At 40.1% G+C, this 57,762-nt stretch overlaps 1 protein-coding gene across 5 annotated transcripts; it reads left to right on the top strand.

The window, feature by feature from the left end:
• Positions 1-6,215: 6,215 nt before the first annotated feature.
• On the top strand, positions 6,216-47,475 carry LOC137636790 (uncharacterized). 5 transcript variants are annotated; one of them, XR_011043219.1, is made up of 5 exons: positions 6,246-6,713; positions 13,359-13,787; positions 24,756-24,839; positions 31,102-31,239; positions 44,144-47,475. XR_011043219.1 is itself a non-coding variant. In XM_068369158.1 (2 exons), the coding sequence occupies exon 2, from the start codon at positions 15,111-15,113 to the stop codon at positions 17,436-17,438; it is 2,328 nt and encodes a 775-aa protein (XP_068225259.1). In that variant the 5' UTR covers positions 6,216-6,713; positions 13,359-15,110; the 3' UTR covers positions 17,439-17,610. The 5 variants fall into 5 exon arrangements, 2 of the variants coding, with proteins under 2 accessions (XP_068225259.1, XP_068225260.1); XR_011043221.1 differs by lacking the exon at positions 13,359-13,787 and having other exon boundaries at positions 6,237-6,721; XR_011043220.1 differs by lacking the exon at positions 13,359-13,787 and having other exon boundaries at positions 6,247-6,713.
• Positions 47,476-57,762: the final 10,287 nt, after the last annotated feature.

Below are 57,762 nucleotides of genomic sequence, written 5' to 3'. Positions count from 1 at the left end.
TGAATGTAGGTAACATTCCCTTCTTGACCAAATTCTCTCTCCTCACACAGAATTTTGAGTGCGCCTGCCCTCACTCGGAAGTCTTTAAGCTGAACGGAATTAACATTTCCTTCTTGACGGAATTTTCTTTCATCATACGGAACTTTGCTGTGATAGGCTATCGCTCGGCCTTGACGATGGTTTTTAAGCTGAACGGAATTAACATTTCCTTCTTGATGGAATTTTCCGTCATCATACGGAACTTTGAGCGCACGTTCCCTCACTCGGACGTCAAACCTCCGTGGAACGTTGTCAAAGTCTTACGTTCTCTGAAAACAGCCTTTTATGGGCCTCTTCGTCACGCCTCTGACTGAGACTTTACTCTGAAGACTGTCTTCCTTCTAGATTCTGTCCTCTGGCAGGAGAGTCGGCGAGCTGCATGTATGGGAGTAAAAATGACACAGCTTCATCCCTGAGTTTATAGCCACGACTCAAAATCCGGCTGTAGTGGATCCTAGATTCGGGCCCTTCTGGAATAAGAGTCCCCGGTGGGTAGCAATTGAGCCCAATCAATGATTACTCTGCCATGTGAGAGCACTGAGGAAATACGTAAAAAGAACGGCAAAAAACCCATCGTCAGATCAGCGGGTTCTTTGTAAGCACAGGAAGAACCGAAAGGAAGATCATGAGATGTTTAGTTTCTTTCTGGATCAGACAGGTCATCGAAAAGGCCATTCCAAATGACCTCTCGCTTCTGATCGATGTCCCTGTGCACACGATGTCAAGTATATGTACATCCCTGGCATTTGTAAGAATTTCAGTGACACAGGTCTTGCTAGTTGGCGTGTGGGAAACGAGTAACATTCATCGTCCACTACCTGCAAGTTGTGAAGACCGGAAGATTTTTGTGTTGTGGTGGAACCAATGACAATTTTGGAAATCATTTTTATTTCTCCTTGGCCTATAAACCTGGAACTCTGTACACATACTGGGTCTTCCATCGTCTACCCTTGAGGAGTCCTGCCGCAACGGAAAAGCGACGGTCAGTCCCTAGTGCTGGTGTGAGCGGGGTGGCTAGACTACCCAACTACTCCCCCATCCGTTAACTAGCGTAGGGTAGTAACACCTTGCAAAAGTTTTAAACTCTAGTTTCAGTTCCTCCAAAATAAATACTCCTATGAAAAGAGCTGTAGGTTTTTATAGCTAGGAAAAATACAAATTTCGAAATTCATAATTTTTACAAGAAATTTGGACAATATGCATACAGTATTAACAACCATAAAATTATGCTTTATTAGGCAAGGATGAGTCCTATTGTTTATTAACTTACCCCTTCTATTTATTCCTTTTCTCCTTTGTCCTTGCTGTGGTTTGTTCCTACACGAGTACAGACTATCGAACGTACTTGTCTCGTTCGCGAGGTAAAAGGTTTAAGGAGTCCACAGATCTCTAGACACTGTGGAGGATTAATTTTATTTGCTTTGGTTTTGCCAAATCGCTCACGTGCGCGAGAGAGAGACAGACAGAGAGAGAGAGAGAGAGAGAGAGAGAGAGAGAGAGAGAGAGAGAGAGAGAGAGAGAGCGGGTGCGAGTATGCATGTGTTTGCGTGTGTGTGTGTCTGCGGTGCGCGCCACCGAACGAGGGGTATTTAGTGTAATGATTGTTTGTAGTGGGAAAGACTGTTGGTATAATTGAGGTTGTTTGTTTACATTTTTTAGCAAGGTTAGGGTGGTGATGAATGTCTTGGGTGAATGCAATTTTCATTTGACGGTAGCAAGAGTCGGTTGTGTCCTGAATGCTGGAATATTATTATTTTCTTCATCAACCAGCCGCCTTGGAAGTGATTTTTTTGTATTAGCGTAAGTACACTGTTTTCATTTATCTTTGTTGGGCGCGATCGTGAATGATAAAAAGTTTATTATTCATCTTTGATTATAGTGCGATAGTTCAGTTAGCTGGGAGTGTTTGTAAGTTTTTCTTTTTTGTATTTGCAGGACGTAATTCCTCCTTTGGCCTCTTTTGGAGTTTTTGTTTGTCCATGGACTGTTGGTTGCCTTCCGCACATTTGTAGATAGATTGATGACGACCACGTACGTTTGATCATTTGTTGATTTAGATATACAGTGAACCCTCGCTACTTCGCGGTTCGACCATCGCGGATTCACCACTTCGCAGATTTTTTTCATAACCCATATATATATACATATTGGTAATAACAAAATCAACATACTGTACTGAATAATCAATATAATCGATGCAAAAACTAACCTATACACAGATGTGTACAGTAAATGCGTTTGTTTCTTCATTATGATCAGAGAAACGTAAACAAAACATTGGTTGCCATTTTTTATCGTGCTTTTTGGCGTGTTTAGGAAACGCATGATATAAAATCGCCTTTAATATTTGTGCCTGTTTTAGTTTAGGGTACTGTAGTACATGCATTAAGTGTTCTGTACATTAAAGGGTAGTTTGTTAACAGTACTACGTACAAGGGAAGGTTTTAAAAGTCTGAATATACATGTTAAATAAATAGGTAAATATGGTGTCACTACTTCGCGGATTTTCACCTATCGCGGCCGGGTCTGGAACATATCTGCCGCAATAAACGAGGGTTCACTGTACAGTAGACCGCTTTTGGATAACTCTTGATGACCAAGCTTAATATAAGTTCCGGATGATGATGATGACGACACTGGTTTGGCCTGGATATGGAGATGATATTCTGAGAGTATAAAGTTAAGCGATTACGCGGTGGAATTGGCCGTAGGGTAATACTCTTTACCATACGACTGATTTTTTTATAGTCCTGGTTCTTCTTTCTTTTTTAGGGAGCGTTTATGCTAAATGAAACAACGGTTTCTGTAGTGTATGCAGTCTGTAATAACAAGCACATCAGTCAAAATCGAACACTTTTGGTACGATTTCTGACCAATTTCATTTCAATTTTGCTCAACCCAATACTATTCGGTACACTTTTAAGGTAGAATTGACAAATTCATTTAACCCCACTGAGAAAACATATCTGCCGAATTTCTAATAGATCTGCTTTTCAGTTCAAAATATATAAAACATCTTAGCCCCTAGGAAAGATATCTTCCAGATTACAGTACAGTACACCACTTAATTGAAATGCCAAGACCTCTGGTCTTAACCTGGCTACCGGGTACTGCTTAGAAGTAATGGCTATCCCAAAATCCAAGGCAAGAGGGCTTTTGATAAACAATATATTGAGTTTTGATCCTCCCCAACCAATTAGATACCATAAAGGTTGGCCAGTGAATTTGTAAGTGTTTTTCTTTTTTTATTTTGGCAGGATGTGATTCCTCCTTTGGAGAGACTCAAGTTTTGAAAGTGGATTATTGTTGATGACCAGGCCTGTAATAAAGGATTGCATTTAGACTTCGCTATTCGATTGCTCAACTGTTGATGACCTGGCCTGTTTACGATTTTTTTTTTTGGACTTTTTTGGATTTCTGAACGGATGATGACTTGGCCTTTGAATTAGGATTGCTGATGATGATGATGATGAATATGATGATGATGATAACAATGACCCCAATCAGGGAAGTAGTGTGTGCAAATTGCCACCCAGTGGAATAGTTGACCACCAAGTGGTGATAGTGGTAGTTTGCCATAAAAGACAGTTTGGCTTGTGTTGAGGACAGTGTCGGTGTCTTATAAAATAATATATACATATTGGTTGTGGTCTATTTTAATTTTAAGTTTGTTAGGGTTTTTTTATATGAATGGTGTTTTGGTTTTTGCATATTTAATATTAAGTTTGATCAGTTTTAAGTATTTTGAATGTGGATGCTTTTGGTGTTGATTATTTTAGTTTGTAAGGTAATATAGCTTTATGGTTATGTTTTGTTTCAATTTTCCTTCTGTCCAAGAGTCCGGTTGATAAAGTAAGGGGAAAGTTTGTGTTGTGGGACAATTGTCAGAGTGATTCAAGGGTGTGGGGGTTGTTTTGCAACATCCCGCCACATTATTTAAGTAGACATTGCTCCAAATAAGAATTACTGTGCCTGGTTGTCACCAGAATAATAGACTTTGCTTGGGCCCCTAATGCTAAGGACATTAACCGTGGTGTAACATTCCGAGAAATTAAAGTGCTTCTGGTTATCGCTTTATCGCCACGACTGGATATATTTACTGCTGAAATTTCTATTAAGTAGATCTTAATCTATAAAATTTCCTTTGCTTTTTCATCCGTCCTTTTGCCTTTATGTATATACTACTCTGACTTCGGAGGTAGCAGCAGTAGGGGATTCAGCGTTATGAAGCTTCATCTGTGGTGGATAACGGGGGAGGGTGGGCTGTGGCACCCCTAGCAGTACACAGCCGAACTCGGTTGAGTCCCTTGTCAGGCTGAGAGGAACGTAGAGAGGAGAGGTCCCCTTTTTTGTTTCCTTTGTTAGAGGTCGGCTACCCCTCAATTTCCTTGGTAGATGATGATGATGATGTACTACTCTAACTAATGGTCTCTTTGATTCATTTTTCCTCAAGTTTGTTTTTCTAGCCCAGGGAACAGCATATAGCATTCCCCCAGCCTTCTCATTGATACTGTGATCTTTGGATATTGGTCTTAGTCCTTTTAGGCATTTTTGTAGAAGATCTTCCTTATTGTTTACAAGATTTTAGTCTTTACAGTAGAAGAGATCTTTAGACTACACTACAGTACTCACAATTTTATGTTAAGTTATAAGGTACTCATTTACTAGTTTAGTTTAGCAATCATTTCATTTCGTCCATGCTTTTGTAGCTTAATACTTTATTGCTTTGGTGCAATGCTTTGTATCTGAGGGAGCGGATATGTTGCGCACTTTTGAAGGGTGGCTCTTGCACCACAAAATTATTTGTTTCTTTGTCTACTTCTTGCGTAATGTTCCCACATCTCTCTAACCCCAAAGATCCCTGCACATTTGGATTTCGTAACCACAAGCGTCTCTTGTAGTGATAAAAGTGATACCTGCTGTATTTGTTTCACGTGTCATTCACCCTTTTTCTGCTAACGTTTCTTCCCCGTTACCATCTTGATGCTTAGTCAGTTTTGCTTTCTTGATTCTCCTTCCTCTCAAACTCCATTCCATGTAAGATATTTCCCTGTTGAGAGCAGCGCCATGTTTTCCCTTTCTGTATTCTTGAAAATAGATAAAAGGCAATGTTGGTGGTCTTCGTTGGATGGCATAAGTGGCTCCCTCTAGTCTGTTACTGTTTGTGCCTCCATTGGGGTTAGTATACAATAGCAATGTTGTACATACATACATACATATACCAAAGGCACTTCCCCCCATTTTGGGGGGTAGCCGACATCAACAAGAAACAAAACAAAAAAGGGGACCTCTACTCTCTACGTTCCTCCAGCCCCCTGTGGCCGCGGGGGCATAAAACAATTAGAATAGCGCCAACGTTATCCCTGCGTGTCGTAAGAGGCGACTAAAAGGGACGGGACGAGGGGGCTGGGAACCCCCTCTCCTGTATAAAAAATCCTGTGAGACAGCAACAAAGCAATGTTGTAACTTTGGTATATTCTGTTTTTGTTTGGTCCTTTTAAAGTTTGCTGATTGTCAGGATGTAGCTGTTGAGTTTGGAGTACTATGGACCAAAATAAAAATACACATTTACAAATTACCTTCACCGATGAGGTTATAAAATAACCTATTTATTTATGTTTGTCTATTAGTAGTGTTATGTCAGACTTCTCAAATTTTAACAGCGAACAGCGGATAGAAAGAAACCCATCAAGTTTTTGCAGGTATTTGATACAGTAGATTCATTCAAGGTTAACTTGTGTAAAAGGGAAAGCTTGGTCCATAGGCTCGAGTAAAATGTTGACAATCTCTGATTGCTCTTCCTACTTGTTTTATATTTGATTCCATTCTGTTCGTACACATGTACAGTTACATACATTCACTTATACAGTACTGTGATAATGCAATTTTACCTTCAGACTGACCTCTAGACTAGTTTTATAGAACAGCTGTTACACCTATACTGTAGTCAAAATATTTGAAGAGAAAACCCCAATATCTATCTAAATAAATGTAACTAGTTAATGATACCAATGCTCTCTTTTAACAAAATTAAATTTCTCTCTGACTAAAATACTTTGAAAATATTTTTCTCTCAGCTCTCGTCTCACCATAACTTCCCTCCAACAATACTTCTCCTACACGAAATCGTATCTTACTGTATCTAAAACCCTTCCTCCAACAGTTCCCACCATCTCATCTCCAACATTTTCATTCTTAGATATTAAATTCATGTTAATATATATACTGTATATACCATAATAATAGAATATGATTTTTGGAACATATGTGAGTCCTTAATATACTGTCAAAAAGACTTCAAATAAATCTTAAAAAAAATGTCGACACGAGTGAAGGTCCATGTAAGTGTTAGATTCAGCACTGTGTACTGCTGTTACACCCCGCAAAATTGGTGACTTTTTAGAGAGCCAATAAAGATCTATGCGTTTTGCATTATAGTCTTGGTATGGTTTATTGCACCAGGTAAATCTGTCCGTTTGTAGCATTTATTTGCACTTAAGTCAGTATCAGCGGGAAATTTTATCTCGAACTGATCGTGATATTTTTCTTTCAGATGAAGGAGTTTCATCATATGAAAAATGTCCTGGGGTGTATGTATATAACGGCCACCTGTATGATGATAAAGTATACAGCAGTGTAAGGGGGTCGCAGGGGGCTGTCAGCCCCCCAGTTAGGTAAGTAGGTAAGGAAACGGCTTGTATGTTAGGTTAGGTTAGGGGAGAGAAGTTTAGTTTAGTAGGTGTCCATATTTTATGGTAACCGGAGGACTGACCCAGGTAGAGGATTGACCCATAATCTCGGGTAAAACTGACCCAGAGTAATTTGGAGGACTGACCCACAAAGTTTATACTATAGTGCATTTATTATTAAAGTTATCTGATTAAATATAATAACATATGGATTCCATATGTCATTAACACTTGTATGTTTTAATAAAAACTTTTGGTAAATTTTATATAAGAAATCTATACTTAAATCAAATCAATCTGGCTAACGGGTGTGACCTGGGAAGGGAGTCCAGGGTCTTGCCCCCGGCTAGGGGTTGTGACCTGGGAAGGGGTCCGGTGGCTTGCCCCCGGCTAGGGGTTGTGACCTGGGAACTACTAGGTTAGGTTAGGTGGGTTTTATTAGGTTCTGTACAGCTTAACTCCTGAAACTGGTTTTGCTCCTGTGCAAAATACAAACCGTCCGCTCTTTACTATGGAGGAGTATTACGGCAAAGCTAAAACCAGCCGTTAAAGCTTTTTTTCACGGTGTAACAGCCCGCCTCTAGGTAGTGGTCACACCAGCACTAGTGACTAACATTCACTTTCTATTTCAGCTCGGTAAATACGTATTCTTTTTCTCCCACCAACCTTTTTAACTAATTTACTGTTAAAAGCAACTGGCCTAATGCTTAATAAAATGCCCATTTGTTTTGAGCTGCCTTCATTGGTTCTCACGGGTTCCCTGTGCAAAGAAGGTTGTGAGGTACGAGAGACAGACCATAGCCGAGTGATGCTTTATTCCTGAGACGGGCAGAGTACATTGACCTGTGCTATCCATCGTTTCTCAGGTTGAACGTCGAGTAGGAAAAGATGTAGGACCCAAAGGGGTTGGTGATGGCTGTCTTTGGGATGTCATCGGGCTGAATGGGGACCGGAAAATAAGACTTTTAAGAGATCTATCTTGGAGAAAATAGTGGCTCCGTGAAGGGTCCCGGTGAGATCCTGCATGTTTGGCAATGGGTAGTGGTCAGGTGTCGTGGCCAGATTTAGGAGTCTATAATCACTGCAGGGCCTCCATGTGTAGCGGAGAGGCCTACAGGCTGAACCTCTTTTTACATATTCCCATGCTCTCCGTCTTCAAGGCTTGTTTGGCGTCCTGTAGCTTCTGCAGAGGGAGGGTTCTGAGCCTGCAGTGGATTATCGGGCCTGTCGTTGAGATATGGTGGAATATCCCATGCTTGGCAGGGAACCCCTTCAGTTGGTGGAGCTCGGGTTTGAAGACCTCCGGGAATTCCTGCGGCAGGCAGCTGTATTCATAGGGCGTGACTGAGCACACCCTGGGAAGGCTGGGCCCGCCGCTGGTGAGGTGGTGGGACTGGTAGGTCCTGCGCTCGACTAGTCGTTTGCGACGCACGTCTACCAGCAGTCCGTGGTGAGCGAGGAAGTCGGCTCCCAGGAGGGGCACCTTGACGTCTGCGATCAGGAAAGGCCAGTTGTAATTCCGGGCCCATAATGGATATCCTCAGTGTCCTTGTCCCGTAACAGGTGATGGGGCTGCCGTTCGTGGCAACCAGGGCGACCCTTTCGTCTGATTGGAGGCCTAGGTCATTCTTTGAAGGTGGGAACGTTGTCACTGTAGCGCCGGTATCCACTAAGAACCTTTTTCCTGAGTTTACGTCGAGGATGTAGAAGCCCGTGTGATCGGGCCTCGCCTGCTCCACAGTTGCTTGTAGGCATGGTTGCCCACCTAGTTTTTTGGATGGGCGCACGGTTGGACACACTTTCGGGCCCCTTTCCCCCGACTCGGTGGTGCTTGCTGTTGCTCCTGCTTTTTCTTAGAAACTAAGTTTTTTCTTCTTTTTTTCTTAGTATCATAGTTTTTTTCATTTCCTCAATAAATATTTAGTACTTACATAACCTGAAATCGGCTTACCTCCGAATAATGATATGCAGTTACCTTATTAGCTGTGTCCCCTTGTCCTGTATAAAGTCAAGGGGTGGTGCCCAGTGCTCCGTTCTCTTGGCCTGTTACTTAGATTTTTGGGTATTCCAGCGTTTTACCTTTTTGTTTAGTGAACGTTAAGAGTGTGGTCGGCATTCGGACACTAGGCAGTTTTGGTGCTACCTCTGGACACAGTCTGCAAACCACTACAGCGCTGCTGGCGATGCTGCTGTTGTCCATGCGCGGGAGCCGTGGGAAGGATTATTGGGTTCTCCTGCTGTGGATCGCATTGACCCCTACCTCTTCTGGCTCTGTGAGTACTCTTCTGTCTCCTCCGTGACGGCTTTGACGGATGGCAGCCTGGGTTGCCAGGTGGAGTTTATCGGCCTTCACGACCAACAATGGCACGTCCAAGTCCTTGGCACCCTCCTACGGGGCGGGGATGCTTTTGGGAAGGCGATGAAGGAAGATCTACCTTGACAGGCTTATCTCCTTGGGCCGCCCATCACTGTCGAGATCGTTCAGCTGGAGGATGTCCATCAGTTCATCCCAGGCTGTTAAGGGACGAATGTCGTCGAGGGGTATTGTCATCAGGTCGGGGGCGCGCTGGGCTCTCGTGTACCGGGAGGTCGTAGATCTTCGTCAATTTCTTCTTCAGGTCGCTGTACCTCATGTGTCCTGGCCTCTGTTTCAGCCAGGAGGAAATTCTTTTAAGTGCGTCTGGTGTCAGCATTACCATCACCATGTCTGATTTTCTTATTTCATCGGTGATGTTTGCCAACCTGAAGTTTGACTAGGCACGCTGAAACCATACCTTTGCTGCGTCCGGTGTGAATGGAGGGAGCTGTAACTTCTGTCCCATCGACATCTGTGTAGCTGTTTGCGTTACTTGTGTGAATATCGCGCCATGCTCTTCGGTTGCGAGGGGCGAGTTACGGTAGACGTCTGAATCTGTCATCTGACCTCACACTCCGAAACTCAGTAGTGAGCCGTATTTAGTCCACTAACAGAGTAGGAATTCCAAGCAGCTGAGTAATAGCTAATTGCCATTGCAAAACTGCTTTTGGAAACGCCAGAACGCAAAATGTTTTGCGCCGTAACGAGTCCGTCAGTGGCGTTGCGGTATGTGGAGTTGCGAGCTCAAATGATTTCTTTTAAAATCGCCTTAGTGAGTTCGTTAAGGGAAAATCCATAGCAAAACAGGATGTCTGGCCACCTGCGCAGGTCATCCGCAGGAGTCTACCAGGCGAAGTGGCGAGTTTTCTGTGGTTGGTGTCGTGGAAGGGGTATCTCTCCACTCAAAGCCACTATTCCAGCAATAGCAGAGTTCCTCGTGTATTTGCGGGAGGAAATGCGCCTTTCAGTCTCGGCAGTGAAAGGCTATCGCTCAGCCTTAAGTCTTGCCTTCAGGCTCAAAGGAGTGGACATTTCTTCCTCGCGGGAACTTTCTTTACTCAGACGAAGTTATGAACTTACCTGCCTTCTGTCAGAAGTGAGACCACCTCCATGGAACGTAGTTCGAGTTCTCAGGTCTCTAAAGAGACCTCCCTACGAACCATTACGCCAGGCTTCAGATTGCCACCTTACTTGGAAGGCGGTGTTCCTGCAAGCTTTGTCTTTGGCCAAGCGAGTCAGCGAATTACATGGTCTCTCATACGACGTCGCCCATTCAAGGGGATGGGGGGAGGTAACGTTCAGATTCGTCCCTGAGTTTGTTGCCAAGACTCAGAATCCGGGAGTGCCGGACCCTCGGTTCGACACTTTCCAGGTTTCGAGTCTTCCTTCTGTAACAGATGACCCAGACCATCTCCTATTGTGCCCAGTAAGGAGTCTGAGGTTGTATCTTAAAAGAACAGCTGCAGTTCGTCCCCAGGTGCAAGCCTTGTTTTTGAGCACTGGGAAAACGAAGAGAAGGGTCACCAGGAATACCATCTCAGCCTGGATTCGCAAGGTAATACACCTAGCCTTGCATCCTGACCCTTCTCCGTCACGTCGCCCTAGAGCCCATGATGTCAGGGGCATAGCCACGTCCCTGGCCTTCAAGAAAAATTATTCACTGATGCAGGTCCTGCCAGATGGGGTGTGGAAGCGTCAGACCACCTTCACAGCCCACTACCTGCAAGACGTGACACACAGGAGGCTCGATACGTTTTCTATCGGCCCTGTGGTGGCTGCACAACAGGTGGTCTAACCTCAGGCTCCTTAATGGACAAGTAGCAGAAGGTTGAGGGCATTGTTACCCGGTTTAGTCTGCGTAAATGAAAAGGTATGTCTGGCCCTTATTCTTTTCGTCATCCACTCTTCCCTTGGAGAAAGCAGCATCCTGGGTTCTCTGCACAGTTGACCTCAAACCACTGCAGGTAAACCATGCTTCCTTGTGTTCCTAGTATTAAGTGTAGTACTGTCATGTCCCCATACCCTGACGAGGTATTGGGAGAGTCCTAGCCTAGATTTCCATCTGAAGAACTCCAGGTCAACTTCCTAGGATAAGTCACTTCTTCATCTTCGCACACAGCTTACGTAGGTGGCAGCAGTTTCACAGCATGCTAGCGAGGAGCAGGGACTCCTTATTTTCTGAGTACGTAAACACTCGAATATGAAGTCCCCGGGCAAAGCCAAAGCCAGTATGGCAGGGACTTACCGCCCTTCCTAAGGGTTGAGTCGCCCTATGTAAATAGGGTGGTTTGTATTTCAGTTATGGAACAAATGAAAAATTTGTAGATAATTTGTATTCTTCCTAACTATACAAACCTTAGCTATTTACACATATGTGACCGCCAGCCCTGTCCCCCGGGATAAGTCCTACCTCTAAGCAAAGTGAAGCACTCACTGTGTGTGAGGGGGGGGTGTTGCAAGCTACCCCTCCCTACGCCCCCACTAACTAGCGGTGGGGTAGTAAACCCTCTTTAAAATTCTCATGGCTCGTCATTCAGCTACGCCGAAGTAATTACCCTATGTAAATAGCTAAGGTTTGTATAGTTAGAAAAAAACAAATTATCTACGAATTTGTCATATATATTTGAGGATGTACAGATATCATGTCCATCAGTCGTTTGCTAAAATATATTTATTCCAGCGCAACATAGAAACCTTCGGCGAAGCTGAAACTAGCCGTTGAATGCAAGGTGTAACTACCCTCTGCTGGTCACTTTTGATTTCGGCTCTGTAAAGACGTATTCTTTGTCCCGCCAAAGCCTTTTAACTTTAGGATTAAAGGCAACCGGCATAAAGCCTTATAAAAAGTCTTTTTTCTTTCAGTGTCTTGTAAGATTTTCGGTGATCAATCTATTCTGAAGAAGTGTTTAAATTCCTTCATTCAACCTTGTTTTGAGTATTGTTCTCCTTTCTGGTCTTCAGCTGCTGACTCTCATCTTCATTTGTTGGACAGCAACTTAGGGTCTATTAAATTTCTTATTCCTGATCTTGATATTAATCTTTGGCACCATCGTTCTCTTGACGTCAGCACTGGGAGAGACGAGAGGAGGATCACCAAAACATCATCTCTGCTGGACTCATTGAGTCATCAACTACGCTGTGATTCCAGATCCTCATCCAACACGTTGCCCCATGATGTCAGCAGATTACTCTGTGACGCAGGTTGTGCAAGCAAGGGTGTAAATGCTCCAGGTGACTTTCACAACCTTTCTCCTGCAAGACGTGACCCACAGGAACTCGATACGATCTCTATTGGTCCTGTGGTGGCTGCACAACAGCTGGTTGTATACCTCAAGCTCCTTATTGGACAAGTAGCAGAAGGTTGAGGGCACTGTTACCCGGATTTAGTCTGCGTGAATGAAAAGATTTGACTGGCTCTTATTCTTTTCTTCATCCTCCCCTCTCGTGGGGAAAGCAGCATCCTGGGTTCTCTGCATAAGCTGACCTCAAACCACTGCAGGTAAACCATGCTCCCTTGTGTACCTAGTATTAAGCTAATACTGTTGCGTCCCCATACCCTGGTGAGGTGGTATTGGGAAATTCTTGGTTACATCAGTTTTTTCCTACAATTGACTCTGAATAACTTTACCTAGATAGTCGCACTTCTGCATGTCTCAACACACAGCTTGCGTAGGCCGCGGACCTTGCATAACAAGGTTTTAGCGAGGGCAGGGACTCCTTATTTTTGAGTACTAACATACTCAGATAAGGAGCCCCCGGGTAGAGCCAAAAGCCAGATTGGCAGGGACGTCCACCCTTCCTAATGGGTGAGTCACCCCTAATATAGAGCTTGGATTGTATTCCAGTTACGGAACAAATGACAAATTCGTAGATAATATGTATTTTTCCTAACTCTACAAACCTTAGCTATTTATGCAAGCTTGCCCGCCAGCCCTATCCCCCTTGAAGTCCTACCTCCAAGGAAAGTGGGCTAAATCACAGGTGTGTGAACGGGAGTGGTAGGAAGCTACCCCCCTACCACCCCGCTAACTAGCGGTGTGGGTAGTTAACCCTCGCAAAATTCTAATGGCTCGTCATTTCAGCTCCGCTGAAAGTATAACCCCTAATAAATAGCTAAGGTTTGTATAGTTAGGAAAAATACAAATCATCTATGAATTTATCATATTTATAGGGCCTCATTGATATGTATCTGTGGGTACAGTATTAAGAAAATAATTCAGATACAGTATAGTAGCTATTACATAATTTGTACTTAATGAAATATTCTTTTGCAGATAATGGTGTACGTCGTTGCTTTGAAAGGAAAAACGCCCGTGCGTCCAGGCAGGACACTTTTCAACATCACGGGACAGAAAGGGTATCTATGCGTTCTTCCCCTTCTGGCCAGTAAGGAGGCAATCAGATAAGTTTAGGGCATTGCAAGATCGAGCGATGATCTTCATAGCTCTGCTTCGGCAACATGCAGAATGATTCCCAGATCTTGTACAACTGCTCACAGAGGCCCCGATGGAGATCCCTCCACTTCCTGACCACCCGTGAAGATTTTCCATTGAGTGATACTATCGCTACGACCTCGCATCACGAGATTATCCAGCAGCTTCTTGCAAAGAGAGGCTTTTCGAAGCCAGATGCGAAGCACACGGCAGGATAGCTCCATGAGTCATCTGCTTCAGTGTATCAGGCGAAGTGGGAAGTTGTTTGTGGTGGGTGTCGTGGACGGAGTATCTATCCACACAGTTCCTCTAGACCAACAGCCATCTTCTTTGCTCTCATCTAGAACAGGCTGACACCTCTAGGGAGAAAAATAACAAATCAGTTCAGTTCTAGGGGATTTTCCTGTCCATCAATTAGCGAGTCTTATGTCTTCTCAGTCCCGAGTCAAACTTCAAAAGTCGAGTCTAACGAGAGGAACACTATCTGGAAGGGGTTATTAACAAAAAGTGCCTGAACTTGAACCAGTTGAAAAAAAAAACATGTTTCAGGATGGTATATGATAGGGTTCAAATGTAATTTTTGCGGAGAAGTTTTATTTTGCTGTGCAAGAGACTTTTGGATCAAAGAAAATGGGGTGATTTCAAATGTATTTATATTTGTTTTTATAGGGCATTAAGTATATATCTCTGTGGGTATTGTAGGAAGAAAATAATTTAGATACAGTATAGTAGCTTTACATTACTTGTCCTTAATGAAATATTCTTTGTTCCAACACGGAGTACTTACCTCAAACTACTTTCTTAGGAGGATCTGGGATCTCCTCATTAACCGACCAAGAATTTTGCGTAGTTCCCCCCCTCTCTCCGTCACCTTGTTGGGGCGCTCTAGGGCGGAAGAATACTCGCCCCGGGGCGACCCGGGGTCAGCGCGCGAGGCAGCGCTGCTAGGTCTGAGTCGTCAGTAAGCGTCTGGTCGCAGCGTAGATATCATCTCGCCGCGCTCTCTCACTTATCCCGTCCGATCCACCTTATGTACCACGTGTTACTTTGTGTTCCTCATCCCTTGTGCACCACGTGTTCCCCCCCCAGATGCTGAAGCCTTGATGTGGATGGGGGGGCTTAGGGATTAGCAGCTGGGTTCCGATGTTTGGTGGGAATTGCTTCCCCACTGGTCCTTGGTGCCAAGCTGTTGATCCAACTAAATTAGTCAGCACTTTCTCTTTAACTTTTGTTTTTTCCTTTTTTCTCCCATCTCCAACTCTTGGACATGAACTTGTTATTGACTTTGGCTTATGTTTGATTATGGTTTGGCTGCCTCTTTGGATTTGACGCAGGTGGGATGGACTGCATGCCATCTCAAAAGAACTCGAGTACCTGACGTGACCGAGCGAGGGGAAAGTTTTATGTCAAACCTTTCCCTCAGTGCTGGGTCTGACGTTGACGGCCGTCATGACGCCTCAAGTGCTGAGGGAGGGGTGTATCTCTGGATATTGCCCTTAGGGCAGCCCTAATTGTAGGGATGAACACGTCCTCTAAGTGTGGCTCCTTGGTGGGTGGGGGGAATATCCAGATGAAATTAATCTTCTCGTCATTATGGCGAACCCACCGAAACCCGTTGACGACCAATCCGCTTCCTCTCTGGCTGACTCTTCCAGGAAAATAGTTCACTCGATGGACTCGCATTCATCCAGTGCTATTACTCTGGAACCTTTCATTCCAACTTCCCCCAGATGCCAGAGAAATAAAAACTCTGGCAGTTTAAATGAATATTTAAGGGTCCTATATTGTGAGGGAATTACTCACAATGGGAATTATGAAGAATTATTTAATGTTCTGAAAAAGTTTGGAGATATAACAAGAATGAAACTGCAGCTCTCCAAAGATAAACAAGAATTTGAGGCTTATGTCACTTTTAGTAACACATTACAAGCTACAAATGCTTTTCATGAAATAAGAAATGGTAAAGTTTCTGACCTTTCTTGTCGAGTGAAATTGCATAGTATAAAAAATGTTTTAGACTCGGAATATGACTTTATACCCAAATGCTCTGCCTTGCATGAAGAAGTTCCAGAAAATACCAGAATAGTACCAGAACCAGTCTGGTATGTTGCTTCATACAAGGAGGGCTGTAATAATCTGATAAAGGGGTATGAATGTATTGAAAAAAAGGTAGGCTGTATTCCACAGGGAAATTTAACACGCTATGGCCGTTGTCTGCTTATTAAAGCAGGTAACGAATCTCAAGCTGTATTATTGAATAATTTTAAAGCTTCCTCGTCAGATATAATTCAGAGAGTCTCTCCTCACCACTCTTACAACCACGCAAGAGGAATTATTTATAGTAGGGATCTAAGTGAATTTTCTGATGAAGATATACTGAAAAGATGCCCAGCTACCGTTCTTAAAGCTAAAAAACTAAAAGGGAATAATAATGCAATTTGTTTAATCTTTTCATCACATCACCAACCAGATTACATCAAGATCAGACACTTAAACATTCTGGTCAAGAAATTCCACCCACGACCAATGCAATGTTATAAATGTTACGAGTATGGCCACATTAATGTAAAGTGTACTAATAAGAAGAGATGTTATATTTGTTCCGAATTTCATGATCCCAACGAATTCCATGATACCTCCGCCGATTTTACTCATGAAAAGTTTTGTTTCCATTGTGAGGGAGCTCACTCTCCCAATTCTAAACTGTGTCCTCAGTACAAACTAGAGCAATCAATAATTGAGACTGCCAATAATGAGCATATAACTTTTGGTGCAGCAAGGAAAAAACTTAATGGTTCTAATCCAACATATGCCAGAGTTTTGTCCCATCCGGTAAAGTTAAATAATAACTCAAGGAATACTTACCCCACAGTTACTGCTGGATCTAAATATCCTGAGATTTCACCTTCTTCATCAACAAATCCCTCAAGGCCCGACAAGATTTCCAATAATTCCAGCAAGCCACAGAACTCTCATCCAGTTCCAGCTATTCTGGAAAACAATAACAGCAGTAGAATAAACAAAAAACCAAATAACAAAGTAGGCCAAAATGGTCCCTTAAAGCAAGAAGACCGTATTCCACTGCAAAACCGTTTCAACACACTTGCCACAGACAGTGCCAGCAAGGCTATAGAAAACATAGGAGAAATAGAGATGGTTGATATCGAGCCCCATAAATCAAAATGCGTGAGCAAGAAAAGAGTAATTGAAGATACAACACCACCCAAACCCAAAAAAACAAATAATATAGAATTTATACCAGATGCAATTGAAATGGATATCGAAAAATTACTAGAACTCCCAACCTCTGGACCCGAACCTAGCACAGTCAATAACCACATCACTAAACAAGTGATAAACGTTGAAGTCCATAGGAATCCCCATGACCCTCAAGCAAGTGAAAGCAAGTCGAATAATAATGCACCCATTAAAGAAATAAGCCCTTCTCCAGTTCTAGGTATGACTGGAAAACTAATGCCTTCACGTAAAACAATGGCAGAAAATACAACACACAAAGTTTCATGTGGTTGTAACGATTGCTTCATGGCAGAATTCAATGACCCTAAAAATCTAAATGTACATAAGATGAATAATATAATAGATAATTTTACAAAGAACAAAAACAAAAACCAGTATGGCAAATTAGAAAGCCACAATGCTGGTTGTATGTGTGTTGACCATCTAATAAAGAAACGAGCAACAGGCACCCTCCAACTGGAAAAATTTATAGAAAAACTTAACCTTAATCCAAATGACACCCATGAGGCTAATACAAACAAGGGTAAAACCCAGGGAGCCATACCCAAGGAACCAAATCTTGATTCAAAAACTACAACTAGCGTAGTCAAGCAGAAACCCGTCTCCAACAGAATAAGCAGAAATAATGCCTTACACAGTGGAAATTTATCTTCTTTGCCGTAACGTTCAATCCTTACATAATTCAGTGGAATATTAATGGTCTTAAAACCCGTTTACATTTAGGGGAAATCCAAAGACTATTGAAAAATTATAACCCTATTGCAATATGCTTACAACATACTAATGATACTGTTCCTTCAATAGGAAACTACATTTTAGCATCTCGCTCAATCCCTTCTCCAAATACTTTAGGGACTGCAGTATATGTTCATAATAAAGTAACTTATGATGCTAATATTCAACACATCAGAATTTCAATTATCTGGAGTTAGATTACATCTAAATAACAACACTTTTAATATCTATAATATGTACAATCAACCCTCTTTCAACTATGATATACAAAATCTACCTAAAGTACTCCCAAACATGCAAGAGGATATACTATTACTAGGAGACTTCAACTCCCATAACTCCATATGGGACACCAATTGTGTTGATGTTGACATAAATGGTTCAAAGGTTGAACAGATGATGAATGATCATAACCTCTGTATATTGAATGAGGCAGAGAGTAGCACTTACTATTCAAAAGCTCATGGAACCTATTCGTCAATAGATTTAACTCTGTGTTCCAATAATATTGTTGATAGGTTCGAATGGAATGTCTTAGACGACCTGTTTACCAGTGATCATTTTCCTATTTTGATTACCATTTTAGGACATACACCAACTTCTTCGATTCAACGATATAATACAGATAAAGCTGACTGGGATAAGTTCAAGTTTTACACTAAGCAAGTGCCTCCCTTTGATTACTCCCAAGATCATGATAAAACAAATGATGACGTTGTGAATTTTATCACACAAGCGGCTGATAAATCGATACCTCTGACTGGCACCCGACAGTTAAAACATTCAGTCCCATGGTGGTCAGAGACATTAACTCAGCTGATAAACGAAAAGCATGCAGTTGGAAGAAAATTAGAAACCCTAAATAAAAGATTCAAACATTTGAGCACTGGTCCACTAATGTTAGGGAATAAAATAAACAAACTGGTTGACATAGCAATAGAAATTAGTGTGTTGAAACCATATTTTAATAGGGTTTCTGCTAAATTCAGAAAGGAAGTAATTAAAGGCAAAATAATTTCATGGCAAAAATACGTGTCAAGCATATCGGATAATACTTCTGTGCAGAAGGTGTGGCAGAAGTTTAGGAAGATTAATGGCTCTTACAGCAAACCAGCGAGACACGCATTAATGCATAACGGCTCTTTAATACATGATACTCAGACAATCTCCAATATTATCGGCCATAATATTGAAAATATAAGCAGCATTGATAATTTAGATGCCCACTTTCGAGCCATTAAAAGAAGAGAAGAAGCAACACCATTGAACTTTGATACTATGGAGGATATATATTACAATAAAAGATTCACTGTTGAGGAGTTGGAATTTGCCTTATCTAATTGTAGGTCAACAGCCCCGGGTAAAGATAAGATAAATTTCGATATGATTAGAAATCTAGCCCCTTTAGCTAAAGCATATCTATTGGATTTTTACAATCATCTTTGGACCAAACACCTATTTCCAAAGGCATGGAAACATGCAATAGTAATACCAATAGTAAAGGCAGGGAAAGATCCAAGTAATCCAAACAATTACAGACCAATTTCATTAACCAGTTGCATATGTAAATTACTGGAAAAAATGGTAAATTATAGACTAAATTGGTGTTTACGTCGCAATAATATTCTATCAACTTCTCAATTTGGCTCACAATCAGAACGATCTTCTTTGGATTCACTTTCACACTTAGAAAATTATATACGTAGAGGCTTTGAACGAAAACAGATCACAATAGCCATATTTTTTGATATTCAAAAGGCATATGATACAACGTGGAGACACTCGATACTAAAATCCTTACATCAGAATGGTTTTCGAGGACACCTTCCTATTTTTATTAGAAATTTTATTGGTGGAAGAACGTTTCAAACTCGTATTGATAACATTTACTCCGAATCTTTTAATCTTGACAGTGGTGTACCGCAAGGCAGTGTTTTAAGCGGGACTCTTTTTGCATTGGCAATTAACGACATTGTTAATCAAATGCCACAAGGAGTGCAAAGTAGTCTATATGTAGATGACTTTGCAATTTACTATTCCTCCAATAGCCTGCGTCATTTACAAAGGATTCTAAATAGTGCCACTAGGAAAATACTAGCGTGGACCGCATCTGTTGGTTTTAGACTTTCGGCAGAAAAAACTCAAGCCATAATGTTTTATAAAAACAGTAGATGGAAGAAAAACCAAGATATCAATCTAACATTGGGCAACGTACAAATCCAATTTCAAGATAAGGTAAAGTTTTTGGGACTAATTTTTGACACCCATTTGAATTGGAAAGCACATGTATCATACATCAAATCCAAATGTAACAGTGCTCCTAATTTAATGAGGAAATTATCTCACACAACCTGGGGTGCAAGGAGATCAACTTTACTAATGATGTATAAAGCATTAGTATTATCAAGAATTGATTATGGTAGCCCAATTTATGGTTCAGGATCAGAAGCAACTTTGAAATCTTTAGATCCAATACACACTCGAGGCCTGAGAATTTGTAGCGGAGCTTTTAGATCATCCCCAAATCTCTCAGTTTTATGTGAAATTGGAGAACCCCCATTGTCTTTGCATCGGGATTTTGTAACAATGCGGAGTGCATTGAAAATTTTATCCACTAATTCTCCAACAAAAAAGCTTTTTAATGAGAGGGACATATTTATAAACAACCATGAACCACCATTCCCAATTAGGGCAAACAGACTGTTACAATCAACAAACGTTAAAGTGAATCTTATCCAACCATCTTTATTTCCCCCACCTTGGATTATGACAAGGACAAGAATCTGTTCTCATCTGTTTTATTTATCAAAAAAATTCACTTATACTCCGAGTCACCACAAGCAAATTACCATAGAACATATTCAGAGAAAAGGTCCTCACTATGCAATATATACTGATGGTTCTAAATCCCCAATGGGTACTGGATGTGCTGCTGTATCTTTAGATGGAACACAACAATTATCGTTGCCAAAAGAATCATCAGTATTTACATCAGAGTTATATGCCATTTTACAAGCAATCAATATGATTAAAACCATTGAAGATAGGAAGAATTTTAAATTTGTCATCTATTCAGATTCTCAAAGTGCCATAGTGGCCCTTAAAAACTATACTCATAGGAACCACTTGATCCTAAGAATTAAAGACCTTATAAGTAAATTATCTTCTCAGTGTGTAAGTGTCGAGTTATGCTGGATACCGGCTCATGTTGGAGTTGTTGGTAATGAAAAGGCGGATGCTGCTGCTAAAGAAGCCATTAAATTACCACAACAAAACATTGACCTCCCAGTTGGAGATTTGATTACATTATTAAGGCATTTCATATTGGAAAAATGGCAGAATGTTTGGAATAATGTGCCAGAAAATAATATATTAAGGCAAATTAAACAGAAGGTTGCTCCTTGGAATTCCTCGACACAAAAGAACAAGAGAACAGAAGTAATTTTAACCAGATTACGAATTGGGCACTCGAGATTAACCCATGAATTTTTAATGAGTACACCTCACGGCACTATTCCAATGTGCAGTGAGTGTGATACTTTTTTATCTATTAAACATATATTTTCGGTTTGTAAAGTTTTCCAGCGAGAGAGAGAGATATGTTTTGGTCAGAAAACTTTTTCTGAAATTTTAATTGAATCAAGTAATTTTTCTGTTTCTAGAATTTTAACCTTTTTAAGGAATTCACGTATTATTGATAGAATCTAAATTTTTACCTAAGTTTTTTTACTAATTCATTTTAAATTACATAGATTTAATATATTGTTAATTATTTTCGTCACTCAGATTTCATATATATATATATATATATATATATATATATATATATATATATATATATATATATATATATATATATATATATATATATTCATCCAACTATTCACCCATATTTAGAATATTTAAAGATTATAAGTATATACTGTATGTATATACATATATATAATTCTTTTTTTTTCATTTATTTTTTTTTTCCTTATCAATTGAATTTTTGATAATCTTATATTTCTTTATATCCCGATTTTTTTTCGGGCCAGCCCTGTGAGAGTCAAGCTTGACTCATTGGGCTGGTAAAACTCTTTTTAATAATAATAATAATAAACCTTCATGCGAGACTGCATCTTCATGGGTAACTTTCTTCCTTGAGGAGAAGTTTTACACAACTACAGGTGTTTATTGAAACTGTATAAAAGGCTGAAACGAATTCTAGTGGCGCATGCGCTCCCACCAAAACAAAACCCCAAGGTTATTGCCACAAATACGATTTACTATCGATGGCTGGAGTCAGCCACATGTATCAGTATGCCCCAGGAAACGATGACTTCTCGTTAGACACCGAGTTTTGAAACATAATCCTTTAGGGTTATTTTCTTGGGCTTTTTTGCCCGACGGAATGGAGAGCTTCGGAGCAATCGCACAACGGACTTGTGATGTACTGTATACCCTTACAGGGTTATTATTTCAAACCTTTAGTCCCAAGGAAACACTAGTAGCCTCTGCTTACATTTACGAACGATAACAAGCCCCGTCCACAAGGCAGCCAGACGAATGTTGTCAGCTTCTCATTACATTTATGGACCATAACAAGCCCCGCCCACAATGGGGTTAGGCAAACCAGTGGGGGTATGATTGCTACACCAGCTGTATGTTTTGTTTTCGTGGGCGCATGCGCTCACATCTTTAAAAGTACTACAGCTAGTCGCCGATCAAATTCCTTTGGCAATATTTTTACAGTGTTATTATTTCTATTCATATAATTATTATGATAATAATAATGAGATGATGCTGAAAATGACGAATTCTGAGATATTTTGTATTTTTCCTAACAATACAAACTTTAGGTATTTATTGCGGGTATTACTTTTGGCGAAGCTGTAAAGATAAGCCATTGAAATTTAGCAATGGTTAATCATCCATCCCGTTAGTTAGTGGGGATTATGGGAGTTAGCTCGCTACCCTTCACACTCACACACCAGTGATTGAGCTCACTTTGCTTTTGGCTCGGATGGAAACCGGTTGTTTTCTTTAAAGTGTTTAAGCTGTGTGTGTGACAACGCAGTACGGCAGGTTCTAAAGGACGGAGAATCTTCCCTTCCGACCTTTCCCCCTTGACTATCCGTCATCCCGTTGGCGGATAGTCTTCCGTGTGAGTCGGCCGACACCGCAGGGGAATCGTCATCGTTCAGCTGTTGTCATCGCCTTCCCCTCTGCGTGGAATCTACTGAGGGAAGGGATTGCGGCCTTTTCAGAGCTTGACTTCTGTCTTACTCTTTCTCAAGGTCATCGTCGTTCACCTTTCATTGGCGTCCGACAGTATAATCTGCGGGGCGGAGCACCTTTCCCGTTTGCGGGTTAGGTTGCTCTTCCGATTGGTTTCGTCATTAATTATGTGAAATTATAATTGTTTGTTGTTTACCTTTCTAGCTTCTCCGCGGGGAACCCTTCCCGCCAGAGGGTCCAGTGGCTCTTCCGATTAGTGAATATTTTTACCTGAATTAATTAATTGTAATTCTTGTTTTATTACAGTTTTTCACTACCGCTATCCTTCTCCCATTAATTTCGGCCAGGGAAGGGAGTGCGCAGTTATTTTGTGTCTGTTCTCTCGGTGGACACCTTTCCCGCCTGCTCACTAAATACTTTTCCCAAGGGAGTTTTTCTTACATAATTTATTTTATTTTCCTCAGTTAGCGATGCCATTCTTCGTTTAACTAAGAAAGCCGACAAAGTAGAGCAGTTCTGGTCGTGCCTGGGGAATCTGCCGTCACTTTCCTGTTCTTCTACGACCGTGGCCGCTCCTGATCAGAACTCCATCTTCGTGGAACTAGCTACGGCTACGTTTCCTGCTCATTGCAGATCTTCAACATGAACAAGGCTTGTTGAGGTCCGCCTCCAGGGGTTGGACTACTTTCCCTTCCGAGGGTGAGTTTTCCTCCCCATGTGTTGGGTTGTCCTCTCTTCCAAGGGAGAACTTTCTTTCATCATCTTCATCACTTCACATCGACATCGACTGCGGTTGCTGTTTCTTAGCCAAGACTATGCTCCCCCCTTGCTGAGTCGCCTCTACTGTCGGGGACGGAGTAAAGTTCAAGGCAAGTCTCTCCTGCGAAGTGATCACCTCTCTCGTTCTCGGGAGGGCCCACTCATAGAGACGCCTCTTCGGAGGATTGCTGCTGCTGAAGGTCAGCTTGCTGATTCAATGACCTCAGAGGGCGTCATCACCTTAGAAGTGTGCCTGCCTCTTTGGCTCTTCAGCTTCATCAACGCATATTTCCTCCGCAGAGGAGCCTCTTTGTCGGTCGTCTTCTGGCCCTGGACCTTCACCTGCTACTGGACCTTCTTCCGACGACTCTGCCGCTAGTCCTCGGAGACTTCGGCCTTGGACTCTCCTGTGGATCGCGCACGATCCCCTTCGGTGGATGTTCGTCCTTCCAAAGGACACATCCCTGTTCTAGTTCATCCTAAGCGCTGATCTTCTACGACTCATCGTCCTCCTTGCCGTCTCCGTTCCTGATGCTAGGTACCGTCAAGATCGTGCTCCAGTGGCTCGCCAACCTCGCCAACGCACCAGCGTTCTCTAGCGCGTCAATGTTCTCCAGCACACCAGCGATTGCCAGATCTCCGATCGCTATCTCACTGCTCACTTTTTCCTCAATATACCCCGGATCATGACACACCATGGAGGTCTCGTTCGCGAGCCTTTCCTGAAGATGTCAGCCCTTCCAGGGCGTGTCTTTCTGTTAGCTTGTCCTTTCAGCTTTGCTGAAAATAATACAGTACCCCTAATAAATAGCTAAAGGTTTGCATCGTTAGGAAAAATACAAATTATTTCCAAATTTTTCATCATGAATAAGAAACTTAATAGACCGTAAGTTCTACCGTCATGCCTTCACCTAATTTTTTTTTTAATACCTATAGATTTACTCTGCTGTAGAAGTTTTCATAAATTTAAACGTAGATTTATAATTTTTTGTAGTAATGAATTCATTTTTGGTAATTGAAATTGTTGAATCTTTGACCAGTTCTAAATAGAAAGCTTTATTTAAAAAACTTCAGATAAAAAAAATAGTGATAACATTTGTATAATTCTAATCAAAACAAGAGAGAGAGGAGTGCTCGTTTATTCATTCATTCATTTGTAGTATTTTATGAGGGGTTTTAAATTCATCGAAGTAAACCAAAAGTTCATTTTGTGTTTGACTTGTAAATTCAACCATTAGTTTTGTTTAAAATGACTCATACTTTCAGATATCAAACAAGTTGAAATTTTTCTATCGTGAAGCTGGCTTCCAACACTGCACTGAAGTGGAACTTGAAGCTGTTCTAACCAAGGTGAAATGGTATTCTTAAGATGTGTATTGACAGTAGTTTGTTCCTAGATTGTGCTGACATGAATTAATTATATTTTGAAGGTGTATGTTTTCATGTTAACCCTTTTACCCCCAAAGGACGCACTGGTACGTTTCACAAAAGCCATCCCTTTACCCTCATGGACGTACCGGTACGTCCTTGCAAAAAAAAATGCTATAAAATTTTTTTTTCATATTTCTTATAATTTTTTGAGAAAATTCAGGCATTTTCTAAGAGGATGAGACCAACCTGACCTCTCTATGACAAAAATTAAGGCTGTTAGAGCAATTTAAAGAAAATATACTGCAAAATGTGCTGGGAAAAAAATAACCCCCTGGGGTTAAGGGTTGGAAATTTCCAAAGAGCCTGGGGGTAAAAGGGTTAATGAAGGTTTGACATTGCAAAGTTCAATGTTTCTGTGATAGTCTAATGTATACGACAAACGTGTTCTAGGTGCAACAAAACGTGAATATTGCACTAGGTACGGAACTGAATTTCAAATGAATTTGCTTTGAATGTTTGGGTTGGGGTGTCTTGTATCAGTATACTGTAAGCTATAGTGTATTACCTAATTAGTGTGTGTTCTGATTTAGTATTAAAACCAGGCATGTAAAAAAAAATTGGACATGGGTCCTTAGTCAATTTATTTTGCTTACATTCTCTTACAGAGGGGACAGATGAAAGCCGCTCAGTGATGTGTTTCTCGAACGCAATATCGATTTAGGGGCTGTGAGTCCATAGTGCGGCGTGGTGGGCCATCTGGTTTTTGTGTGAAACCCATGTTGTGTAGCCAGGTCACTGATGTGTTGGGTGGTACGGGTTCAATCACACCCAGTGCTACGTCTCTTTCCAGTTGGGCCGCTGCCTCTTTTTGCCAGTGTACCGGTATGTTTGGGGGTCTGTTTGTCACCGTTGGCTCCACGTGAGGGTCGATGATTCGTATTTCCATGGGTCCGGTCATTGTTGGCAGTGGCTGGTGTGGACACGTGTTGAAGGTTGACGATGCATATCGTTCCAGTAGCCACGCTTTCATATTTTCGGTGAACTGTGCTGACGGTTTGAACGGCAGGTTGGCTGGTTGCCGGGGAGGTTGAGTGTGACTTGGGCATCCGCACTCTGCGAGCGAGTTGTTGCTGTGGGACTTCCTTCCGTATAGGCATACTGCGACCCTGCCTGTGGCACAAATCCTGGGGAAATCATGGTCAATGATGCCAAGCTTCGTCATAGCTGCTCGGCTGATGTAAAACTTGTTGACGGTGTCCGTGACACGCACCGTGGCAGTTGTTGTGATGTGCGCTCTTTGCTTATTCTTGCCTTATAGTATGAGGTGTATGGAGCCGAACACATTGATTTCCTGGTTGTTGGCTGCGAAGATGCGTCTGTTAGCTGGCTTGGGGTGTCGCTGGTGTAGACCTATCTCTAAGTAAGACTGGCAGCCCCATCAGGCACGTCTGAGCCCCGGAGTCCGCGGCCGCCATAAGGGATGAGGATTTGTTCGGCATCTTTTTGCGAATGGGTAGCATTGGGTGAGGTAAAAGTTCGTTTGAGGAGTTCATCCCCGACGCGTATACTATATTGTCGTCTGCTTCTGTGGCCTCTTCTTGCGTGCGATGGAATAACGGCCCTGCTTCAGTACCTGCCGATTATTGCTGCGGCTTCTGTTGCCGTTGGACATTTTCCCTCCAGCATACTAGGCACAACTTGAACTCCTTTACTTTGCCTCTCACTTTTCCGAACTTTGGAGTGAGGCGTCCGCACTGGCAACAAAACTTATATCTTGAGGTGTCTTGTTCATCGCCCTTTTTCGATGTGGTTGAGGGGGCGTGTGTTCGTTGTCATTTTCGCTGGTTTCCTGTACCCGCTGGCTGATACTGATGGGTTTGCACTTAACATGGCCCGGCTAGCTGTTTCCTGCCTGTCAGTGAGTGTTACCGTTTCGTTTAGTGTCTCGTTATCGACCTCTGGGGTTCCCAACACATCTCTCTTGATTTCTTCATCTGCGAGGCCATTTACCAGGATCAACTTCACAATCTCCTCTATGTAGTCGTATGTAATCATCTCTGTGCAGGTGTTGGACTTGCAGGTGCTGGTGACGGTCCATTGACACACATTGGCCACCCCGTGCAACCTTGCCACATATTGCCTTGCAGGTTCACTTGGGGTGTGAGTGGTTTGTAGTAGTGTTGTCCTCCATACGCTTAAGGCCACACTCAGTACTGCTAGACGTTTTATTACCGCTAGTACGTCCACCTCGGTCTTTGTTGCGATGGCGGAGTCCTCTCTGAATATGGCGGCTTCAAGTTCTGGTTCACAACATGCGAGCAGGTGAGCTGTTGTCTGGTTAGGTGCCAAAGACGTTCCATCACGAAACATTTCCCACCGCCTTGTAAAAGCGGCCCAGTCATCTTCACAGACGCCTTGTTTCAGTTATGGGCGGTTAATTTTTGGTGGTTTCTGGCGTGACGAGTCTTCGTCACGCTTGTTCTTCTGATGTAATTGCATCAGTGCTATGCGCATTGTCATATCATCCGCCTGCTTCACCTCCGTGCACCCAGGAGCCTCACACCTCAATGACGTGGCCATGTCTGTATGTCGTGCGTTCTTGTGTACAATATTTCTTCAAACATGGTCAATAAGACATTCGTGCATTGGATGACTTTATTTGAGGTACATGCAACGAATGTTTGTAGCTGAAAAAATAAATGTACGAAATTACACACTTGTAATGGTTATAAAATAAAATAGGCTACCATACCTGTGATAGGCCATCCTGCTACATACATATCTATACATATAGATATGACCTTCCTGTGGCATGCATGGATATGGGATATGCACTGTCTTATATATATCAATCTATGTATGTACACTGTGATGCGTGCTTATATTTAATGCCAGACCTGCATAAAATTACTCATTGGGAGAACTGTAAAATGCACCCCTGATTGGCCTATCCAAAGGTGTGACTCTCATGAGGCTGCTATGTAGCCCGAAATATAAATAAAACATAATGCCCCCTCTGGGCTCATGATAATGATGCACCTTCTTATACTTTACTTACAAATAAATCAAGATAATATTCCTATGATCATTGTAGTATAACAGTTCCGGTAGCTGAGACTTCCCTCGTGAATCTGTTTATTTCCCTGTTTACCTTTTGTACCCGCTTGCCCGCCAGATTTGACCTGTCCTAACTCATTATTCCACACACAGGAACATGGAAACTTTTTTCCATTGGTCCCGTTGTGGCTACACTACAAGTGGATTAAACACCTTATGCTCCTTGATGGATAATCAGCAGAGGGTTTGAAGGCGAAGGTTATATGGGATTAGTCTGGGATGAATGTTTAAGAATGACTGGCTCTTTCTTTTCTTGATCTTTCTCTCTCTTTTCTTGATCTTTCTCTCTCTTGGGGCATCAGCACCCAGGATCCTCTGCAAAGCTGACCTCAACTATCTGCAGGTAAACCATTTTCCCTAGTGTAACCTCTTATTGTTTCAATACTTGTTGCGTCCCCATACCCTAACGATGGGGTATTAGGTAATGTCTTGGTAACCTCTGAAGATTCCAAGGGCTCGGAAGAACTCTTAGCAAGACAGTCTCATTGCTAGTATCACGAGCACACAGCTTTTGTAGGCCGCGGACCATGCGTAGTACGGTTTTAGTGAGGTGTAGGGTTTCCGCCAATTATGTGCAGAACACATAAAGGGGAAAACCCTGGGTCAAAGCCAAGAAGCCAATTGGCACAGACTTCCACCTTTCTCAAGGGTAAGTCATCCCATATAGATAGCTTTGGTTTGTTATTTAGTGACGGAACAAATGACAAATTTGGAAGTAATTTGTGTTTTTCCTAACGGTACAAACCTGTAGCTATTTATATAAATTTGCCAGCCAGTACCTGTCCCTCTTGGAAGTCCTACCTCCCAGCAAAGTAGGTTAACAGCCTAGGTGTGTGAGTGAGCAGGGTAGCTACTACTCCCAACCCCCAGCCTGCTAATTAGTGGATGGGTGCTTAACCCTCGCTGAAATCTAATAGCTCATCTTTCAGCGTCTCCTAAAGAGATATCCCCGTATAAATAACTAAAGGTTTGTATCATTAGGAAAAATACAAATTGCTTTCAAAATTTGACATGTTATGCCGATATACGTGACCTTGCGACGAGCTCTGAAACAAGAAGTTATGATTACAAAAAAAAACAGTTCTAATTATGAAATTAGAAAACACAGTACATACTTATCTCTGATAATGGTATAATGGTATTATACATAGCATAATGAGAAAATATAAGTATAGGAGTGTGATAAACGAAAACATAAGCTATGTTTTGACAACTGTGATTGCATCTCAAAGCTGTTCAGTACCTTACAGGTTGAAGCCGGTAGCTCTATCCCGACTGAAGCTATGTTGGTTTTGTTAAGAATAATCACTAAGGTTGTACAAATATTTTGTACAATGGATAACAGCATGATAGCCTAATGCTTAATTTATAACATAATGGAATTATTTATATATTTTATATACTATGTAACTTTGGAATGAAGTCTTGGTGCCTAGCTAGATCCAATACACACTCGAGGCCTGAGAATTTGTAGCGGAGCATTTAGATCATCCCCAAATCTCTCAGTTTTATGTGAAATTGGAGAACCCCCATTGTCTTTGCATCGGGATTTTGTAACAATGCGGAGTGCATTGAAAATTTTATCCACTAATTCTCCAACAAAAAAGCTTTTTAATGAGAGGGCCATATTTATAAACAACCATGAACCACCATTCCCAATTAGGGCAAACAGACTGTTACAATCAACAAACGTTAAAGTGAATCTTATCCAACCATCTTTATTTCCCCCACCTTGGATTATGACAAGGACAAGAATCTGTTCTCATCTGTTTTATTTATCAAAAAAATTCACTTATACTCCGAGTCACCACAAGCAAATTACCATAGAACATATTCAGAGAAAAGGTCCTTACTATGCAATATATACTGATGGTTCCAAATCCCCAATGGGTACTGGATGTGCTGCAGTATCTTTAGATGGAACACAACAATTATCGTTGCCAAAAGAATCGTCAGTATTTACATTAGAGTTATATGCCATTTTACAAGCAATCAATATGACTAAAACCATTGAAGATAGGAAGAATTTTAAATTTGTCATCTATTCAGATTCTCAAAGTGCCATAGTGGCCCTTAAAAACTATACTCATAGGAACCACTTGATCCTAAGAATTAAAGACCTTATGAGTAAATTATCTTCTGAGTGTGTAAGTGTCGAGTTATGCTGGATACCGGCTCATGTTGGAGTTGTTGGTAATGAAAAGGGGGATGCTGCTGCTAAAGAAGCCATTAAATTACCACAACAAAACATTAACCTCCCAGTTGGAGATTTGATTACATTATTAAGGCATTTCATATTAGAAAAATGGCAGAATATTTGGAATAATGTGCCAGAAAATAATAAATTAAGGCAAATTAAACCGAAGGTTGCTCCTTGGGATTCCTCGACACAAAAGAACAAGAGAACAGAAGTAATTTTAACCAGATTACGAATTGGACACTCGAGATTAACCCATGAATTTTTAATGAGTACACCTCACGGCACGGTTCCAATGTGCAGTGAGTGTGATACTTTTTTATCTATTAAACATATATTTTCGGTTTGTAAAGTTTTTCAACGAGAGAGAGAGATATGTTTTGGTCAGAAAACTTTTTCTGACATTTTAACTGAATCAAGTAATTTTTCTGCTTCTAGAATTTTAACCTTTTTAAGGAATTCTCGTATTATTGATAAGATCTAAATTTTTACCTAAGTTTTTTACTAATTCATTTTTAATTACATAGATTTAATATATAGTTAATTATTTTTATCACTCAGATTTCATATATATATATATATCTACTCATCCATCTATTCACCCATATTTAGAATGTTTAAAGATTATAAGTATATACTGTATATACATATATATAATTCTTTTTTTTTCATTTATTTATTTTTTTCCTTATCAGTTGAATTTTTGATAATCTTATAATTCTTTATATCCCGATTTTTTTTCGGGCCAGCCCTGTGAGAGTCAAGCTTGACTCATTGGGCTGGTAAAACTCCTTCTTTAATAATAATAATTGGTGCCTAGCAATGAATTTCTCTGAAGTTAGATCAAATTTTAGCATTTTTCAAGTGACACTATTAGGAAAAGGGTTTGTTTTTATATTGATTTATTTTAATTGAGCATTATTCCAGGTAAGGTTGCTGTCACCCCAAGATGAAAGTAGTTTTTAGGCATGACGCCGATGCGATGGAAATAGCCAAATCTTTAAAGTTCCCTTAGGAACTCATAAAACATCACAGCTGTTTGTACTGGATGGAAATCCTTTTTAAGTAAGTTGCTTTTAGTTTTTGATTATCTGGAAAGTATTTTCACAAATTGAAGTGTGCTATTGGCTAGAAAAACAAGTAACCTTATAGGTTACTTTGAGGTACTGTACTGTATAGGCTATTGTGTTGAGGGTAGGATCAAATCATCTTTGTTCCGACGCTAAATGCAAACCCTTTCGCTCTTTATTAGGGATATACTTCCAGCGAAACTGAAAGACTAGACATAAGACGTTTAGAGAGGGGTAACTCCCCCGCTGCTACTTAGCGGCGGGTAGGGGAGGTAGCCGGCTACCCCTCTCACACACAGACACACATACACACGCATACAGACACACCAGTGTTGTCTCATCACTTTTGATTGAAGACAGGACTTAGAGGGGAATAGGTGATGCCAGGTCAAATTTGTATAAAGAGCTCAAGGTTTGTGTTAAAAAAAATACAAATTACTGTTAAATTTGTCATTTTTATTGTTGTTAAAGAATGGTCAGTAGTGGAAGAACAACATTAAAAGTGTCATATTTGTCAAGGTTTTTATTTGTATTCATTAATAGATATTTTGTTTGGTAGTTCAAGCTTCTTAAAATGTTTATACATAATCCAAAGTGAGTTGGCAATTTACTTGCTGTCGTTTTCTCTTGTACTCAGACTTACTCTGCTGGAGAATTTTTTTTTAAATGTAAAGATTAAAGATTTTTATAGTAATTATGAGTGAATTTGTTTCGGTTGAAGTTATCAGTGATAAATTTTTTACTAGAGAGCAGATAATTTGAATTGAGTCAGCCTTTGTAAACTATTTTAGAGGAAATATGACTTTCAGAATAACATTTGTATAATTAAAATCAAAACAAGAGAGAAGAAATATTTGTTTGGCACATGCAAAAGACTGTCCTCTTTTCTTGTGTCAAATTGCAATTTCTCAATAAACTCATTAAAAAAAATGTCTTTTCCAATATTTTCACATACTCTATATTTACAGCTAACGATATACACGTTTGATGATTCATGGTACCTGTAGTTTCAAAAACAGCCCATATATGTACAGTTTCTTCCCTGCAAACTTGAAACTAATAGGGGTAGTTATAGAGGTACAGGTCAGATAATGAAAAATGGGGTAATGTTTTACCCTTGGGCCTCTGACTTGATGTCGTGGATACCCTAGTTGAATAATTAAAGAGTTCTTGTGATTGTACAGGCAATAGCCTTTCCAATGATTCCTAATTTGCACTTGTGATTAATTTCTTTCTATATGAAAAGGTCCTTTATATTGTCCTACCCATAACTTTTGCGTCCTAAGAAAAATTGAAAAAAAAAATAGAGGTCTTACTGTCTTAGAAAACCACCAGTATTTTTAATACTTTATCTTAGTTAATGCTGCTTCAAGTCTTCCACAGAATGGCAGGAGATGCAGATTCATTATTTTAAAATCTGTAAATATTGGTTGAATTAATCACAATCCAAGACAAACTGCTTTTTGGGCTCATAAGAAAAGAGGACAGTCTTTGGCAGGTGCCAAAAAAGTATTTTTGTAATAATAAGAAGGCTTTACATATTCCAAAGATTCCTGGAATAAGGTGCTGTAACATTCCTCTGGTACCTTTATCTTCCAATCATTCCAGTAACTAATTGATGTGAATATATATTAAATGCAGATCCCAGTAACACAAGTTGATGTAATGCTGAGACCCACAAATTTGAAGCGTCATAATGACTCCTAAAACTGTTCATACTTTGATATAATCATAATCACTGCAATGTTCTTCATAATCACCATCCTGACTATGCTGTCCTTCATCAATGTCCTCATCACACTGTTCCATATCTGTAGTTTTCTCAACTGTATCTATCAGGTCAGGGGGAAGCACTGGCCCGCATGACCACACTGGCTCCAAACACCCTCATCATTTCTTTCCCAAACTTCCCCAGGGTCATGTGACTTTGGAGACCAGAAGATTGGAATATCCGCTCGCTTGTAGATAGCAAGGGGATGGTTCACACAACCAATGTGCGGAATGAGGTTGTCTCGGAAAGACGGCCATGGGAGAGGTCAGTCTTAGATTTCGCTGTCAGTCGCTCATCTTTTCCAACCATCTTAAAATGATTCTACATGATGTCAATAGATTTCTGTCTATAGGTAAAGCCACACATCAGACATTTAAATGCCTCAATGTCAGCGACTTAGTGAAGTTACATTCTCCTCTTCACTGAAGTACTATCAAATATTGCTTCTTTGCTTCACTTACCATCTTGAGCCAGAACAGAGCTTTCGCATATGCTCTCCCTTTTAGCAGACTCTTAAGGCAGCCATTGGTTAGAAGTCCAGCCTCAAGGAGGATTTCAGAGTAGCCTAAACCAATGCATTTATGACCAGTCAACATGCCCATATAGTTCATCTGTCTAAAGGCCCCGAAGGTACCACATGGTTCTTGGTTCTTGTATTCTGGAAATTTCCAAATCAGAGGAGTGCTTTTATGCAACTTGCAAGGTCATAAGCGCTGAGAACATATTTCCGGCCAATCATCCGATTGCTTCAACAACTCCCTGATGACAGAATATTCAGTGAACGGCTGATTGATGGGGTTGAAATACTCAAAGGTTATCTTTAGGAATATTTTCTTTGCCAGTAGCTGAAATGAAGCCTCCAAATCCATGGACCTGTTGTATTTCTTTTATGCCATTGATCATTCGCATAGGTAACCACAGTTGGTACACTTGGGTGCAGTCTGAGTACATGTTATTGTTTCTGATTATTATTATTATCACTACTAGCTGAGGTACGACCCTAGTTGGAAAAGCAAGATGCTATAAGCCCAAGGGCTCCAACAGGGAAAAATAACACAGTGAGGAAAGGAAATAAGGAAAATAAACGATATGAGGAATTATGAACAATTAAAGTAAAATATTTTAAAAACAGTAACAACATCAAAACATAGTTCTTATATAAACTATAAAAAGAATTATGTCAGCTTGTCCAACATAAAATCCTTTGCTGCCAGTTTGAACTTTTGAACTTCTGATGGGTGAACTGAACGTAGCTCCTGTGGGAAATTTGTGTCGTACGCAGCCATAAATATGAAAAAAGGGCAATGTTGGTGGGGCATCAATTTTCAAATAACGTGTTTTAATACGTTGCATGAGGGGAGGGTTCTAACCTAGTTGGCAGTGTCAGTGTTTGCTTTCAACTCTTGTATCATGATCCTTCCAGTGCTGTCCTTCAGGTTTGAATCATAGACGTTTATAGTTATTTTGTTCAAGTTGTCGACTCAACATGAAAATTTTGGCATTTACAAGCACCACTTTGGGGAGTGATAGAAAAGGAAGCATGGAACCCTCTGCCACTACTGTCTCAATTTCCAAGCCAAAATCATACGACTCACAGGGACCCAATCTACGAAGCATATGCGCGAGTTCCTTGCATTGTAGGCAGTAGGTTGGCCGGGGCACCAGCCACCCATTGAGATAGTACCGCGAGAAAGGTATGGGGTCCTTAGGCTGGCCAGACAGTACTTCATTGGATCTTCCACTCTGGTTACGGTTCCTTTTCCCTTTGCCTACACATAACACCGAATAGTCTGGCCTATTCTTTACTTATTCTCATCTGTCCTCATACACCTGACAACACAGTGATTATCAAACAATTCACTCAGGGGGTTAACTACTACAATGTAATTGTTTTAGTGGCCAATTTCCTATTGGTAAGGGTAGAAGAGACTCTTTAGCTATGGTAAGCAGCTCATCTAAGAGGACTCTCCAAAATCAAACTATTGTTCTCTAGTCTTGGGTAGTGTCATAGCCTCTACCCTGACCTTCCACTTTCTTGGATTGAAGTTCTCTTGCTTGAGGGTACACTCGGGCACACCGTTCTATCTTATGTCTCTTCCTCTTGTTTTGTTAAAGTTTTTATAGTTAATATAGGAGATATTTATTTTAATGTTACTGTTCTTAAAATATTTTATTTTTCCTTGTTTCCTTTCCTCACTGGGCTATTTTCCCTGTTGGAGCCCCTGGGCTTATAGCACCCTGCTTTTCCTACTAGGGTTGTAGCTTAATAATTAATGATGATAATAATGATAATGATAATAATAATAATAATAATAATAATAATAATAATAATAATAATAATAATAATAATACCGTTTTTGAAATATTTTATTTTGATTGTTTTTTAGTCCAGCATGTAAGAATAATAATACAGGTGGTGTAGAGTTCTGCAAAGGAGGATGTGTTTAGGTAACTTCCACTCCTTTGTCACAGATGTATTGGAAATGGAATAGATATGTGATTTATGATAGAAACCAGTTAACTAACTATAATTTGATTGACTATTGATATTTTTCCAAAGTTGTTAGAACACAACGGTGGTTAAAACTCACCCGAGCTATCGAAAGAACCAGATGCCGGCTCTTCTTATACTCGTCCACATCTGCTTTAGGAACTTTACATTACTAAGCCTGTTGGGTGGTATTATTCTCTTGCCCTGCCATCCAGCTCATCAGCTATAGGAGACCAAGAAAGTGGTGGGGAATCGTTGAACTTTACCTGAACACTGCACAGGTACAAGGCAACGTCCTTGAATTTATCCTTGGAATGAAGCCTCTATGCCTAAGTCACGGTTTCTTCAACACAGGTACTTGTGATGTACACCACGTTGTAGGTTATGCATACCTTGTGACATAAATTAACACTTTATGTGGGCGTGTACAGTACAGTACTCATATATTTATTGTCCCCTCACTATGTTACAGATGATACATATAAATTTTACACATAACTTAATTATTTTCTTCCTGGCTGTTCTCTTTGGATACTGTTTACATCCCTTGTTCTTTTTGACCGGGCGCCGTCAGCATTACAAAGTATGAAAACAGTAATGTCTCGGAATAGTAAAGTATAATTTTATCAGGGTTAAAACACCATGTCTACAGGAATCACTTTTGTAAAAGCAATCCATTTCACTTATTTTGTCTATAAAGTCTGTTTTTCAATATTTAACTTAGCCGGTAATTATATAGCTGCAACTCTGTTGCCCGACAGACAACTCTAAGGTAAAAACTCGCCAGCGATCGCTACACAGGTTGCGGGTGTGCCCAACAGCGCCATCTGTCGTCCAGATACCCAGTACTCAATGTAAACAAAGACTCAATTTTCTCTCTGTCGTGCTATCGACAAGACGTACTTACTCGCTGTTGCTAAACTGGAGTTTTTTCACAACTAATTGGTGAAGTACTTTATTCTGGTTTTGAGCTTTCGCTGTGCAGGTTTTCTCTTCACAAATCCTTGAACTCTTTTTGATAACGGATTCTTTGTTGATGACTTTTTGATAGTTTTTTAATTTCCCTTTGACCAATTCAAAATGGCTGACCCTTCACAAGTCCCAAAATTTAGGAAGTGCAATGCTAGGGACTGTTCAAGGCGTCTTCCGAAGGCTTCTATCGACCCTCACACTGTTTGTTCCAATTGTCGGGATAAAACCTGTCAATTGGAAGATCGGTGTGAGGAGTGCGTTGGGCTTTCGGAATTCGATTTTATCAAATTCCAAAAGTATACACGTAGGCTAGAGAGAGATAGAGTTAGGAGAAGTTCTTCTCGTTCTATTGATTTTTCCTCTCCTCATGCCCCACAACCTATTCCTTCCCCTGTAGTGGTTGCTCCTAACCCCCCTCCTAGCACTCAGGAACCTTCGATGGCTGATATGATGCGTGCCATCCAGGCTCTGGGTGAGAGAGTTGAGTCCCTTGCTAGTGACCGTAATCAGCTCATGGCGGATGTGAAGGAGCTCAAGTGCAAAAGTGCAGTGGGAAGTGCTAAAGTGGACGCTCTGCGTCAACCGAGTGATAGTGTTGTGGATAGTGTTGCGCTTGAGGGTTCGTCTGTTCGTGCCTGTCGTCCTCCTAGTCCGGGACCTCTTGCAAGCTCCCAAGTCCAGGGGAGAAGCAATGTCGTACGACAAATGGGTTCGAGAGGCTTTAATCAGCGAACAGACGTTCCCTCCGTGGTATCGGGCGTATCTACCCAAGATCGCCCCTACCTAACTCAGACGAGAGAGCCCATTTATACCTCGTCTGCGGAAGGTGTTTCTCGCAAGAAACCCTGGACCAAGGTCTCACGACCACTTAAACGCAAGTCGGTCCCTTCAGCGCAAGTCCAACGGCCCGGTTGTAGCCACTGGGTCAGTTCGGACTCGCTGCCGTCATCCGATGACTGCACCCCGCCTAAGAGAGGCAAAGCGGTACCGCTTCAGACAGTAACACCGTCTGTCGCCGCACCTGCTCCTGTAGACCCTAAGTGGTCTCTACTGCAAGACATGCAGTCTAAACTGACGTCTCTAATGCAGGACTTTCGTGCGGAGAAGGTTGCTGCCGCACCAGCTAGTGTAGTTCCTAACCTACAACCTTCCCCACCTTCGGTTGTGCGTCCTGTGGACGCTGAGGTAACCTTCTCACGCACTCCAGTTGAGAGAGTTCCGCCACCCATGCGTTCCAGTGTGATCTGCCAGCCGCATGTTGACGTTAAGCGACGCACGGAGGTCTCCATTGACGTTCGGGAGGTACAACAACCGTCAGAGTTGCTTTGTTTTGACGCGGTGCGTCAACCTCCGCAATCCAGTATGGTTTCCACTGCGCACCCACATCAGTCCAGACAGTCTGGAGTAGACGCTGTGCGTCCCCGCGCTGCCATGGTTGTTGCCAGCTCACAGACTGGGCAGCAGTTCCATGACGTTGGGTCCGGCTCAGTCACGCATGCACCCGTGCGACCGGACTCAGCGCACCAGCCGTTACCCACTCCGTTGCCGTTTCCTCATCAGTTATCGGATGAGGGACTTTCTGATGATGATGTTGCTGCACACATAGATGAACCACAATCAGAATTGGACGAGCCTAAGTCTTCTCAACCCTCTTTGGACTTTAGGAAAGTTTTAGCCATTTTCAAAGAGTTGTTTCCAGACCAGTTTGTTTCTGTGGCTCCTCGTTCTCCTCCATCAGAGTTTGTGTTAGGCATGCCGTCTACCACTCCTGCCTTTACTAGACTCGTCCTCGCACGCTCTTCCAAGAGAGCTTTGCGGGTGATAGGAGAATGGCTGCAGTCCAAGAAGAGTTTAGGGAAGACAGCCTTTACGTTTCCCCCTGCTAGACTCTCTTCTAGATCGAGCGTCTGGTATGCCACGGGAGAAGTTCTCGGCTTGGGAGTTCCTGCCTCTGCCCAGGGCGACTTCTCAAGCCTCGTAGACTCTCCCCGCCACCTTGCCATGAGACGCTCAAAGATATGTTGGTCATCTTCGGACCTGGACCACCTTTTGAAAGGTATCTTTAGGGCCTTCGAAGTTTTTAACTTCTTAGACTGGTGTCTAGGAGCCCTAAGCAGAAAGATCTCTCCGACAGAGAAAGAGACTTCCTTGCTCATTATGTCCTGCATGGACAAGGCCATACGTGATGGGTCTAATGAGCTTGCTGCATCATTTGTGTCCGGAGTCCTTAAAAAGCGTGAAAACCTATGCTCATTCCTTTCTGCTGGAGTTACACCGTGCCAGAGATCTGAGCTTCTCTTTGCTCCTCTTTCCAAGTGCCTTTTTCCAGAAGTCCTGATTAAGGAAATAGCCGCTTCGTTAGTGCAGAAGGACACTCACGATCTTGTTGCGTCCTCAGCTCGCAAAGCTCCCCCTTTGCCTACCTTGTCAGCTAGACCAAGGATGGACACTCCAGCGTCCCGTTTTATTCCGCCCTTTCGTGGCAGAGCCTCCAGCAGAGGAGGTGCTCGTGCCGAAGGGAAACGAGGAAAGAAGAAAGGAACCAAGTCCTTTAAGGGCAGAGTCTGACTGCCAGCTTCTTCAGACAGCAGTGGGAGCCAGACTCAAGAACTTCTGGCAGACCTGGGAAAAGAGAGGCGCAGATGCACAATCTGTGAAGTTGCTCAGAGAGGGGTACAAGATCCCGTTTGTACGGAAACCCCCTCTAGCAACGTCTCCCATCGATCTCTCTCCCAGGTACAGAGAGGAAGACAAGAGACGAGCCTTGAAACAGGAGGTGTCTCTTTTACTAGAGAAGGGAGCGGTGGTCAAAGTCTCGGACCTTCAATCTCCGGGATTCTACAACCGACTCTTCTTGGTGTCAAAGAAGACAGGAGGGTGGAGGCCGGTGCTAGACGTCAGTGCTCTGAATGTCTTTGTCACAAAGCAGACGTTCTCCATGGAGACCACGAAGTCAGTCTTAGCAGCGGTCAGAAGGGAAGACTGGATGGTCTCTTTAGACCTAAGGGACGCCTACTTCCACGTCCCCATCCACCCGGACTCCCAACCTTTTCTGAGATTCGTTTTCGAAAAGGTTGTCTACCAATTTCAAGCCCTGTGCTTTGGCCTAAGCACAGCTCCTCTTGTGTTTACGAGGCTGATGAGGAATGTAGCCAAATTCCTTCATTTAGCGGACATCCGAGCCTCCCTCTATTTGGACGACTGGCTTCTCAGAGCTTCTTCCAGTCGTCGCTGTCTGAAGGATCTAAAGTGGACTCTAGATCTGACCAAGGAATTGGGTCTCCTTGTCAATATGGAAAAGTCTCAACTGGTCCCATCCCAAACTATTGTGTATTTAGGGATGGAGATTCACAGTCTAGCTTTTCGGGCTTTTCCGTCGGCCCCCAGAACAAGCCAAGCCCAGTTATGCATCCAGAACATGCTGAAGAAGGAACGATGTTCAGTCAGGAAGTGGATGAGTCTGATAGGGACGCTATCATCCCTGGAACAGTTTGTGTCATTAGGAAGACTACACCTCCGTCCTCTTCAATACCACCTAGCATTTCACTGGAAAAAGGACAAGACGCTAGAAGCGGTCTCGATCCCCATTTCCGAGAAGATGAAGTCTTGCCTGACTTGGTGGAAGGACAGTATCAGCCTAAGAGAGGGTCTTCCCCTGGCTGTTCAGACTCCCAACCACGTTCTCTTCTCGGACGCATCGGACGTAGGCTGGGGCGCGACATTAGACGGTCGGGAATGTTCGGGACTATGGAACTCGAGTCAGAAGATTATGCATATCAACTGCAAGGAGCTACTGGCAGTACATCTGGCCTTGAAAAGCTTCAGGTCTCTCCTTCAAGGCAAAGTGGTGGAAGTGAACTCGGACAACACCACTGCCTTGGCGTACATCTCCAAGCAAGGAGGGACCCACTCACTGACGTTGTACGAGATCGCAAGGGACCTGCTCATCTGGTCAAAAGGTCAAAACATATCCCTAGTAACGAGGTTCATCCAAGGCAACTTGAATGTCATGGCAGATTGTCTCAGTCGGAAGGGGCAAGTAATTCCAACAGAATGGACCCTCCACAAGGATGTATGCAAGAGACTTTGGGCCACTTGGGGCCAACCAACCATAGATCTCTTTGCAACCTCGATGACCAAGAGGCTCCCAATATATTGCTCACCAATTCCAGACCCAGCAGCAATTCACATAGATGCATTTCTCCTAGATTGGTCGCATCTAGATCTACAGTATACGCATTCCCACCGTTCAAGATTGTCAACAAGGTACTGCAGAAGTTCGCCTCTCACGAATGGACAAGGTTGACGCTAGTTGCTTCCCTCTGGCCCGCGAGAGAATGGTTCACCGAGGTACTTCGATGGCTAGTAGACGTTCCCAGAAGTCTTCCTCTAAGGGTGGACCTTCTACGTCAGCCACACGTAAAGAAGGTACACCAAAGCCTCCACGCTCTTCGCTGACTGCCTTCAGACTATCGAAAGATTCTCGAGAGCTAGAGGCTTTTCGAAGGAGGCAGCCAGGGCGATTGCTAGAGCAAGGAGAACATCCACCCTTAGAGTCTACCAATCGAAGTGGGAAGTCTTCCGAAACTGGTGCAAGTCAGTATCTGTATCCTCGACCAGTACCTCTGTAGCTCAAATAGCTGACTTTCTCTTATACCTAAGAAAAGAACGATCACTTTCAGCTCCCACTATCAAGGGCTACAGAAGCATGTTGGCATTGGTCTTCCGGCATAGAGGCTTAGATCTTTCCAACAATAAAGATCTACAGGACCTCCTTAAGTCTTTTGAGACCACGAAGGAGCGTCGTTTGGTTACACCTAGTTGGAATTTAGACGTGGTACTAAGATTCCTCATGTCAGACAGGTTTGAGCCGCTACAATCAGCCTCCCTGAAAGATCTCACCTTAAAGACACTTTTCCTGGTATGCTTAGCCACAGCTAAAAGAGTCGGTGAGATTCATGCCTTCAGCAAGAACATCGGATTTTTGTCAGAAAAAGCTACATGTTCTCTACAACTTGGTTTTCTAGCCAAAAATGAGCTACCTTCTCGACCTTGGCCGAAATCGTTCGATATTCCCAGCTTATCGAATATGGTAGGCAATGAACTAGAAAGAGTCTTATGCCCTGTGAGAGCTCTTAAGTTCTATTTAAAACGAACTAAACCTTTACGAGGCCTATCTGAAGCTTTATGGTGTTCAGTTAAGAAACCATCTTTGCCTATGTCAAAGAATGCTTTATCCTATTTTATCAGACTGTTAATACGAGAAGCTCATTCCCATCTGAGTGGGGAAGACCAAGCATTGCTGAAAGTAAGGACACACGAAGTTAGAGCTGTCGCAACTTCCGTGGCCTTTAAGCAAAATAGATCTCTGCGTAGTATAATGGACGCAACCTATTGGAGAAGCAAGTCAGTGTTTGCGTCTTTTTATCTAAAGGATGTCCAGTCTCTTTACGAGGACTGCTACACACTGGGACCATTCGTAGCAGCGAGTGCAGTAGTGGGTGAGGGCTCAACCACTACAATTCCCTAATTCCATACCCTTTTAATCTTTCACTTGAAATGTTTTTATTGTTGTTTTTTTGGGTTGTCCGGAAGGCTAAGAAGCCTTTCGCATCCTGGTTGATTTGGCGGGTGGTCAAAGTCATTTCTTGAGAGCGCCTAGATTAGGGGTTTTGATGAGGTCCTGTTGTATGGGTTGCAACCCTTGATACTTCAGATCCTAGGGGTCGATCAGCATCCTAAGAGGATCGCGAGGCTCCGTAAGGAAGACGTACTTAAAAAGGCAGAGTAATTGTTCAAGTCGACTTCCTTACCAGGTACCTATTTATTTTGTTTTTGTTATTTTGATAACTTCTAAAATTAAATAAAAACTCTTAGCTCATAAAAGTGTAAACATATATTGCTGGTCTCTACCCACCCCCCTGGGTGTGAATCAGCTATATAATCACCGGCTAAGTTAAATATTGAAAAATGTTATTTTGATAATAAAATAAATTTTTGAATATACTTACCCGGTGATTATAAATTAAAGGACCCTCCCTTCCTCCCCAATAGAGACGCAGTGGGACGAGGAGAAAATTGAGTCTTTGTTTACATTGAGTACTGGGTATCTGGACGACAGATGGCGCTGTTGGGCACACCCGCAACCTGTGTAGCGATCGCTGGCGAGTTTTTACCGTAGAGTTGTCTGTCGGGCAACAGAGTTGCAGCTATATAATCACCGGGTAAGTATATTCAAAAATTTATTTTATTATCAAAATAACATATTGTTTATTTATTGCCTTATTTTCTTTCTTCAGTGGGCTATTTTTCCCTGTTGGAGCCCTTGGGCTTATAGCATTTTGCTTTTCCAACTAGGGTTGTAGCTTAGCTAGTAATAATAGTATTAATAAGTTACTTTGTTTTGCATATCTGAGGAAACTTAATCAATCCGAGTTCAAACTTTGCCTATACTATAATGCATATGTCTGTAGTGGACAAAGGTCTTGATGTTAGTCAACTCTGTTACTATATCACGTCTTCTAAGTTTGATAGAGGTGACCTGATGGGGAATCTTACATTGTATGATGTACAGTATTGCTATTAGTATTTTGAAGTATCAATTGCCTCTGGGTCTTGTAAGAAGTCAGTGTACTTATCACTTGTAGGTTAATAAGGTATGATTTTATTTGAATAGTAGTATGAAATTGAGAGTATTAAAGATCTTGAAACTACCATGATTTTTGTCAGTTAACATCTTCATTTTCACCATATTAATTCTGTACTGATGATTGCTCTTGAAGATTTTCTTCCCTTTGCCTCTTTGTTAGTTACCCCTTCATTAGAAGATAATCTATTGCTGTCTTTTGAAATAAATGATCTATTGCTTGAGGGTACACTCGGGCACACTATTCTGTTATTTCTCTTCCTATTGATTTTTTTAAGTTTTCATAGTTTATATATGAAAGAGGAGAGGTCCCTTTTTTTGTTTCATTTGTTTGATGTCGGCTACCCCCCAAAATTGGGGGAAGTGCCTTGGTATATGTATGTACTGTATATATGAAAGATCTATTTTAATGTTGTTACTGTTCGTGAAATATTTTATTTAATTGTTCATTACTATTGTAGTTTATTGATATCATTATTTCCTTTCCTCACTGTGCTATTTTTTTCCTGTTGGACCCCTTGTGCTTATAGCATCCTGCTTTTCCAACTAGGGTTGTACCTTGGCTAGTAATGATTGTAATTGTCACTAGTACAACCCACAGACCTTTTTTTTGTATAGGTCTGCTTACTAGGTTTCAATGAATTAATTTTTGTGGTTGTTCTTGTTTATAGAGCCTTTGGATTTCACAGTACAGTACAGGTATAAGAAAAGATGACACTGTCAGTGTTAGAGAACTTGAAGAGCCTGGCAAGAGACCATAGGGGAATATTTAGGAATATGGTTAAATTGTAAAGCAATTTTGGGATTTCATTTTAATGAATGATTAGGAATTGATCAGATTCAAATATATATTATTAATTTTGCAAATTTTAAACCTTTAAATTATAAGCTGAATTAATATTTCATGAAAAAATTAAACATTCAAATTACTAAGTGAGATTAATCTTCAGTCATTTCTGCAATGAAAGCTTTCATAGATTGTTTCTACTACAGGACTAATTCCGAGACTTCTATTTCAGGCAAGCAATATGCTGAAGTAATCTGGCCCGGTAAAGTTGAAGCGTGTGAGACAATTAGACGACGGAGGTTGGCCCACTGTCTGCGTCGATCTAAAGAAAACTAAAGCTAGTACTGACATATTCCGCAGATGTGTTTTTTTCTTGTTATTAGCAATTGTCACGTGAATTGCAGTCCAGTCAAATCTCATGATTCTCATATAATATTGTTTACTCTAATGCAGAGGAAATTAGATGTTTAAAAAACTTTAACTGGTTTTATATAGAGCTTATTGTTTGTTCTAGGAATATTATACTTTTTATACAGGATTTGTCAGCCATTCTCAGAGCATCTACCTGTTTGGATAAGATGATCAAGTCCTGAATGCATTAATTTTTGTAACTGAAGAATCTGAACGTAAGGAAAGGTCAGAGATGGCGATTGATAGACATATTTGTAACTTGGTGGTAAAGAAAATACCATCCATTTCTCTAGCTCAAGATCCTCAAGTTAGGGCAGTGAATGGAATTTTTCAGAAATAGTGAAATATAGATATGGGATACACCTATTTGCCAAGATTTATTTTGTAAAATCAATTCTATCTACCAAGGCATATTCCCCAATTTTGTGAGGTAGCCTCATAAGGGATTTGGCTGAGTTTGGTTGGTATTCTTAAGGTGCCACAGCCCACCCTTCCCTGTTTTCCACCGCAAATGTAGCTTCATAGGCTGACTCCTCTACTGCTACTACCTCAGCATCCACCAAGGTGACCTGACATAGCAGCGTGGCCTATTGAAACTGGCACAATTGGTCGCCATTCATTTCTAGTAAATAAATATTCCCCCCTTAATTTGAACCTATAGAAAGGATCTCCTTTTAGATATTGACACTCTTTGTTCTTAGCATCAGCTTAAAGAGTAGGTTAGTTTTACGTTGCCTCAGTCCAAGTGGTCTTCAATATAAGGGTATCATGATTCCCCTGTTACTGGGTTTCAGAGCCAAAATTGTTCTCTTGAGTAATGTTACCCATTTCATATCTTCGTACTCCCGTGTCCCGAGATACAATCAAAGGGAGAGATGGGATATTTTCAGTTGACCTGCTTGATGCTTGTTCTCATGCTCCACTTCACTTAGGTTCATGAAAATACCTCAAGGGGAAGTTTAATAGAAATGAATGGAATTTGAGTGATAAATTTGTTATTCATATAATCATCTGATGTTCATATATATATATGCCCACCCTCTTTCACTCTGACATTTGGTGTCGAAAGGATGTATGTTGCAGGACAGAATTTATCAGTTAAATTTTTTTTTTTCGGTTTGAGCAGTTTCTCAAATCTGCTAAAGTAGTGACACCAGTAGCAAAGGTGTTAAATCTATGAGAAAGTTTTCATTGAGATTATAGTGCGGTCTTCAACTGATTCTGTTGAAATTTTTCTCAAGGCTTGTATTGCAGTCTGTTGTAATAGAGTCTGATTCAGTCTCAATTAGTGTTTTATCTTGAAATGACGATATCCCCTTTCTTTTTGGGATTTTTGTTAGAGTTTAGAACTTTCTGCCTATAGCCAAGTACTCAAGAAATGAAAACTCAATTGGTTTACAGTTGGATGAGCCTGAAAAGAACTACAGCTTTTGGGAACATACATGTATAATGCACAACTTGGGTTGAATAATTTTCAAAATATGTCAGTAGACCTTTAAGAGACATACTGGGGGAAAATTGTAATACTGTTTTCTGAGCTTGAAAAAATTTATATGGAGTGTTGTTTCATCACAAGCTCTACTTGATTTTATTTATTTATTTATTTGATCTTTTTAATCCATTCTAATTTCACATCTAGTTATTGTGGACAAGTGGTGTGATTGATTTTACAGTATAGTTTGAAATTATACCAAATGGTGTGAGTGCACAGGTATGGTTGAGTAATTTGTATCCTATAGGGCTGAGTGGACTTTGAAGCCTTAGTGCTTGGCTTGAGGCCTAAATTTTATATTCCAATACAATAGACCTGAAAACAGTTTCCATGTCAACCATCGAGAATCAAATTAAACTTTTTGGATCGTGGATATTTTGTCGACTACCTTGATCTATGTCTTGAGGTAGCGGTTCTGGGTACACTTGGCCACACTATTCTACCTTTTTTCTCTTCCTCTTGTTTATTTATTTTTTTTTATAGTTTATATATGAAAGATCTATTTTAATGTTACTGTTTTAGAATATTTTTATTTTAATTGTTTATCAATTCTCTTGTAACAGTAAATTACTTATTTCCTTGTTTCCTTTCCTCAATGGGCTAATTTTTCCTGTTGGAGCCCTTGGTCTTATAGCATTCTGCTTTTCCAACTAGGATTGTAACTTAGCTAGTAGTAATAATAGTAATGTGATGTGTCTGCTTGAATGGGGTGCTACTTTCAAGATTACTGTAGTTAGTTCTCAGGAACTTGTCCAATTAAGTCACAGATGTTCTTGAATTTCCTAGAAGTACTAACTGTCCTGGAGGCACTGGTTCTGTCGCACGATCTAGTTAAAAAAGGAGAATGGACACTCGGACCTCACAGCGGTTTTGAAGTAAGTGAAACAAGGTCTCACAATGTTGAGAACTATATTTTTTTCCTATTAATATTATTATTATTACTATCCAAGCTACAACCCTAGTTGGAAAAGCAAGATGCTATAAGCCCAGGGGCTCCAACAGGGAAAAATAGCCCAGTGAGGAAAGGAAATAAATAAATGAAGAGAACAAATTAACAATAAATCATTCTAAAATAAGAAACAACGTCAAAACAGACATGTCATATAATAAACTATCAACAACATCAAAAACAAATATGTCATAAATAAACTATAAAAAGACTATGTCTGCCTGGTCAACAAAAAAGCATTTGCTCCAACTTTGAACTTTTGAAGTTCTACTGATTCAACCACCCGATTAGGAAGATCATTCCACAACTTGGTCACAGATGGAATAAAACTTCTAGAGTACTGCGTAGTATTGAGCCTCGTGATGGAGAAGGCCTGGCTATTAGAATTAACTGCCTGCCTAGTATTACGAACAGGATAGAATTGTCCAGGGAGATCTGAATGTAAAGGATGGTCAGAGTTGTGAAAAATCTTATGTAACATACATAATGAACTAACAGGAGAACTATTATGTTGTAAAGAAGAAAGGCACATCTTCCTTCTTCCTTATTTTATATTGATAATTTTTCTTCGATCAATGCTTTTTTCTTTTCAACCTCTTGTTAAAATTTTTATGTTCATATTATGAATACCTCATTAGTGTAAAGAAAGGGTAACCTTTTTTAGGTGATCAAAAGCCAGTGAATTTTTACATATGCAATAAAATGGAAGAGCATGAATAAATGTTAATGAATTACAGGCTGTATAGAATATTATTCGTACCATCCTTTGGTAATAGGTCTTATTCTGCCTTTTTTCTTGTTCTTGGCAATTTTATTACAGTGCTTCTTGAATATAAAATGAAGACTATACTGTGGTTTGATTGTTAATGATTGGCATGCTTAAGTTTCTATGGTTTCTTAAGAAAAAAGTTATTAGTCTTAATTGACAAACCTTGTGGTAAAGTTGCCCCTTCAGTTTATCGGTAAATTTTGCAATGTTAAAGTAGCGTTGACCTTTTTTTTTTTTTTTTTGCAAGAAATGTTTTGTAGGTTATAGATGTATTTAATGCAAAGGTCCTGGAGTTGATAAAATGCTTTATATATTTTGTTGGGATGTCCCTGTAAGGCCTAAACTAAGTGGGCATGGTCTTCTGAATTCTGATTTGACTACCAAACTTGGTTGTCTAATTCATGTTATAAATTTCCTGACAACTAATTTCCAATAATTGGAAACTTGTACATTTATATATAGCTAAGCCACAACCTTAGTTGGAATAGCAGGATGCTGTAGGTCCAAGGGCTCCAACAAGGGAAATATCCCAGTGAGGAAAGGATATAAGGAAACATAGAATAGTGTGGCTGGGTGTACCCTCAAACCAGAGAACTCTAATGCATTACAGTGGAAGACCATGATACAGAGGCTATAGTACTACCCAAGACTAGAAAACAATACAGCAGTTTAGTTTTAGAATATCCTTCTCCTGAAGACCTGTTTACCATAGCTAAAGAGTCTCTTCTACCCTTACCAAAATGAAAGTAACTACTGAATAACTACAATACAGTAGTTAACCCCTTGAGTGAAGAAGAATTATTTGGTTATCTTAGTGTTGTCAGGTGTATGAGGAGAGAAGAGAATGTGTAAAGAATAGGCCAGACTATTCAGTGTATGTGTAGGCAAAGAAAATTTAGCCATAACCAGAAAGGAATCTATTGTAACACTATCTGGCTAGTCAAAGGACCCAATAACTCTCCAACGGTAGTTTCCCATGGGGTGGCTGGTGCCTTGGCCAGCCTACTACCTTCAGGTACGCAATTCTTCTTGTGCAAATGAAGCCTAGAGCAAGTTGCAAAAATGCACCATAAAATTTTCTGGTGCTACATTGCCATCCTTCTGTAGTGCCAGTCAAGGCTTGCATTTGTTAGCATGGCTATTTAGTTTAAACTGTCATCTTCCTACGTAAAGTAAAGCATAGCAGTTTTCCACATCACTGAGCATTATTTTCTATTGTACCTATTGAAAACAACCCTGTCTGGTAATCTTCTGGACTGGGGTTTGAGGCCTGCTCAACCTCGATTGTTTTCTGTAGTGTCTATAACCTCGCCACACTTGTGAGCTAAGGACAGATGGTTTGAGGGGAGTCTCTAGGTCTACATGTTATCAGCAGCCATTGTCTGACCCTCCAATGTCCTAGCTTGGGTGGAGAGGGGACTTGAGCACTGATCATATGTATGTAAGGTCAGTCTCCAGGGCATTGTATGTGTCCCTTGCTTCTTCCATTCATGTGCGACCTTTAAAGAACAGTAGCCTTCAAACCATCGCTCAATGCTGACGTCTGCAACATTTTCTGCTACGATTCACACAAGCTTAGGTATAACGGTAAGTGGATTTATCAAAAGATGGTGGTTTCTTGTTCAATGCAAAGTACAGCCATCAACTTTCCTAAAATATTCACATTTTTAATCATACAGGTATTTAAAAATGTCTAGGCCTACTGATATACATGAGGAGTTTGAAATTCCAAATCTTTTGGGGGTGATGTTTAATATCCAGTAGTTCACCTCTTCATTCCAAAGGATGTCGCTTGTTCTTCGAATTCATTTTAAATGTCAAGAAAATACCAAAGTTAAGAGAGTCAGCAAAGTGATTTACATGGTACCTGATGCATGTCAGTAGCCTACACATTTGGATGTCCTTTTTTTTAATTGTTAAATCTATCATATTCAACCATGTCTTCTTCATTATCACTGCTTCCATAGTGTTAAGTCCACCTATTAATAGTATTGTCATTAATATTATTATTATTATTATTACTTACTAAGCTACAACCCTAGTCGGAAAAGCAGGATGCTATAAGCCCAGGGGCTCCAACAGGGAAAATAGCTCAGTGAGGAAAGGAAAAAAGGAAAATAAAATATTTTAAGAAGAGTAACAACAATAAATATCACCTATATAAACTATAAAAACTTTAACAAAGCAAGAGGAAGAGAAATAAGATAGGAAAGTGTGCTCGAGTGTACCCTCAAGCAAGAATAGCTGTGCTACAACCCTAGTTGGAAAAGCAGAATTCTATAAGCAGAAGGGCTCCAACAGGGAAAAATAGCTCAGTGAGGAAAGGAAACCAGAAAATAAATAAACTAAAAGAGAAGTAACTAGCAACAAATAGGAAATGTTTGTTTCCTTATTTCCTTTTCTCGCTAGGCTGTTTTCCCTGCTGGAGCCCTTGGGCTTATGGTATATTGTTTTTCCAACTAGGGTTGTAGCTTAGTTATATTTTTCAATTGCTGCTTTAACTCGTTAAAACTATTAGAAGGGTAATTACGTAACATCTCTCTTCATTTAAAATATAGATAAATATTTGTATACATAGTTAAACAAACATAATACTTCCAAGTCGATGGGATAAACTGTATGACAGAAGAGTAGGCCTATGAAGAAATGATTATATTTTAAAGCCATCTATAATTGGAAATACAAATAGCTATTATATACATATGGAGTCTATAGCCAAGCTATTAATTCTGGATTTTAAAGACCATCTACTTAAAGAATATGGTGATATTTTTTATCATTCTCAATTAAATCTTGTTCATTTTATATCATACAATTATATAAGTTATGGAAGATGATATTCCTATAGGCATTAACTCATGAATTTGCTAAGATGACATTATAACGAGAAAAGAAATTTTTTTTCTCGTGGTACTTCAATATACTTTAGTTACCCTTAAATAACGTTTCCTATAATAAAAAGCTGAACCGTTTTCTTTTTCTTTAGCCCCCGCTGATTCAGGGGTAACTTGCTTATACATTTCCCTCGTATATATCCATTAAATATTAGATTATCTTCAATCGAATATCTTCCGAACTCCTATAGTAATTAAATTAATCTATTGTAAGAATGTTTAAATATATTCTAAGCAAAATAGTATAGTTTTAGCTGAGGAAAAGGCTATAAAACTCAGACTATGGTGGAGGTCTCTGATTGGTTGAAACAATTTTTTAACCAGGGGGACAACTTGTTGAGAATTTGTCCCCCAAATCTCAGAATTTCTAGAGGTTTTGGGTGATATGAAATGTGTGAATTCCCATACGTCTGGTAACTAAAACAACACTCTACCGTAAATACTTGTGAATAATTCTGTCTTCAATAAGATTTATAATAACTTAATTACGTTTTACTGTTTTCCTGTGGTTTGAAATTCATTCCAATTATAATTTCATTAATATATTTTTAGAGCACAAACTGAAATCAGAACATGAGTTCATCATTCAAAAACTAAATTTTATTGTTTGTGGTTTCACAAATACCATAATTAAAAATAAATACAGAATATATTATAATCATAGACGATACAGGAGTACATAGTACAGTATTTAGTAGGCTACAAATTTAATTGTGTTGAAAAATGTCTGGAGAAATTACTTCTGGTCTGGGGAACTTTTAGGGTCTAGGGAAGTCCCTGAGTGTGTAGACAGTAGAAGAAGGTTCATTTCTGTCTCAGACACTCACACAGAAGGAAGGAAGTGTCTCGTGTCTTTTGACTTGTGATTCTGTGAAGAATGAAGGATTTAAGGGGTAAGAAGGGAAAAATTTTACAAGATTTCTTGTTCTATTGTGTTTTAATTGTTGTTTTATTACTCGAAATATTGGAGATTCGAATATATTATAGGCGTTGAAGGTTTCCATAATTAATAGTATGCCATAGAATTTCTTTAAGGGTCTTTTAATGGCGAAGAATTTTTCATGAAAAGACATTTCTCGAAATGGCCTTTTTAGCGTGTGGTGGTTATTCCCTTGATTATTGAAACGTTATTAAAAGAGATTGTTTCTACATGTGGCTTTAACTTTTCAATTAACAATAGGATGGTGTATAACTAGCTGTGCAGTTTGAGTTCTAGGTAGGCACTGTAATCACCTATAATTGTAGTTGTTACTGTAAAAAAATTAATGGGGATATTATCAATGCCTATAGCCGTAGGCATAGATTTTAAATTCCAAATCAAATGTTCATATTACCTATTTTCTATGGATTTTTTGTTCCCATGGTTGAAATAGAGGGTAGTAGCCTTTTAATATCTGCTCAATGTTTTATTTGATAAAATACAGAACTGCTTTAATCACATACTTTGATTTAATCTGCTAAGAAATTTGACGAGTTTTTTTCACATTTTTAAAGTTGTGAATGTGATGGTGTAAACTATAGTGAAAACCGTGTAATTTGTGCAAATTATTTGCATGACAAAAGTGTAAGGAGGAAAAGAGAGTTTAAGGTGATATGTTAGAAAATTATTTGTTAATTAACTAGAATACATTTTATTTGAAAACTCGACAGTCACACATTCATTCTGTATTTTACTAATACAGAAAAATAAATGCTTCTATATAATTCTTCATACACATACTGTATGCATACACTTATATCATTCATTTGAATACAAATACAATCCGTATGACAAATATATACAATTATTTTGCTTTAAGGAACAACCATTGTCTCACTTCCATTAGTTTGAAAGTCTTTGGCCAGCCACGCCCACCAATTAGGCTCTCTCTCTCTCTCTCTCTCTCTCTCTCTCTCTCTCCTCTCTCTCTCTCTCATATGTGTAGGCCTATGCTATTTCCTATTATCAAGTTCTGCTAAGCTTGATTTAGTTGATCATTTCTATGTTTTTTGTTTTAAAATCTATACTTTTAAGGGCTGCTTTTCAGGTCCTGTACAGCAGGGGAACCCTACTCTCTACAGGACCTCCACAGTCATTGCATCATGTTTGTTCGAAAGCATATTGCTCGTTTATTTTCAAATCCAAACAATCGAAGCCTTAATATCTTCAATCTTTCTGATGACTAGTGGGAGCTTATTGTATAGTCTGGGGGCCGCATATTTAAAGGCTCCAGAGCCTATAGTAGACATATATCTAGGTTCCAATAATTTGAACGTGTCTGTGACTATTCTCGTGTCAGGACGATTTTTTGGCTACACAACATGTAGCAATTCTCTTAGATATTTTGGACGTCCGGTTCTGATAACTTGGTGGGTAAGTTTGCATATTTAAAATTTCCCTGTAATAGGGAGCGAGTGTAGATCAATTAGTATAGGAGTGATCCTTTAGGTGTGACTCCTTCCATCAGTCTTGTTCCTCTGTTTATTATGTTTTGTAATTTCTTAAGTTGTACTTTTGGTATTCCCCTAGACCTGACTGTAGTTGTAGGCTACTTGTTGTTACATATAATGCTGGATATTGTTCTAAATCATTTATGAAGAATGAGAAAGTTTTGCTATGTCTTTTATCCTTCACAGTCATCTTCTCCGATATGATCATGCAATAAGAAATAGGCCTATCAGATTTTATTTTCCCAATGGAATTTATTTTCTAAACCTTAAGTTCAAGGTTCGGTCCTAAGTGATTTATATCTTTAAAAGTGAAAAATCTGGTTCTGGGTTAAAGCGTATTTTCAAAATGAGGAGGAGTACTGTTGTCATTAGATTGGAATTACAATCGATGTATTCTCATGCAGAAATTGTTGTAAAACACGAGAGAGAGAGAGAGAGAGAGAGAGAGAGAGAGAGAGAGAGAGAGAGTCGTTACTTCACAAATATTCGTTAATATGATTTAAAAGATAAGAGATTTTACAAAGTAATTTCTCCCTTGGTGTTGGAAACACTCTCTCTCTCTCTCTCTCTCTCTCTCTCTCTCTCTCTCTCAGCAGCTGCTCTATAATAATAGAAGCATGCCCCAATTTACTGTTTTATTTCGGTTATTTAACAATTTTTTTTTTTTTCGTAAACTTTTAAGTTTCATGAGTGGGTCTCCCACATGAGTACTGATTACGTCAGAATTGTTTAATTTCAGTGTTCGTATAACATTGTTAATAACAACTGAAGATATATTCTTAGTTGAGAGTGAGAATAACATTGATATCCTATGTCAGCAACAGAGAGTTCCAGAGTCGATAGAATTACAAGAACATTTTGTTCAGTCTTTCGAAAAAGCTATGATTGCATAGAGGTAAATTTGAAGACATCCTTTTACAATTCGGTTTTGATAAGTCTCTCTCTCTCTCTCTCTCTCTCTCTCTCTCTCTCTCTCTCTCAGCATCAAATCCATTAAAAATATTAAATATTCGGAAGTGTATCCCAAGATATAAATTATTTGTAAGTTTAGATTAAGCCACCAGAACACATGTACTTACATAGGAGTGGTTGATAGAATAAGTTTCTTAATTTTGATCTTTAAGGGACTCTATACCACTAATACATTGAAATTCAGTTTAAATTAAAGTGGGAAATTACCGTGGTAAAAGCCCAAGTAGGAACACGGCTTTTTAATAAAGTTTTTGAGGTATATTCTTAGGAATACCTTTATAGAAAAGATTTATTTCGTATGAAACTTATTCTTTTCTCATTCTAATAGTAGACGTTTAATTACCTCATTAGTTAATGACCAATTAACTCTTACCGTAAGGGGGTTGGGGTCCCTTGCCTATTTTTCGACCAACCAGACAGAACTGGTTTTCTGCATATTTGTTCTTCGTTTCGTTCACTCGTTGTCAGTGAATTCTCAAAAAATCAGTTTTCAATCTGTAAATGGAAAGCCTTATTTAGTAATTGATGCTAAGTCTTCGGTTGGTATCAAGGTAAAAAGTTGAATTTGTTTTGCATTAATTAATTTTATTACCTAAATGATGATTAGCTTCATTTGCGACAATATCATTGTTTTCTGGTCTTAGGTAGTGCCATAGCCTCTGTACCATGGTCTTCCACTTTCTTAGGTTAGAGTTCTCTTGCTTGAGGGTACGCTCATACTCACTATTTTATCTTATTCCTCTTGTTTTATTAAAGCTTCTATAGTTTATTTAGGAAATATTTATTCTAATGTTGTTACTGTTCTTAAAATACTTTTATTTTTTCCCTGTTTTCTTTCCTCACTGGACTATTTTCCTGTTCTGCTTTTTACAACAAGTGCTGTAGCTTAATAATAATAATAATAATAATAATAATAATAATAATAATAATAATAATATGAAAAAAAAATAGTTATTGGCAATCCCCATGATTGCATGAAATGTCGATGCTGTCTTTAATAGTTTGTGGATTAGGCAATTTGAATCGAAGGTGTGACTTTAGCTCTATAATGATCATCAGCATAAATATTTTGACTTTAGTAGTGGTTATAAAGGATCAGTTATGTTTTTTAACCATGTTAGAATGAGTGGAGATGCTATAACAATCATGATTTGAATCTAACTTGGTTTTACAAATTTTGATTGATTGATTGTTCACTTTTGAAATTGTGGTGAAGAACGACTCAAAACTATTGAACAGTGGTAATCTTGATTTAAAGTTAACATTTTGAATCAAATTCAAAATTACGTCTTGTGTTTCTAAGTGACATAGACACTCTTGCATAAGTTGCTCATCTGGCAATAATCATGACGTTCTTAAATATTAATATTAATGTATCTTGTGTATGGGTAATGTCTTGTTTCTATTTGTGTGTGGTGATAATGTATTTATCCAACGATAGTAAATGGCTTCTCATACAGTTGGGTCCATACAGGAATTTTGCTTAATTAATAAGCTGTTTTCCTGGGATTTGGTGACCGATTTGGTAAACAAGGCCACTTGGTAGTTAATTTTGCGGACAAAGCTGGGTTAGAAAAGGCTAAAAATGACTTAGAAGAGGTCGAGAATGACATTAAGGTAGAAGTGGATAAAAAGGATCTACTTAAACCATTTCCATATTGATGAAAATGAAGATATAATTGTCAGTATAAAGGAGAAGAAAGAATGGTTGAATATATGTGAAAATGAAGAGGACTTTAAATTGATCAGGAAGTTTAAATCAAGACAAAGCAGTAAATCCCATGTCCTTATAAAGTGTATTCCAACTATCAGGAAAGTTTTCCGTAAAAGGGGATATTTTTCTTTTTGGTCCATTTTTGCTGGAAACAGACACAATGCATGGCCATTGTCCCGGTTGCGCACTGTGGTAAAATTCGACTTTCGTATTTCATTGTATAAATTTAATTGTTTACGCAATGGGAACACTGATATTAAATGATCAAATATTGTTATGAAAGTGTATTTGCCTTATCACCCTCTGTCATATTTCGCCTATAGCAAATATGTTTCGGCATGCTCAGTCAGCCTACTTAATGTGTCTTTTATGTAAAGTGATAGATGAATCTTACGTGTTATTTTTTTTTTTATGATCACATTTACTCCATTTTAGGAATATTAATGCAATGCTAAATATCAAAGTTGAAGAAATGCAAGCTAGACAGTATTTATTTAACAGCATCAAAGCGGTCATTCGGCTTTCAAACAATGGAGAAACGACTTCAGAAATGTGTTTTTATTCATCATCATCATCATCATCATCATCATCTCCTCCTACGTCTATTGACGCAAAGGGCCTCGGTTAGATTTCGCCGGTCGTCCCTATCTTGAGCTTTTAATTCAGTACTTCTAACCGATGTTAATTCATTCATAGCTTATCACACCAAACAGCCAATCATTGAAGCGTTCTTTTATTGACATTATCTTAGGGTTGTCCAAATTGAGACAGCGGTCGTGATCGGAGAATCAAATTGATGGGTTGGGTATTTTCTCCACATTCACAGGACTCGTTAGTTTTGAGGGGGCCAGTTGACCAGGTTGTCACCTGTTCTAACCAATACAGCTCAAGCCGATATTGATTATACGAAGTTGCATTTGAGGATTTGTGAGAAATTTTAAAGGTAAATTGAAGTTCTCAGAAGAGGTGATGTGGTGGTGGGGTTGGCAGGTGTATGGGCCGATTCTTCTTCGACGAAATGAATTATTCGCACACCGCTTGGGATACATACATTGCTTTTGTATTGACTATAAACCTACATGTCCCCTATTTTCTCTCTCTCTCTCTCTCTCTCTCTCTCTCTCTCTCTCTCTCATATCAATGCTACGAACTCAATGCCTTTTTAATTGAGTCCCTCTCTCTCTCTCTCTCTCTCTCTCTCTCTCTCTCATTCATATCAATGCTACGAACTCAATGCCTTTTTAATCTGTTTCTCTAATCTCTCTCTCTCTCTCTCTCTCTCTCTCTCTCTCTCTCAAGAAGAAAATAATTACTGAAATTTCTAAAAACGATGGACGATTATTCAGTCCAAAAATCAATCAGAAAACACGATTTTTTTCCTAAAATACCATCGCTGATCAAATATGAATAAGATCCTAATTAAATCATTTAAATTTCGGTCTATAGACAACAGTAGTTCGCTCATTATATATGGCATAACGCTTACCTGAAGGGCTATTGGTTCTAAATTTGTTTGTTTTTCGGTCTGTCAAAGCAAAGGTTTTTACCCTTAGTTTTGCCCATGTTGGGAAGGTGGGTAAACATGTCTACAGTGTTACGTAAATGTAAAGGTAATTGTTAAATTAGTTCCATTTTAGACTGTTTCTAAGCAATCTACGTTTTGTAGTGGCTGATGTGGTAACGTGTATAAATACCTAGGTTAGTTAAGATTCCAGTAATCCATATAACGACAGACCTATGTCCTTTAAAGGTTTAAAGGCCGCTCATGAATGGCAGAGGCAAGGGACAGTGACATTGCCCTATCAAGCAGGACAATGCCCTAGAGACTGACCATATATGATCAGCGCCCAAGCCTCCTCTCCACCCAAGCTAGGACCAGGGAGAGCCAGGCAGTGGCTGCTGATGACTCAGCAGGTAGACCTATAGGCTTCCCCAAAACCCCATATCCTTAGCTCACAAGGATGGTGAGGTTACAGACACCAGAAGAAACTATCGAGCTTGAGCATGCCTCGAACCCCATGCCAGCAGAACGCCAGGAGGGAACGTTACCAATTGGCTACCACAACAAGGTCGATAGTTTTTGTGTTGTCTGCAACCATACCATCCTTCCAAGCTAAGAATGAAAGGAGGGGGATGGCTATTGATCTATCTGGCGAGCCATATGCAGTCAGTGCCTGGTCCTCCCTGGTCCTAGCTTAATGGATTCATACATTTTTGCCT

Source organism: Palaemon carinicauda, unplaced genomic scaffold (genome assembly GCF_036898095.1).
Source record: "Palaemon carinicauda isolate YSFRI2023 unplaced genomic scaffold, ASM3689809v2 scaffold390, whole genome shotgun sequence".
Lineage (NCBI taxonomy): Eukaryota > Metazoa > Arthropoda > Malacostraca > Decapoda > Palaemonidae > Palaemon > Palaemon carinicauda.
This window is presented reverse-complemented; position numbering and strand designations above follow the sequence as displayed.

What these genes read in the sequence shown, in the direction of transcription:
- LOC137636790 (XM_068369158.1), top strand. Translation starts at nt 15,111, where the DNA reads ATGGCGAACCCACCGAAACCCGTTGACGACCAATCCGCTTCCTCTCTG.